The sequence below is a fragment of the Ochotona curzoniae genome, unplaced genomic scaffold (assembly GCF_017591425.1).
Source record: "Ochotona curzoniae isolate NIBS_2020 unplaced genomic scaffold, NIBS_Ocur_1.0 contig_2754, whole genome shotgun sequence".
NCBI classification, from domain to species: domain Eukaryota; kingdom Metazoa; phylum Chordata; class Mammalia; order Lagomorpha; family Ochotonidae; genus Ochotona; species Ochotona curzoniae.
Window position 1 is genome coordinate 17,747,039 of NW_024465582.1, and position 72,089 is coordinate 17,819,127.

General features: G+C 47.6%; 1 protein-coding gene across 1 annotated transcript; it reads right to left on the reverse strand.

Moving 5' to 3' along the window:
- Positions 1–5,900: 5,900 nt before the first annotated feature.
- Positions 5,901–42,759, reverse strand: LIFR (LIF receptor subunit alpha). Its single transcript, XM_040977673.1, has 19 exons — positions 42,660–42,759; positions 40,212–40,326; positions 37,819–37,958; positions 31,274–31,437; positions 28,881–29,055; positions 26,659–26,913; positions 25,830–25,959; positions 25,271–25,440; positions 22,945–23,090; positions 21,818–21,980; positions 19,813–19,883; positions 17,888–18,101; positions 15,244–15,423; positions 13,267–13,368; positions 12,549–12,716; positions 9,971–10,132; positions 9,063–9,156; positions 7,595–7,673; positions 5,901–6,799 (listed from the first exon to the last, which is right to left on the reverse strand). The coding sequence occupies exons 1-19, from the start codon at positions 42,757–42,759 to the stop codon at positions 6,173–6,175; spliced, it is 3,255 nt and encodes a 1,084-aa protein (XP_040833607.1). The 3' UTR covers positions 5,901–6,172.
- Between the last annotated feature and the right edge of the window lie 29,330 nt (positions 42,760–72,089).

Consider the following 72,089-nt stretch of genomic DNA (forward strand, 5'->3'; position numbering starts at 1 on the left):
TGGCACAGCAACAGACTTGAACTTAGAAACAGCCCTGGCGCTGGATGACTGCTTTCCAGCTGCTGTAATTCTTAGGAGCTAGAGGAAGAGTACTGTGACAAAATGGAAGCTACTTTTGCTAAGTACTTAAAATAGGAGAGTGCAGAAACAGCGCCAAGCAGTAATGCTCAAACCTGTCAGGGTTAAGATGTAAGAAAATATATTTATTTTTTCCATGACAATACTATGATAAAATCGTTAAATACATGCATGTTGTAAAAACAGACAGAAGTAACATCAGTTAACAGGCAGACTAGATTTATATTTATGGTGTCTTAGTAACAGGTTACTTATATTCTATGTTCTTGCTATAATCATGTTTTCCAAAAGATACAAACTAAAATCTGAAATGATGATATGAAATGTCCAAATTTCCCATCCTAACAGCAACATAATACTTGAGTTCTCACTTCTGTAAGTGAAGTTTTATTCCCTACTGAATTCCAGATTCCTCAGACTGAAGCACAGGTGTGGTTTGGTCGATGGTTTTACTTCCGGTATGTGATGCGTCAAGGCTTCCTGGGAAAAGGCCTGATTTTAGCACAGCGCATCACAACCGACCAACCAGGGCTTAGAGAGAAGGCAAACGGAAGGGTCTGGAACTGGCAGCTTCTTCCTGTCTTTGAGCTACATTTACACACACCTGATCAAACAAAAAAGCAGTAAACAATTACTAGTATTTAAAAAAAAACAACCTGAAAATATTAACATAACACCTTAAGAAAACACGCATTCTACAAACTGTATAAAAGACAAAAACTTGTATCTGTTCACAGTATGTGTATTTTGTAAACAGTAATTCACTATAATGCAGTTTTGAACATAAAACATAATTTCCTAGTGTTAGAGGGACTTGTAGGCAGCAAGTAAAAGGTAAAAACATTAATACTGGGAAAGTTGATTATTTTACCAAGGGGTGGGACTACCTGCATTTGAATTTAGGATATATATTTTCTTATGCAGGCCAGAATTTTTCAGGCAATTCTGAACAGAAATGTGTCTGAGGACTGGCGTTTCCTTTTGAGTTTTAGCATAACTAACCCAGGGCACCATGTAACATTTCACCCCTCCACTTGGGTGTCCTCTAGTCACCACTTCATTAACATTTTTCCTAAATTCCATGTTGGAAGGAAAAAATAAAACTGGAAGGAATCACTAGCTTCTTTAAGAAGAAAATGAAGAGAAACATTCAGAAACACACTGGGGAAGACATATCTATAAAGCCACTGTGCGGAAGCCCAGTCTGTGTACTGAGAGCCTGCCCGTGCTGTAACGCCGATTAGAAATCTCTTCATCTTTTAGAACACAGCTCTGGAATGCTTAGGACAAATGCTAAGCTCATCAGCTGCTACTCATTTAAAACAGTCATTCTAAAGGGAAGAACATTTGAAAGGTACAGGGAAATTTAAAAAACTGGAGCCATTCAAGTAGGTGTACAAAGTGTTTTAGGCTTATGTGTAGTGTAGTCTAAATTAGAAGTTTATTTGCTTTAAAGTTCTAACTGGTTACTTACTGCAAAGGCAACCTTAGTAGACACATGTAAATGTATTTTTTTAAAAAGCAATTTTATCAGATGGAATTAATCTTTTTTTTTTTCTTATTCACATCTTGTAGTCTTTAGCATATCAGTTCCAGCAACCAGATGGTGAGTTGGTATTTGCTGCTCTGTCCAGGGCCCCTGCTCAACGAGCTGTGGCTGACACCCCCGCCCACCTGTAGCCACAGTGGCTCTCCAGCCAGGCACAGGAAAGGAAACATTCCGAAGACTTTTCTCATAAAACACCTTTCAATTTTCATAAACGTATTTCACAGTTAGAATCAGTCTTGCACAGGTAAATCATAACTTAAGAGACTTTCAACCCAAAATATTTACATTCCTGATACAGGAGTGGGGACACAATTCTTGGGTGAAAATAATAGAATTCTCTCATAAGCCAGCATCATTAAGGTCCGGCCTGGCTCACCTCCCCTGAAGTTGTGCCCTACAGAACAAAGTCGATGAGTTGCATGTTGTACTTCTAAAACAGCATTAGGACATTGGTCTTCAGTGCTGCCATGAGCGGGGTCCGGTCCTGTAACACTTGAAACAGAAGTACCAATTCAAAGAGGGGGGGTTAAACCTAGCCCTCCTAGTGAAATATGAGTTTTAAATATTAGTAACTACCCTGGTCCATAATTCATGAAGGGGAAGGTAAACCAAGGCAAGCCAAGTCATTTCTAATGATATTCCAAGGTTGTGTCTACAAGATACTTGTCCTTTAAGTTTGGCGACAAATCGTTCCTTTCTGTAAAAAGTTTCTCTCCGGATATAAGACAAGATGGACCTAATACCGTGCAACTTTGTTTCAACAGAAAATATCATTTTAAAAGAAATGCTTTGTAGGAGTATTTTATCAAGAAAATGAGTCCTTAAACTTATCCATTAGCGCGCAGCACTGTGTCAGGACACACGCTGGCTGGTACAGGCACATCCCGGTGCACGCCCAGCAGATGGACACGAGTGGCAAACACTCGGAATTACCGAGAGGGAAGCTGGCGGGGGAGAGGGAGCCGTGCACACTTCCCCCTGGCCGCGCAGCCTCTCCTGCTGGACGCCTGGGCCTTGCACCAACACTCCCAGACCACGGCAGAATCTCAGGAAAGTTCGGTGAGTCGGCCACCTTCTGGGGTGTTAGTCATCAAAAACTTGGTCACTCAGCTGTCACTATCGGCCTCATCTTGGGAGCTAATGACCCTCTGGTTTGTTCTTGATGTGCCTAATTTTATACTTTTAGGATACGACAAAGGGCATTTTATAAAAGGGACATAAATTGTAACATAATTCTAAGTAGAAAACAGCAACCTAAACAACAAAATAATTTTTTCAGATCATGTGCCTGAGCAATAGAGCACTTTGAGATGACATCTTTGGGACCATGCTGCGTTAAGGACTCCTTTAACGTAAGGACACTGAAAACTGATGTCAAGAGCCCTGTGTCTGTCTCCTCCACTTCACTTAACTGACTCCACGTTATCAAAATACAGCAAGGGCTGGGATGTTTTTAAGATACGGACAGTACAAAGGTAAGTGCGAAATGACAGGAATACAATTTGGGTGAAGCTGGGCGAGTGTGACTTTCTAGCTGCTGAGTGTGCAACAACGCTTCCGCTCCAGCAGCCATGCAAGGGATGCTGGTGTGGAAGGTGAGGTGGACACTTCCTCCTTTAAGCACCCCACAAATGGCCGCTTGTTTGTGAGCCGTGGGGCCTGAGCGAGCACCCCGTCCCAGGGACAGAGAAACGCAGTGTCTGGATGCTGGGGGCTACAGCCCCAAAGCCAGGGCTCGGCAGGTTCACACAGAATGCCGAGACTGCGCATGTGTGCTCAGCTCTGCAACAACAACAAAAAAGTCTTCCAGAGAATATTTACAGTAAAAAAAAAAAAAAATGTTGAGTCCTCAGAAAAGAAAGGCAGTTGTCACGGGCCCCAGAATCTCCACTCCTCACAGGGAGAATGTGATTAGCTGTCTTGTAAGGGAAACGGGTTCTAAGGGCAGGGATCCCGTGTCCAAGGCTGCTGGACGGACATGGGATTTGGTTTAGACATTTAGAATGTTGGCAATGGCTTTTGTTGAGAGGGATTTCTTCATTATGTTCTTGGGCAGGAAGGGCTAGGGAGAAATCTTTGAAAATTTTGCATTAATAGAGCAGAGTTCATGTGTTTTATAAGAAAATCATTGTGTTTGGGAGGGACATGTCCTGGGTCCTTGAGGAGGGCACTCTGATGGGATGGAACCCTTTGCTGGCCGTGCAGACAACGGTGCACTCGGCACTGTCCTGCACAACTGCACTTGTGACAAAGGATCTTCCTTCCCGTGCCCTGAGCACCCGACAGAGCCATGTGCAGTGGAGAGGTCGCCGAGGTCTCTGGCCACCACTGATCAAAGGCGGAAGGTGGGGAAACTGGCTTTGGCCTCAGGTCTAAGCTTCATTCTTCAAGCTTAAAGCAAGACTCCACACCTCATTAACCCAGGGGTCCCTGTGTGCGGCGCTCCGAGGGAGGGCGAGTGGCCCTGCTGTTATCTCGGAGGGCAGCTGGGCACCTGCTCCAGGTAGGACTGCCCGGGTCGGACGGCAGGGTGCTCACTCAGGACCCTTTCCCGTGCACTTGCTTGGTGCGGCTCCTGTGGTCATCCTGACCCTACAGAGATGAAGTATGGGATCTGAGTTTCAGCAGGGAGCAGGGCATGAGTTGAGGGCAAGCAGACTGACAGTGGCATGCTTTGGCAGGGGGAGGGCAGCCCCGGCTCCGAGCGCTGTGGCGGAAGCCCAAGGAAGGGACGGCTCTGCTGGACTCCTCATTCCTGGGACTGTGCGGGATTATGCAATTAGAACAGATTGTAATTTTCTTCACTGCACAGATCCTTGTATCACAAAGCCTGGAAACAGGTGAATCCTCGCAGAGAAGGGATCCACACACTGAGTGCCCGACCAGGTTGTATCCCTCGCCACTCTGCCGTTTTCTCTACAATATGGTTTTTAATGACACAGTACAAGCTGGGGGTGGGAGGAGGATAGATCCCACTTAAAGTGCTTAGATTATTTCAAAATTTTAAGCATTTTTAACTATCAAAAGACTAAGTAGACAACCTGAGGGGAAGGTAAGAGGCTACACTGTTTAGGTTTTCATTGTACTTTTCAAAACTTGTGAGGAACAAGCCAGAAGGGTGGGCACGGGAGGTGCTGACTGGCTCGTGGAGCCCCGCGATGACCCCGGTGAGCAGAGGAGGGCGGGGCTGGCTCTGAGCCACCCCAGGGTGCTGCCCAGAAGGGCTGGGACTAAATTCTGGCGGGGCCCACGAGGCAGTGACCACCCCCTCCCCCTCCAACTTGGTGTCAAGGGGAGTTCAGAACCCCTGCACGGCTCTGCCTGGCCTTTCTCCCCTCTGCAGCCGTGGCCACGGTTTCCTGGAATACAGGCCATCTAAATTCATTTCTATCATCAGCTGAGGTATTCTTTCCCTGGTGGTCAGCGAGTCTTCCACTAACATAGCCAGGTGCTTGATGTAGATGGAGTGAAGGCCGTGCACTATGAAATAGCCCTTGAGTAACTGTTCCCGAAGGAAGCCTTCTCCCTCCTACTTTAATTTTAGATGGGTTTTTAACTAATGATCATTTGAAAGGTACTGAGGTGCTCAGATGCACCTGCTTGGAGGTGTCAAAGAGCTCGGGGGCCAGGTTCAACGGCAGTCTTCCCAGGAGGAACTGAAGCCAATCAGTAATGTGGGCAGCCGATGTCGCTCGCTATTGTTTAGTAGTCATCTCAGAGTAAACGAACATGCTGATTGAGGAACTATCATAAAAACAATGGGTTAAAAAATAAACTGGATATTCAGACCTAGAAGTTTAAATTTGAAATACCAGGGCAATGAATTGCACTAACAGAAGCTAGCCTGAAATCTTAAAAACATGGACAAGGTTTGACACAGCTTAGCAAAGCAAGAAAATGTGATTCCAATCTGGGCTGGACAGTGTGACACTCATTTTCCAAGTTTGCACCCCTGAGACAATTGTTTGGTAACCATTATACAGTAGGCACAGAAATCAGCATACTTGATGAAACAAAACTAAAAAAATAAAGCTATCACCATGTTAATCATTAATTTTTGTAAATGCGGTGGCTGGAGGAGAATCATCTTACAGGTCGTAAAATCTGTGCTTGGTTTCGTCAAGGATGGAGTCAGTGTCAGGCCACTGAGCAGTGTGAGCCTGGGACACTGGGCCCCCTTGCCTGCACATCGCTGGCAACTCCAGGGCTCCACCAGCAGAAGGCCGTGACCAGCAGCACAGAGAGCGGGTGCCATGGACGCACTGGATGGATTCAGCCCGAAATCGCTTCTGGAAGATGGCGGCATGTCAGTTCTTTGGCTCACTTACCAACGCTCCACATCTCGAGCTTAGTGGACGGAGGGTTCCGAGTTGCTATGCTTTGGCTTTTAGACTACAGGACAAGCAGATGAAGACTTTAGTGGAAGCTGGCCTCGCGGAGGACGCCGCACAGGATCCCTCCCAGCATGCCCAGTGCCAGCGTGCCGACACTGGCAGGAAGAGCTTATTGAGATGGCAGACAGACCCAGGTAATGGGGCAATGCTGCTAATCATTTGGTTTGTTCTGGAAAAAGTTTGTGAAGGACCACCCTCCTCCTCCGGACTTGGGAGAGTCTTCGTCTTTGGGAGGGATCAGAAACTGCCGGGAATTGATGGAGCATGGGCTTCCGAAAGACACCACCTCGCTGGTACTGTCTGTGGATCTGGGAGAGTCCGGGGAGACCAGATTCCAAGTGTTCACGCTGGCCTGGGGTCTGTAACCTGCAGTCTTGTCCAAGTCCCCTTCCAGAGCCAGCTCTCCCACGGCCGGGCTCACGGGCAGCCGCATCTGTGGCTTGTAGCCTGCCCCCGGCGGCGCGGGCTCGGCGTCCTGTCCTTCCTCGGGCGTGGCCTGAGGCTGGTACATGGACTGCACGTCGATGTAGACGACCTGCGCAGGCCCTCCGGCCTCCTCCGCCGCCGGGGTCGGGATCTCCTCCTCGATGATGGGCGGACAGTAGGACACGACCACGTGGTTGTCAGGTTCTGCCTCCGCACCCTCCTCGGTGCGCTCTGCCACTGGAGAAATGATTTCAGTGTCTTCTATTTTAGGGATCGTGGATCGACTTTCCAAAACCTCGATGTTATTTGGGGTGCAAGGATTCATTTCCAGTGTTTTTAAGGCACTGCTTCCCTAGAAAGGGATTGTAAAACATCAGTGAAAGGCGGTACTAAATGCCACTGGGAATGGCCCGTGGTACAAAAGGGAAATTTTAATTTTTTCCCATCTGGTAGTAAACATCTGATTTTACTGCTCAGAGAAAAGTGACTTTTCTCCCATCACTGCTCTTGCTGACAGAAGTAGAAAGGAGAGTACTGTAGAAACAATTTAACAATCTTAGAACTTGGGTAGGCACAGGTGTTCCAGGCCTGGGAGGGATTCCAGCTTCCTTCTGTCCTGCACCTGACGGCCAGCAGGGAAGGGCTCACGCGGGAGACCAGGCTGCAGGGCCTGGCTTCCGGCCTACGCACGCCCCGTCCCCACCGCTGTGGGATTTCGGGGAGTAAACGAGTAGAAAATCGGCTCTGCTCCCCCGCCCCTGAAAATGTCAAACATATTTAAAAGGGAATAAGCCTTGTGACACAGTAGACTAAGGTGGTCCAGGAGAGGTCACTCCTTTTCCCAGCCAGCTCCTCGTCAGGGTGCCCAGGAAGGTAGCAGACGAGTGCTCAAGTACCCAGGCTGGGATGGCATGCTGGCCTGTAGCCTGGCCCAGGTACAGGCACTTGAGGAATGAACCAGCAAATGGGAAGCCTGCCCTGGCCCCGCTCTGCCTTGCAGAGAAGTCAACCTTTCACGCCTGCCGGGTTTGTTATAGTTTTGCAGAATGCCTTTCTCAATCTTTGCTTAGACATTTCCATGTTGAACCCTTTTCACAACAGACAAATGAAATCGTTCAAAGACAAACGGAAGAACATAAAGGATTACCTCACAGACGCTCTTTTGAAACTGTAGTGCTTTGCAGTTTTCTGGATTTGGAATATCAGGATAGAAGGTTTCTTTAATCCTTTAAAGAATGACAAAGTACATTTAGCAACTGTGCTCGCACTCAGGCAACAGGCAGACTTACTTTGATGCTTCCTGTGAACTTGGGCGACCACCTCAGACACATGCACCACCCGGACTGCGATCCTTCCTTAAAGCTTTCCACGCGATGGAGCAATTCCAACCTGAACACCGGCCAGACTAATTCCATTTCTAACACTGCAATGCCTATGTATCTTACAAAAATGGCAAGTGCAGAATCAAGTTTGAAGTCAAACACAGGCATTGTTTGCATAAATAAAGATTTCAAAGTATGAAGTGGATCAAGCATGGCCCATGACGTAAAGCTTCTGAGTGTCCGGTTCTCGTTTGCTCTTAACAGCCATGGTGCAAGGATGCTGTTTTACCGCAGTGCTTAGAAAGCATGGGGGAACCAAGGTTACAGCCACACACCATGCGAGGCACCTTGCTTGTGGTGCTAAATTTAAAAAGGGGGGAGCAGTTAATCTTGAACAAAACTTAATGTGAACAAAACGAGATTTCCCTATTTTATATTATAGCTAATAATAAAACTTTTAAAAATTCCTGCAAAAAAACCATTAAGGTGAGTCTGGAACATTGAAGTCCTTCCTTAAGGCAGGTGTTGTCAAAATGTGCTGACACTTGTACAGCTAGAATAGTGCCTTCTGGAAACTGTTCTTGTCATCAGGACTGCTGAGCTATTTTGCCTTCTCCAGCATTAATGGGACATGTTCAAGGCCAGCAAGGCCCAGTATTGGCCCCAGGACAGCTCCTGCCCTTCACCCTAACCAGCTTCCCTCTGCCTGCTCTTCTCCTTGTTCCAGAAGAAGGGCCAGTAGGGGACCTCACACCCACTCCTCTCTCCCTGTCCTTACCCTGACCACCTCCCTGGACCTGGCCCTACTACTAGTTTCCTTGAGGATCCTGCTCCCTTGTTCCTGGCAGTTCCTGCACACACAGACTTAGTGGAGCTGCCAGCTGAATGTTCTGACTCACTGGCATCCCCTACCCAGGGGAGGGGCCGTGCACAGCCACCGAGTCCGTGAGTAACCGGCCCAAAGGGGAGGGTTTTTCTAAAGCGGTCACAGTGGGCAGGAGGGATGTAACCATTTAGTTACATTTATCCTTGTAGCTCTCTATGGCCATATTATGCCTATGAATACTTTAAATAAAACTCTTAGCTGCCATAAGTTATTAGTACAAACTAGAGGGAAAATTTTATGCTTTCACTCTGCTTCAAATACTGTTATGTTTTGCCTAATGTGAAAGTCCTCTCTAGTTCTGATTAAAAATATTTAACTCATTATACCTCAAAAGATGTACTGACTCTAACACATCAGCCAAACACTCACGACTTGGCCACAAAGCAGTGCACCTATGGCACCATTACCATTCTCGCTTCCGGTAGCAAAGGACACTGGTCACCACTCCCACGGAGACGGCCACTGCGACGGGGATGAGGATGGCGATAATCAAGCCCACGGCTGCAAAGAAAGCATTGCACAGGTTACAGATCATCATGTTCCTAGTGTGAAGGACGGAGCACATCTCTAGCACAGCATTTTGAAGGGGACAGACTTGCACGTAAGCAAGCTGCTCAGGGACACTGGCACACTGAGTATGTACAACCTTTCAGGTAAGGTAAACTTTGTATATACTAAAAAAACAAAACCAAACCCGAGTTGTTGAGAGCAGCGTTCCCTGGGCCTAACACAGCTCAGGCCGATCCCCGTGGGCCGGGGCGGATGGGTGGGCCTCACACCGCGGGAAGACTAGCAGCACTGCGGCTCTGAGCCATCACATATTAGCAGTAGGTGGAGCCAGGACGACCGAAGGGGTCACTACGCATGGGAGGCAGCCGCATCAGCATGGTCCACTCTGCAAGAGCTGTGCATGGATTTCGAGTCAGGGTGGAAGACAAGGTCAGAGGTCAAACTCAAGTGCCACACTGTTGAGAGGCAGCCAAGCACAGCCTTTTTTCTTAACTTTTCTTAACTTTCACTGGACTTTTTTTTTTTTTTAAATCATGGGAATAGCTGAGTAAAAAACATTTTAAGGTAGCTGAGAGTTTTATAAATTCAACGTGAATTTAGACCCCCCCTAGATATTGGGTAAGTCCCTAAGTCATTTCTAGGTAGGCATTTGAAAGTAGCTTCCACTACCAAGAACATACAGGAGGCCACGTCAAGGCCTTGTAGCAAATGAAATGGGGAGGTTCCCTGCATCAGAGAAAGCCACTAGGAACGCTGTGCATGCATTTCAGTACGGGAAACACCACAAAGGCAACACGGAACTTACAATTCTCCTTTGTCACCACATACATGCTCTTCTCGGGGCCCATCCCGCCATCGGTGTAGGCTCGCAAGACCAGATGGTAACTTGTTTTTCCCTGAAGATCAGCAATTCTTAATGTCTTCTGTGATAGGTCGGTAATATTCTTAACTTTTATGTCAGAACGACCTATTTTTAAAATAAAGATATTAAATTCTACATCATTTTTGAATGCTTGGTTACTGACACCCGTCGGGCCAAACCCGCTCTTAGAGTCTGGCTGCTAGCCAACTCCAGCCAAGGACCTAGAGCCAGTCAGAGCCACGTTCAAGTTCCACCTGCACCAGTCAGCAGTCACGCTGAGGTCACATGGAGAGCAAAGTATCATGACCGACCTCCCAGCTGTGCCCAGTGCTCACACCTGCCAGGAAAGGTCTGAGGGCAGCAGGCAGCTCACACCCCTTCCCTCAGTGTTTAAAAGCCTGGCAACAGCCAGGACACAAACTCCACTCCAGATGCTCCAGAGGGAGCAGGGACATGGACCAAAGGGAAGATCACAGACCACCTGGGACAATGCTCAATCATGTAGGATTCTAGTCTTAGAAATTGTAGCCCGAAAAGGGCAATGGTTAAAATAATTAGGGACTACTGAATGGCTAATCATTAGTAACAGAAAGCAGCCAACTGCCTACCAGCCCCTCTTCTCACCCCTACTGTCACTGTCCAACTATGTTATGCATCTCTTTGGTTACTAATGTCCATACTGCAAGTAACAAAATATGAGTTTGCTGGTTGCTGCCTGTGACAATTCAGCCAGTAGAGTCGAGTGCTGGAGGGAGAGACATGACCCCTGCCTGGCCCCCCGCCCCGTGTCCATACAGAGCCACCGGCACCTGCAGGGAACCCCGTGTTCACAGCGTTGTCCTATGAATGTGCACCACTGCTAACACACACGGCTGGGTATCATCACAGGTACCTCGTTCACCTGCTGATTCAAATGCCCGGTCTGGACCAATTCCGAATTCTTCCAGTGATTTCTCAACAGTTTTCCATGGAGGCAAATGTAACATGCCAGTTCCCGTACCCCACATCCTGCACGACACTGGAACCTTCCAGGCTGCCACCTTCCTGGAGCTCCCTGTCCCTGCCCACTCCACTCCCACAGGTGAGGCACTCCTCCGAGCGCCTTCTGTGAAAGGCAGTGGGCAGCAGGCGTTCGGACTTGCCCAGCTGAACTGGTCTCCTTTCTGCTCTCCTGGTGGGCGGTAGGCTGGCAGAGTGGATTTTAGTCTGAAAACCATTTCTAGCCAACAGTGGTGAGACCCTGCTGGTACCCGAGTGCCAGTGCCACTTCTGCTGCCATTCTCTCCCTTGCAGGCAGGCCCTGACTCTCTCTAATCCGTTTGTATACTTCAGGCATCTGAGAACTCATGACAACACTTCGTGCTGTGTGCCTAGCGAGCGCTTCCAGTCCACGCTCTCAGATCCTCCCGTTCCGGGACACTGCTTCCCGTCAACCCCCTCTATTCGCCCCAGATCCATCTTAAGCACCTGCTGCTCACACTAGTCCCACACACCCACTCCGGTTACTCCTCAAGGACATCTGACTACCCACTTCCACTTCGTACGCCACCCCCCGGCCCCATGCTTCTGAGCATTGTTCTTCAGTGTTACCTCCACACTCCTCACTTCATTTCTGATGATCTCTTGCCTCCCCCATTGTCCTTCTCCTTGTGGCTTTATGAGAAATTGCTTTCCCTAGACTCTAATGAGAGTGACTAACCCACCATGTGGTAACTGGTTCATGGGTAACCTTTCTAAGCACTCGAGGACAATCCTGTGGGCCCTGGAGAGCTGAGGGTTTCCCTCTGAACCCTTAAGCTTCAGAAAACAAGAACTCAGCAACCCAGGAAGCCACGCGTCTCGCACAGGCTGCCCCCCCCAGGTCAGCATCCTGGTGCAGGCTCTTCTCCAGTGTCAGGCACTAAATAACCATCCCTGCTTCCTTCTGGGGAGATGTCACTGAGGGGAAGGAAAGCTCTCAGACTGTGAGGATGATCAGCTCGCGGTGCGCAGCTCCCAAGACAGTGGACTCCCAGCAAAAACAACCATTGAAGGAAGAGCCAAAAACCTGAATAAACATTCCTATGATTTGTACATTTCAGAACTCTGTGGGCTTTGGATGCACGTTTACTGAGTGACAGGGACTAACTGTATGTTTTGAGACTTAACGGATACACGCGTCTCCAATTCAGTCAGTCCGACTTCCGAGCTCACGAAGCCCGTCTGTCCGGTCCCCGAGTTTTCTCCTCTAGGCACAGGCACACAAGATGACTTTTTAAAAACTACATTTTAAAAGGCTTGCTAGGGCTCATGCAAGGTTAACCATAGATGGCTTCTGCTCTATGGGATTTCACAAAGACCTCAGAAGCAACTCCTCAAAAGACCACACATGCCGTGGAGCATATTCCACAACCTGAAAGCTCTTACATTCCAACATGACTGTTCCTTTTGCCATTTTTGGACAGTTTTGGCAGGACTCTCTTTGCTCTTTATTTTGTGATGCTTCTAAGAAACACTATTTGCACACTAGCAATTTGCTTACCTGATTCCAAACTCCTCATTTTGGATGTGTCTCTCTCCCCTTTTTCAAAGTAAAATAAATATCCTCTTAAGAAGCCTCTAAGTTCTTCCACAGGAATATCTTCCCATTTTACTAATATTGAGTCTGCAGAAGTATCCTCCACGGTAAAATTTGGTGCAACGATGGGAGCTGTGAAGGACAAGGCCAACGGCTCAAGGAGAGCTGACAGACGCAGACGGGGTCACTGCACAATTTCTGGGCTCTACGAAGAGCTTAAGTGAGAATCAAAAATGTTATCCCCTATCTAGTCATAAGCCTTCAGCCATACTACCTCATGCTCTTTGGCAGTGAAACTAATTCACAGAACTGGAAAAGCATCTCCAGGCGCGAAGGTAGAAGTTCAAAGCGTTAGCCCAAAGCCCACGTCTGGGAAGGCCGCCTACCCGTGGGGCGTAGTGCTTCACCGTGCTTTCCCTCTTCACTGACAGTCCCAAATAAGCAGTTATTTTAAACACATTTAAAGGGAACTGAAATATTCTTGACATTTGAGTCATGACTATTTTCTCTAACAGTAGAATATCCATTAGCCAAATTAACAAATACATAATTTTAAACTTATCATGCAAATTACTTTGCCTTGCTAGAACCAGACCTCTGAAACATGCGTATAGAATTGAATCTTGAAGTTACTGACTTACAATTTTTCATGTTACCTTGAACTCGAAAAAAAAAAACTTACCTAATTCTTCTACATATCCGATTATTGAACGTAATAACTGGTATCCTTGATTTTTGCATCCATACAGGAAAAAATTATATCTCACACCTGGCCGAAATTGATCTATAAGATGAACACAGTGAATTTCATTAATGTACAGTATACTACAATATCTGCTTTAGAAATAAATATTTTTAGCTTTCTCAGCAACTTCCAAAATTAACTAAATGGGTTTTTAAAAAATTACAACTGTGTGTCTGGGGCCTTGACGCTCCGGCCGTGACAACCTCCTCCTGCACTGGGTGTCGGGCTGCATCACCAACCGTGGGCCCCGGCGCAGAGAGGAGGGCAGAGCTGGGCAAGGGGCGAAGCCATTCTCATGTGGCTGCAGCATCACCTCTCCACTCACGGGCCCGTGGACTACAACAGACCATCAACCTCTAACCAAAGAAAAGCTGCAAAAACTTGTCTCAATTTTAACTTTTCTCCCAGTTATGTTTTTTTCTTACACATTTGCTATGTGCTAGCAAAGTACTAAGTAAATATTAAGAAAAATTTCAAACTATGCCAAGGGCATAAAAGGCAGCAAAGGGCTGAAGGGGCGCAGGGCTACATGAGCCTCATCTGTCTCCTGTGTGCCACGCTGCTTTGGGGCCCAGCAGCCAGGAACAACAAATGCAGCACCTCGGGAGGCTTCGAGTAGCTGCAAATTTGAATTCTGGTGCTGTGACACACCGGTTTTGTGACTCTGGGAAAGTTGCCAAACTTTCCTGCACTTGGGTTTCCTCTCCGTGTCTGCGCTGGCACAGAGCATTCTCCTTCAGTCACGACACGGCCTGCTCCCCTTGTGCCCCTGCGTCTCAGCCATAACCTGCATCTCTGGCTACACCACCGATGGCCCTCTGCCCTTCCCCGGTGTGGGTGAGAACAGGCTGGAGCTGCACAAGGCTCAGCCAGCACCAGGCGAGGGGAGGAGGCAGGAAGGCACCTGGATTAGTGAGGAGCGCTGGGGTAACACAGAAAGGGACGACTCCCGGCTTTGCCCAGTCACCTCTGTACTCGGTGCAGCCCTGGTCGGTCACCTGAGCCCACACATGCTGAGCCAATGAATGGCACTGGCCCTCACAGCACCTGGCAGGTGCAAAGAGCATCCTGGGTGAGATGCGATCAGCAGGCTGCTTGCTGTCCTCTGCCTCACTGCCCACCTCTCTATGTCGGGGTCGGAAGTTGGTGAACCAGCCCCGTGCCCAGTGCAAGCGGAAGTTGTGGGTGGAGCCTAAGGCATAAAGGCCCTGGATACCTTGTTCTCTTCAAGGAGCGGGTGGTGGTGGCAGGGAAGGACTCGGGAAGCATCACTACTCCTCTGCTTGCAAACATGAGGCAGGTGCGTCCACAGGCTGAGTGAGGAGCCCTCAGTGGCCGAGCCCTGGCAAGGCCAGCCTGCCCCGTCCTCAGCGGTAACAGCTACGGATCATTGATGCTCAAGTCTCTCCCTGGGTCAAGGAAGGGCTGTGTGCAATCGTGAGGTTTTTCTCAGGAGCACCCCATCTCCGCTCCATCTCTGCTGCGTCTTACCACTCCTGAACTGCCCACTGGCACAGGTGCACCATGCTGTCTAAAGTGTTTGCCATCTTTTCCTGATTACCACTAATAATGTTCCTAGATGAAATCTCTTTCCTTCTGGTTGCATCTTGGTGTGAATTCCTTGACAGGCAGTGACTAGAACAAGGGATTAGAGTCCTTCCACAGCCTATGCTGCCACACAGGCACCCAGCCGGGAGGGACGGGGAGAGGGAGGGAGGGAGAGAGAGAGGGGGAGAGAGAGAGGGAGAGAGAGAGGGGGAGAGAGGGGCGGGGGGAGAGAGAGAGAGAGAGAGAGAGAGAGAGAGAGAGAGAGAGAGAGAGAGTGTGTGTGTGTGTGTGTGTGTGTGTGTGTGTGTGTGTGTGTGTAAGGGGTGGCAGTGGGGCGTAGCCTTTGAAAACTCTAATCCAGCTCACCAGATTCAATCACGGTCTCGTTGCTGGTGGAAGGCACTTTCTTCCAGTCCATGAGGCAAGGCTGAGAGCGGGAGGAGTTGCACCACTTGATGACATAGTCGCACGTCACATTGGGGTCCTGGCGCCATGTGAGGAAAATCCTCCTGCCCATCCCAACAGCCTGCTCAACTTGGAGATTGTCTTCAACAAGAAGGAAGGATATGTTACCGGCGTTAGAAACCACCACAAGTGGCACAGCTCACACAAACGGGCTAGAACGACAGAGCGCTCACTACGCGGCAGCGAGATCGAGCTCATGCTCTGTCCCCTGGATCTGAGGACACTGAAAGAGCAGCGAATGTGTCCTTTTCATCTATTTCAAAACACAAACTGATGGAACCCTGCCAAATCCATTTTTAAAAAACCAACCCACAGAAACATTTAGCAAGGTTCTGAAATATGGCTCTGTTGTTTTATATTAACATACAGCACTTGTTCACAGAGCTTAAGGAGTATCTGGGATCAGGCAGTGACAACTGTGTCCAGGATAGGGAGATTGGGTGCCGGGGCACCAGAGGGGACGTGACCACACGGGTGGGGGGATTGGGGGCCACCGGAGCACGTGTGACCCTCTCCTTCGTCACTGTTGCATCTGTGAGGGCCACAACAGCAGGCTTGTGTCTGGAACCCCGGCTCCTGGCAGAGCAGGTGGCATGGGCACATGGTAAGCTTGCACACACCAGCCTCTTTCAGGGAAGCCGTGGGAGAGCAGAATGGGAAGGGGAGCTCAGGCAGGTGGCAGCTCCAGAAGCGGCTGCCCCAGTGGGCAGAGGGACAGCCAGCCTGGTGATGTGGGATACGGTGGGGTGTGCCACGAACGTGGGGAAAACAGCTGCCCAGTGCAGGGCTAGGAGAGGCAGAACCTGCTGCCCCATCCCGCCAGACTGCTGGGCTGCCAAGCACTGCCCACGGCCCCCCGAGCCTGCGGCCCGGCCCCTGCAGTGAAGCGGCTGAGGGTGCCCACCAGGGCGAGGGCAATGGCCCACAGTCACTGGGAAGAAGCAGCAACCGCTGAGACTGGTTTATATTTAAGGGTTCAGTAAAAAGTCACAGAAAGGGTTTTTTTTTTTTAAACAAAATTTGCATTCATAAAGCAACTGCTACTGAACACGACAACAATCTGGCAGAGCACACTGAAGACTCTAGACAGAAAACAGCATCTTGGCCGAAGCGGATGAAAAAGCCACAGTGCAAACAGGCGCCAAGGCCGCGGAGCCTCGGATGGGAGCAGCGCTGAGGAACGCCACGGTCCTGGGCCACCAGGGGCTGGATGCTGCCGACTAGGGGCCCCGCGGGGGGCTCTGGGAGTGATCCCCTCAGAGCGACACACAGAAAAGGGAGGCTGGTGGTTCTTGAATTGTGGGACAGACACTGGGTGCACCAGTTAACTGTCCACTCAGGACGCAGGCACCCCACTTGGAGTACCCGGGTTCTACTCCTGATCCCGGGGGTGGCAGATGATGGCTCAAGGTCACATGTCCTTGCCACCTGTGTGGGGCAGCTGGACTGAGTTCCCAGATTGTGGCTTTGGCCCAGCCCACAGACACCTGGGGAATGAGCCGGCAGACGGGAGTTCTTGGTCTCTTCCTTTCTGATATGATAAATGAGTAGCACATACAGCTACTGCCTAGCACTGGGGCAGCAGCGAGACGCATCATCGCGTCAGATTAGTTTCCCATGCATGCTCACTGTTGTTTTTTTTTTTTTTCTGGCCAGACCATTAGTACGCCTTGCTCAACCCCCGCTCCTGACACCTGCCAAACCACTTCCCCCAGGGCCTCTCTGCCAGGAACTGCCATGTGGGTTCTGGGCAGCGCTCCATGACTCTGAAATGGATGGCGCTTGGCCCATTCCTTCCTCTGGATGCTCCAACAGCCATCTCTAGTAGAACAATGAGCCAGCACAAAGAAAAGCAATGAGAAGCTGGCATAGACAAGAGCTGCAAAGGTATTCAGAGGACTCAGGCAGGACTACTCCTCCCCCCGAGGGATGGATGGCACAGGAAGCTACACCCTAACAGGGCTGGGACAGCCGAGTGGGAGCAGGCAATGAAAGCACAGGTGACTGAGAGGTGGCTGCGGCCCACAGGCTGCACGGCATCCCGGCGGAAGCACAGGGAAGGGCCCAGTTCTGGTGCACCGCAGAACTCAGAGGCTCTTACGTTATACCGGGACTTGTTCAAAGCTGAGACTCAAGTTCTCCTTTATTCTCTGAGGAGACACGGTGACCAACAAAGAATTCTTATTAATGCAGAATTTTCTATCAACAAAACTGCCAAATCAAATGATTTTCTTTCCTGCTTGAGAGCTGGCAACAGACTGGCAGACATGGCACAAATTCGCATAGCCTTGAAGAGTATTCCAAAATGGTATTTGAACAAAGATATTCCTTCGCAGAAGTTACTCCCCAGCACTCGGTGACAAGTGCTTGCCTTCAATAGCCCTGTGCCCAGTGCGCAGTCTGCCAGTCGCTGAGTACTGCACGTTCGGCTCCTTGTCCCACCCCACACGGGTCTGCAGCAGAGCACACGGGAACGAGAGCAGATCGGAAGAGCACATGACACCACCGGCTTTCACTCCCCGCACTAATGGCCGCAGGCACTCACCATGCGGGAGTTCCATGCTGGCTATTCGGGAAGGCGGGGACGAGCCCACAGAATTCCTGGCCACCACACTGATGATGTAGTCGTGTCTGCCAAGCTGCATTTCTGCTTTGTGCTGGGGGTCAGGGATCTCTGAGAGGGACTGGGTTTCTTCCTCGGACGAACAGGATACGTTATAGGAGAGTATTTTCCCATTAGCTTCATTAATGGGCAAAGGCTATCAAAAGCAGAAAAATAAACAGTCTTATAACAAAGGTGCAAAAAGAGACTGCAAAGCTGGGCAAAGCTATTCCACCCGCCGGAACGAGCCATTCCCAGGGACGAGGCGAGTGCTGAGGCAGCGAAGTCGCCGGCAGTGGGAAACACGGACTTTCTAAAAACCCCCGGGGGCCGGGGGGTGACACTGAACATATGCTTGCTACAAGAGCGCAAAGAAATTCAAGACTGAAAGGCAAACTGTTTCTCTCCAGCTTCAAAAACAAAATTTTGGAAGATTCATATATATCTTTAAAAAGACGCACTTGTTTATTTGAAAGTGAGAGAGAGGAGACGACCCCAGGAGGCCACGAGAGCTTCACCTGGGACTTCCATGTTCCTCTGACTTCCTGCACATGTTAGCAGGAAGCGAACAGGTGGGCTGGAAGTGGAGCAGACTAGACAGGACCCAGGACCCAAACGGGATGCTGGCTGCCATAATGCCGGCCCCAAAGCAAATTTGTCAAAAATGGTCAGAAGCATTGCTCTGCTTCACCATAACCACGCAAAGCAAATCACATAACTGTGGTATTTTTTTTTTCCCAGAAAAGATTTAGTAATGGCCTTTAAGTAGTATATATCCATTAATGAAAAGCAGGAAATATACAAAATTTTGAAAGAAAATGAGTAAAAATCTCCCATATTATCACTTCTGAAATACTTCTGCATTTTGATATTTCTTTCAACCTTCCTGGTTGGGGGGTAGATTTTTTTTTTAAAGATTTATTTATTTCAAAGGCAGAGTTATGGAGTGTGGGTGAGGGGGCACAGATGGGGGCAATGGCCTGGGCATGGGCTCCTGAAGCCACGGGCCTCACCTGGGTCTCCCAAGTGGCTGCAGGGGCTCAAGCACTGGGTTATTCTCTGAGGTTTTCCCAGACCAGTAGCAGGGAGCTGGATCACAAGTGGAGGAGCTAGGCTGAACTGGCGGCCATATGGGATGCCAGCGTCACAGGCAGCTAACGGCTTAACCCGCTATACACTGCCGGCCCCAGATTTTCTTTTAACATTAGCTTAATACACAACACAATTTCTTCTCATTTTTCTTGTAATTGTATCTGGTGACATAAACATTTTAGTGGCCTCATATTTCACAGACATTTTATGAGTATTCCATAAATAAATGAAATCTAAGTTGTACTCATTTTTTTCACAATACTAAAAGAATTCTGGTGGACCTGTGCCCATTTTTTTCTTGTTCATAATAACTGGGATCAATTCCTTAATATGGATTTTCCCAAGTGAATTCACTGGATAAAAGGAAATGAGTCTTCAAACAGACAGCTAAACTGCTTTTTTAAGACAATTAACCCCAATTTATATGACACTGTGTGAGACCCAATGATCCATTCCTAGAAGAAAAACTGTAGAATGTTGGCACTCTCTGGTAGTGGATTTCTGACTGGGCTTCAACAGGGAGGGAGAGGAAGTCCTCTGGTCTTTTATAGGCCTCATAAAATCAGATGCACGAACGTGGAGACAGACGAGCCTCATTACAATGACAGAATCGGCAGCAGTGCAGTGGAATGCGGGGATTTTAGGAGCCAGGCAACATTTTCAACAACACCGCACCACAACCTGAGCCAGTCTGGGCAATCCCTGCCCCTTGGTGCTCCAAACCCCCACGCAACGTCACCAGTTCAGCGTAACACAAGGAAAAGTGAGGTACCTACCTTCCAATAGATGATCAGATTCTTTCCATCAGAACTCCACTCTCTCCAAGTGTCTGGCCCCTTTGAAGGAACTAGGAAGGAGATGTGAAAGTTTTGGGAGACGCAGATGACATGCACGCCAATAGAACACTCAACAGAGTTGGTGGTGCCCGACCCCTCCTTCCTAGGGTACCTGAAGCCACTCAGGGGCGTCTACTTGGAAAATGAGGCCACAGGAGAGCTAAGTTCCCACGCCCTGCACACGTGCTGCTCCTGGGACAGTTGAGCACTCTTGTGGCCCTCCGATTGGTCCCCCGCTGCCTGTCCCCCATCCTGTCTGCTCGGAGTCATATGTGCTCTGCTCTCACTCTGGCACCCAACTGTTTCTCTGACACGCCAAAAAGATCTCAGGCTCATGGCACTCACTACCTGTGCCCTCCCCATGCTCTCCTCCCCTGGGTCCACCGCCTTGGTATCAGCTGAAACCCCACCTCGGTGATACACTCCTGCCTGGATGCCCTGTTGAAACCTGCAGTTCCTTTCACCTGATTACCCAGACTTCATTCCCATGCCCCCTTCCTGGGGTTTATTTTCCCCCATGGCATCACCACCTGACATGCTGTAGTGTATGTATTTCTTATGCATATACTCACATATCTTACTTAGAAACAACTGACTTATGCATCACCCTGTGCTCTATAGACGTCATAAGGCAGAGAGCTCTGTTTTATTCATTGCTGTATCTCTGGTGACCAGAACAATTCCTCACACACAGTGAGTGCTTATGAGAACCATTTATTCATGCAATAATGCTGTCCTCTCAGTGAGGCGTAAATAAGACAGCTCTGGGCAGCCACAGCTCATTCACAGAGCCAGGGTTTCCGTAGCAGCCAGTCTCCACAACAGCTACTGATCCTGCACCTGCGCCTTTCCATGCTCCCCTCTCAGAACCAGCGCTGCCCTAGGTGGCCAGAGGCATGCAGCTGACAGGACGGTCATGCCACTTCCAATTTCACATCATAAAAGGCGCTACGGAGTTCCCCTAGCTCACCCTAACTGAACACATCCCAAGGATATGGGAACAAGCTATGGAGAGGACCATGCGGGGAGATGTCAAGGCCTCCTGCTGAGCCAAGTGAACCCCATCCAGGTGGGATCCTCCAGGCCCCACCCATATCCTGTCTGCAGCCTCAGGGGACTCCCAGGCAGCACCCACCAGTTGACCCATACACACTGCGAGATCGCAGAAGCTGGCTGTTTTGAGCCACTACACTGGAGGAGAAAATGCCACATAGCAACAGGAAATCGATACTACATCCCATCCCTGGTTGCCATGCACTGGTTTCACTTTTGATGCTACAAATAATTCTTATAGATATCAAAAAGTTCCTCATGTCTATTCTTCACACAGAAAAACAAAAGCTGCATTACCACTTTTCCTTTGTAATTGTGGGGCGAGAAGTTTTACATTTACTGCACTACATAGTACAAGTAAGGGTTTTGCTGTAACGGCTCCTAAAGCTTAGACTACCCTTTCAAATGATCATCCTAACTAAGCCAGCTGTCTGTCGTCACACCACAATGCTGGAGCTCACAGCATTTCTGACCTCTAGACTGCAAATAAAAATTCTAACAAGCCTTTTTCTGTTACTAATTACTTCCAAAAACAAAAACTACAGGCAATCTAAATAGGAGGCTTCACTGAAATCCCAGAAGAAAGAAGGAGTGGGAGGGTCACCCTCTAATGTCGCCATGGTTTCAAGTCTGAGTTCCCAAGCACTCTGCAGTGCTGTCACACATTTTAGACAAGGGTTTGCGGTCCCTTCCCAGAGCTTGTGTCACATGTTTTTTTGTAGCATCACAGAACTTTAAAACTCATTTAAAATGTCAGCATGGTATTTGCAGATATTCCTAAATTCACCTGAGCACCCATCAACTAGGCATTGCCAACACATTTTCTTTAAAGAAAAGTTGTAAAACTTCAGGATACAGTGTACAATGGGCCATAAATCCTTTGGCAACTTACTGGCTTCAGTGGTTAAATGCTGTTTTTCATTGCTCCATTTGCTCCATTTCCAGAAAGTTTCAGTAGAACAACGGATCCAAAAAGAATATATTGTATATGGATTTAACTTGTCCACAATAATGAGGTAATTTGAGTTTTCTACTCCTCTGATTTTGACATTCCGCTATTAGAAAACAGACATGCATATGCATATGAGCGTATATCATGAATGGTGAATACTTACATATGCACACGTGCATTCTTGGTCAGAAAGTCTCTTACGTTTGCATCATAAATTAACCAGACATCCATACAAGTTTGCAGTTGTAATAACAAAAATACTTCAACCACTGTAGTATTTTAGCTTACACATAAATGCCTAGTTGTGAAATAATTTATCAACCCCTGAAGATGTTGAGGGTTAGACAGCTGTATCAGCCCCTCAGAGGAGGCCTTCGTTTTTATGTCTCCTTGTTAAAATGTCAATTCGAACCTCTAGCTCTTTGGTGCTAAATGAGAAGCAAATGGTCAACAAATGATCACTTCAACTAATCCAACAAAATTTTTAAAAAGCAATTCTAAACAAAATAGCAAATCTACATTTTCTCAGGAAAACCTGAGCTCCCAATAGCTTATGACAAAATAGTCTTTCAAACTGTTTTTTCAATTTTGACCAACTTGCTAGAAATCGGTACATTTCCAAATGAATATTTAAGTACAATATAATTTATTTTGGATATACCACAGATTACAATATGGTGTTGTTAAAGTTAACCTAAATATTTTAAATGTATTAAAAAGTCATGTTTTGACTTCTAATTACCAAGCAGAAGAACTGGCTCCCATTGCTGCACTTCGCAGTTTTAAAGATCACTCTACTACCTGGTGCCAACTGGTCCATTAAGTGATGCTGAAGGTTACAGAAAAGACTGCTCCTTCAGTCACAAATTTATCATGCACCAGCGAAGTGTCAGGTACTGCACCGGACCTGAAGACCTTCTGCACAGAGTCAAACTTACCCATCTACAACACTCAATACACTGGATGTAATGCTGTTACTACACTGAGAGCTCATGCTTAACATTTATTGAAAACCAAGTGTTACATAAAACAGGTACAAAAGAACTTTGCAGAAGAATCACACTCACCAATTCTTGTACTGAGTTGGGTTTGTTAATTTTGATTTGACATAACAGATTGATTTTTGCAAAGTTGCCAGGCAATCGCCAAGTAAGCCTGACAGCTGTGGAGTTCACATCCTTCACTCTGAATGAAGTAGGCGTGTGAGGATGTACTGCAAATACAATTGTTCAAAGATTAATCACTTTAAATATTTACTTGCAGGCCAAAAGCTGTCATCTAATATGATAAACCAGAATGAAAGAAAATAAAGACTGGAGAAAACCGGAGTGCAGACCTGTCCAATCTTTACAGAATCCAAGTTTTTACTGGCAGTATTGCACCCACAGTTCATGCGAACAAACCAGGCTCCCGGTCCTTGTGTGCTGTTGGGAGCACTGAAAGGGAGCAAGGTCACTGCCTCTGTGTCTAAGGAACTTCCAGCGCACTTAGGGAACACCGGGCGGAACAGGAGCCAGATGAAGTGTGTGCTGTTGTGAAGGTATGGTGCAGACATTCTACACTGAATGCATTCAAACTTCAGCACGGTGGCAGGTGTCTGCACAATGACAATGGAACTTAGGACAAACTTAGATTAAACTAAGTACCACAGATGTACAAAGTACTTTAGATTAGGAACTAACAGATAGACACACACACACACACACACCAGATCACTCAAGTACAAAAGCCAGCTGTCTAACCTGAAGGAAAAACCATCGGGAAATAACAAAGATGACGGGAAGCATTAATTGATGAAACTGACTTTTAGTTATAATTAGAGCAACCAGATCATTCAGTTATCACTTGATAGGCTGGATGATGAAGCCCAGGAAAGTCGGCCTTTTCTCCCCTTAACTGTGAGTCTCAACAACAGGTGGAGAAGGATCAGTGTTGTGGGATAGCAAGCAAAGCCACCACCACTAGGGACCCCAACATCCCATATGGATGCTGGTTCCTGTCCTGGCTGCTCCACTGCCAACCCAGCTCCTGGCTAACGGCCTGAGAAAGGGCACCAGAAGATGGCTCAGCTGTATGGGCCCCTGCCACCCAAGTGGCAGACTTGGATGATGATCCTGACATCAGCTTGGTAAAGTCCTGGCCACTGCAACCATTTGGAGAGTAAGCCAAAGGATGGAAGATCTCTCTCCTCTCACCCCTCTCCCTGTGGGTGGGGAACCAGGTGGTGCACATTCAGCCCACAGGCCACACAAGGCCTACAAAACCATTCGGTTCAGGCGGGACATGAAACCCAATTCAGCTACAGCAGGCTAATTTTCAAGCTGATTTTTGGCATGGCTAGCAAGTGATGTTACAAATATACAAAACAGCCTTTGGTAGAAAGAAGCCCGCCCACTCCAACCTCAGAGAAGACTGCAGTGCCATTTCCCTGTGGGCTGCAGAGCCAGGCATGGGGCTGGCACCCACGCAGTCACCTGCGGCCCTGTGTGAGTGAAGGCTGAAAAGCTCAACATCTTACTGCTTTAAGACATTTAGTAACAAGGTTGATGGAAAGAATCAGAATCAGTAATAAAAAGGAAGAGACTATTCAAATGATGACTTGAATGGTTTTGCAGAGCCTTATTCCTAAAAATGCCAACCTCTAATTGTTGCCTATTATCCCACTTCCTTAGTACAGTGTTCTCAAAAAGACAAAGCAACAGTGACAAGGAAAAGTTACTTGCAGTCAATGGACGTGTGTGTGTGTGTGTGTGTGTGTGTGTGTGTACACACACACAGGTGCACAAGCAAGCACAGAGAGGACAACATGAGGAGGTTCCTAGGAGGTGCCGGGGCAGGTGCAAGTCTGGGCTGTGATGCGGGGTTACAGAGCCTGTGTGTGCGGTATCCTGCCTAACACTACGTGCATATGCACACACACAAACCCAGCAGGGCCACGCGTCTGGTGCAGCGGCCTGGCTAGCAGTACTGTACCAGCGTGCGTTTCCTGGTATTTCTGCTTCTGATTTGTATTCACGTTACATAAAATGTCCCCGACAGGGAAAGCAGGGCAATGGCTGATGAGGCTCTAAGTTATCATTTCTGCAACTACCAGGGTGTCTGCAATTATTTCAACAAGCGTGAAAATGTTACAAATGGGCCACAAACACTGCAGAAATCAAACACCAGTAGTGAGATAAAACCACTTACTGTTTCCAGGTAAAATGACTGATTCAAATTTGCATTTAAGCTTTTTAAAATGTTAAAACTTGAAATTACGCACTTCAAAGCTTTTAAAATAAGATTCATGGAACTAATAGTAACTGTACAGAAAGCAATCAACAAAAAGTAATTCCTGAGGTCGTGCTGCCTCATTCCCGGGGCGTCTGGAAGACGCTGGTTCCGCAGCCTTACCTCTCTCGGTGATGTTAACGGAGAGCGCCGTCTCTGACCGCCCCAGCGGGTTGCGAGCCTTCAAGGTGAAGTTGTAGATCTCCTGACTTGGAACCACTTGAAATAACAACTGATAGCTTTCATTTATAGGCGCGTCAACTCTTTTAAATCTGACATACTTTCCTGAAAAACTGAATTAAAAGGAAAATAATTTCAAAATGACAGGAGATTAAACTATAGCAGGAAAAAGTGAGTGGGCAGAGTTGTAATAATTAGTCTTTGTACAAAGTTTGTATTTCTGATGACTGATGTGTGACATCCTCAGACAAGAAAATGCGTGTAATTCAGAAGGCAGAGAACGCTGTCACAGGTCGCCCAGCCAGACGCAGATGGCTGGCACCCTGCACGGCTGGGAAGAGGAAGCACATGGCCCAGCGTGGCCGCACACAGGACCGGCAGCATGTCCGATGTTATATACTGTAATTCAGTGTTTTGTATCTTTCTCCTAGAAATAGACTAGACGTCCCTGTCATTCAGCATGTGCCTCCTGTGCCTGATTCCAGCTGCCCGGCTCCCGTACCTTTCAGACAAGGTGTAGCTGGTGTTCCGCGGGCCCACCAGTGACGTCGCTCTCCCCGGGCTCCAGGTGCACGTGATCTCCCGTAGGTCGTGTGTCTCACAGCTCAGTTTCTGAGGGACGTCGGGTGGATCTGACGGGGAAAGGAAAACGATGGGGCCAGGATTACAGGCATTCTCCCTCATAGCATTACCACCGGCAATGTTCCTCAACACAAGATGTAGCACACCACGTGTTTTACTTTGGAACCACGCCAGGCTTGTCAAACTTTCAAGCGTGTTTCATCAGAGGCCCCACGGCGTCAGAACTGAGGAATTACAACAAACTGGAAAGTGACTCGCAGCTCCTATGGCAACCTCCGACAGGATTTTCAAAGACCCACTGCCCTTACATTTGTTATTTAAAAGGTGAAGATCCACTGTGCTATTCAGAGATTTTGTGTAAAATCATTACAATTCTCTCATTACTGAAGAAGGCGTATCTTATTTAGGTGAGAAACCAATCTGCACAATTCCCAAAACACTCTGGATGAAGGAATGTTAGACTAACTAGCACTGATCCGACAAACGCCTTTAAGTGAGCATTTAAACATTAGCAGCTGGAGTTTCGAAACCTTCACCAAATTCACAGAAGTTACACAGAGGTAGGTGGAAAACAAGCTTCACAGTCATGTCACAGCATGCAGAAGTGGGAGGCCTTTGCCTATCACTATATATGTGACAGAACAAAGAACTAAGAAAGAAACAGAACTAACTACCAGAACCAATGAATGACATTCTCACGGAGGACAAACAGGTTAACAGGAACCCTCTCTTGAAGACTCTATACTTACATCCTGCAAAAATCACGGTTCCAAATATGTTATCTTCTGTTGTGAAGACCACGTTAGTTCCACTGTTTGCAGAAGCAGAAATATTATGGATCCTGATAGCAACGTTTTCTCCATCAAGATGAATCAGGGGACAAATTGTTTGGCCGATCTGTGCTGACAACACTTTTTCTTTACTTACACAACAAAACGTTACATCTGAGCCTATTAGTACCACTCTGTCTTGAGGGAAAACCTTGGTGGGGGAATCAGAAATCCCTGGAAAGAACAGAAGGCATCATAAATATTTCAGTCTTTCATGTAAAACAGCCTCCACAGACAGAATTTCTCATAACATTCTTTAAAAAAAAAAAACAAAAAACGAAAAACCAGCTCAGGAAATGCCCCACACACTGTCAGATACCTCCTAACAAATGGCTCCCCAGGAGATGGAGTATGTCCCCAGGATTTCAAAGCAGTAAATCACACACAAGAAACAGCAGTGTGTGTGTTTCCACCTGTTTGTGAAGGAGTGATGGCGGGGGAGCAGAGGTGGATCATGGGCTGCCTTCTAAGGTCACAGGTTAAAGCCTGTGAATTCTCAAGGTTCCAGTTCATGTACTTAAAGACACGTGAAAAATACCCACACTAGTAAAGAATCACTCATTAACTAATTCAATTCCTTCTAATTATTCCTTCTAATTATTTTAGAGAAGATTCCTGACTTTCCATTGGTGTAAACAGATGTTCAAGTACTCCACTACCTCCAAAAGCAATTTTTCTGTACTCCTTACTCTACAGTTTAAAGTCACACCTTCTGCAGTTCCTATCAAAAGCCAATCTTTTCCATTATTTCGATTTTCCTTTCACACATGTACTCTTTTTGCCACCTGGCTTCTTCCAACACTCAGACAGCTCAACTCCATGGCTACTTCTTAGGAACCTTCCCCTTCGATGGGAAGTTGTCTTTTCTAAAATTCCTCCTCTATGGCAAGTTTAGAAACCTTCCTGGGCCGTAACCCTCTGGCTATGGGTCTCTCTTGCACCCCATCCTTAACCATCTATAGTTCTCTTGACTGTCCTTGGCCCCCATACCTCTCTCCACACGTTACGACCTCAGGAGGAAGCAAACACGTCATACACATGTACACGTGGAGGATGCACTAGTCCACACCCGCAGCACAGTTCCTCACCTGGAGGCCCCGTTCCAGCCCCAGCTCCCTCTAAGCCTCACTGCCCAGTCACTGCCACATAAAACAGAAGGCTCCCCTTTCTGCCTGGTGGTTCACAGACTGTCAGTGTCAGCGAACGCGGCCAGCAGCCAGCTGCTTTTGGTTCTACTCCTGTCTTGTCGAACAGTCCCGGCTGATGACTCCAGCTCGCTGCATGTTCTCACCCCTCATCTCACTGCCAGTGTGCCTTCCTTACTGACCCACCTGCTTCCAGTCCATCCTTCCTCTCCTTCACTTCTTACACAGTTATGACAGTGGTCTCCCTAAGGCACTCACCAACTTCTTTCAGGACTTCATTTGACTGTCCATGACTGTCCTGTCCCTGCCCCACACTGCCAACATTCTACCTGTGGCTTTCATTTAATGCACAGATGATGCCTTGTGTGTCAGTGGACTGCCTGGTCTACCAATACCTCTGGCAGCCTCGCAGGTCTGTATTGTGAACCAGAGAGCAAGGCAGATAGGCACAGAGATGTTCTTTGCCAGCTCACTCCCCCAGTGCACGCAGAACCCAGAGCCAGGCCAGGAGCTCAACCTGGGTCTCCCACATGGGTGGCAAGAATCCAATTACTTCAGTCACTGCCTCCCAAGGTGCCCATCAGCTAGAAGCTGCACCAGGGAACACAGCCGGAAGCCAAACCCAGGCACTGCAATGTTGGACTCCAGCACTCCAACTGGATTACCTGCTAGGCCAAATGTTCACCTCTTATAATCATTTTTAAAGTAGATTTTATCTCATCACCATATACATACAATTTTTGGTTATTCTCCAGTGCCCACCACAGTGATTTCCCAACTTGGATATGTACCCAGTTGCTCAGTTCTTCAAAGACAGACTTGTGCAGTCTACCTCAATTACTTAAATCAATGCCTCCTGGCAGGGTGGGCTTGGCAGTGACTGGTGACCCTCAGGCAGCCAACAGCAGCTTAGAAAGCAGAGATTAAATTAAACCATACCTGTAAACAATACTAATTCATTTACCACATACACACAAATGTCTAATACAAACTTACCAGAAACGTTCTTCACTGGGCTCCAATCACTCCACTCTTTGTGACCAGAGAAATGAAGGTCATCAATGTAGCGTCTGATTGTCACAAAGTGAGTGACGCACTCCAACGGCATGTCCGAGGTCCAATTCCAATGATGAAGTTTATCTCTACCACTTAGGGTTGTGTTGTAGGTTGCCTAGAAGTGAACACAAACACAAAACCGAATATCCAAATGCTAGTTTGTTCAGCTTTCATCAAGGACCAGGAAATAGTAAACTATACAATTATCAGCTAAGTTAAAGCTTTGTCCTTTTGTAAAAACACTTGTTTTCTTTAATGCCTAACAGGATTCATTCATGTTCACTACAGAGGTAGGTCCTATTACATATGTATTAGCAGGTAAGATGATGAGGGTCTTCAAAATATTAAATATGGTAAAGGGTGGTGCTTGGCTCAGTGCAAAGGATGCCCACATCCCACAGTGCAGTGCCTGGTTCAAGTCCTGGCTGCTGCACATCCAATCCAGCTTTCTGTCAATGAGCTCTCTGGGAAGCAGCAGGTGTCACCCCAAGTTCTTTCCTGCCACCCATGTGGGAGGCTCAGGTGGGGCCCTGGACTCCTGGTTTTGGGTTGGTTCAGCCCTAGTAGCTTGGAGAAATTTGGAGAGTTCCCTCCGTCTGGTTTCAAATAAAATGAAAATAAAGACTGATTAAAAATATAGTATACAACAAAATGTGACACTGTCTGATATCCTTTTTCATGGTTAAAAAAAAAAATCAGGGGTTTGTATTTCCAAGAATCAAAGTCAAAGAAAGGAGGACAATTTCAGCAAAATTGTTTTCTACATAAGCATCCTGTATTTTAAACTTTATTTTTAAATATACATCTCATAATGACTATAAAGTATTAATCTCAATTGTGAGAAGCAGGCAAGAAAATGCTTCGGGACATTTGGTTAAAGATAATCCACAAACGTGCTTCCCTGTCTCTATTCGCTGCCCTCGAAACCAACGACAAATGATCCCTAGGAAATCCATATCGATGCTCAAGCACAAAAACTCAAGGTTTGAAGAAACACGAAAATTTCAGAAACCTGAAAGCAGGATGGCCAAGCGGAACCCACTCTGACACTCTGGTGTGAAAAGCTAGGATATGACCTGGCTCCTATGACGGAGACATCAAGGAGTTCAGCGATAGCTGTCCCAGGACAGCCTGGAAATGCAAGGTGAAGGACTGCTCAACGCAGAAGATGGCCTTTCCTAAAGCCACATCTTCTACACCCCTTGCTGCTAAGAGACCGCCCATGTTCACCTTGGCAGAAGAATGGAGACTAGGGTCCTGGAAAACTGAAGCCGAACACCTCTGGATTGAACACTCTTCAGAGGAGCTGAGGATGGAGACCACCTTGCAAACCCAGGGGACTGCTGAGATATGGGGGCATCGCTGCCCCTTCCCTACTCAGCTTCTGGGACCCTGGTAGCCAGATTCCCACCACCAAATAAACTTGTCTGGAGCCAGTGAACAGGGCAGAGAACACCTAAAATACATCCCTAACCACCCTCTACAGAAGCCGAAAGGCAACAAGTCCACCGAGCTGAACCATGGTTCCCATCAGATCTTCCCTATTTTTTAAAGAAACTCTCAGTTGAAATAATAGCAACAATTAGGATGACCAAAAACTGTATAAGATTGTAATAAACTGCAATGATGGTTGCTGTTTTAGGAAAAATACAATTACGCTGCTAAAAAGAACAAACAGTAATGACTCTAGGTAGAAAATAACTGTGTTTACTATCTTATCTGAGAATATAATCAGGGAAATAAACTGTAAAATCTGAGATGCTCTTATAATGATGCCTACTCCACATCTATGAGGGAAGATGAATGAAAAGCTAAAGGCAAAATTGCTCTGGACCAGATGTCACACTTGGCGACACTGCTCCTCGGCATCCCTTAGAATAAGAGCATACTACACACAGCTCGTCAGGCAACTAAGCGCTCCCAGGTTCTGAGTATCTGAGAGGGAAAAGCAGGCACTAAACTCAACAACATTATTTCAGGGTCTGATACACTTAGGTCCACAGATTTATATAAATTTTTTTCACCTCCCCATATCCTGGGGAGTTCTCTGTCTCTCAAATGAATAATCTGTTCAAAGGCTGGGCCAGATGCACAAAGAAAAAGAAAATACTGTGTTGAAGTGGCTTATCCTTCCCTTCATTTCCTGAACCTCTAATAAGAGTTGTGCATTACCGTGATACATAATTAACAAGTGATGTTCAAATCACATCTGATTACTCTCTGAATAATTCAAAAGCTCGTTTGACACAGCCTTTCAAATGTTTTTAACAATTATTATTTTTATTATTTTAATGGCATAGGGAAAAAAAATTCCTACGTTTGTTAGAACTTACTAATTTGACGAGCTCCAAACTCTGTTTCCGGAGCACTTTGATCTCCCAGGTGACAGCCGAGCGGTGGGGAGTGACGGAGCCCCTGTCATTCCACTGCAGAGATAATGTGGAGGTTGAGAAATCTGCAGACACATTCAAGATCTCGGGGGGATCTGGAATGAAGGCTTAAAAAAAAAAAAAGGAAAGAGAAAAATTAGTTAAAACAGCCTTTTTCCAGATTAATTTTGAACTATGCCTTTTTAAGGACAATCATGAATTAAAAGTGAATTCTTAAAACAAATGGAAAACAAAAACTCTATTAGGTGGCTCCCAAAAATTAATTAGGCCAACTTGAGAAAATCACTGATCAGACATTCTCTAACACAAACGGCACCGGAGTTCTTACCATACTCTCATGTCATCAGGCTGGGGACCTTCTGGCCGGCTGCAGGCCAGGCCTTACAACAATGGCAAGGACTTTCTCAACCAGTGGGGCCACAGCTCAACAGGCTACTCCTGCACCCTGTGGCACCAGCATCCCATATGGACACTGTTTTTCGTCTTGGCTGCTCCACTTCCCATCCAACTATCTATGAACGGGAAAGCAGTGGGAAGATGGCCAAGATCCTTGGTTCCTTGCACCCAAGTGGGAGATCTGGAGGAAACTGTTTGCTCCAGATCAGCTCAGCTCTAGCAGATCTCAATGATTAAGTCACTGCAGAGATGGTGGAATACAAAAAGTGCTTCAAGAAGGTGCATTTAGCATGCAGCAGACAACTCCATTTACAGGTGAGTTTGACTTGGTGAGAAGGAGATCAACAGGAGAGCCTGGAGAAGTCCTGCCCACAGCGGTAAGGGTATGGGCTAAGATGCCATAGAGAACAGGAAGGACAAAATCTGATGGACAGTTCAGGGAAACAATGCTGTCGAGGAAACGAAGAACTGGCTCAAGGAGAAAGGAGACACACTATTATCTCAGGGTTTCCAGCCAGAAAGCAGCAAGGAAGGCCAAAGGAATCAGGAACTGCTCTGCAGAGCAACCGAGGCGAGCTGTAAGTGACTGCATGTCAAGGGAGGAAGAGGCCAGCAGGGAAAAGGGCTTGTGCAGAGAGCACAGGGACACACAGCAAGCCAATGACCCATGGATGGTCGGAGCGACTCGCTGGGCACAACTGCAGTAAGGCACGGACGTAAAACAGCCCAAGTTCAAGATGCTGCCACTAAAAAGTTATGCCTTCAAGGAGCCAGAGAAACCAGCAAGAGCAGGTGGGGAATGAAGCAGCAGCAGCAAGAAGCAGAGGAGATCCAGGATGAGTGAGGACCAAAGCAAGGGGCTGTTATCTGGGCTCTGGGGAGAGGAGGAGCTGAGAACTGCCCCCGCCAGGACAGAGCAAGAGATGGGGGAAGACTTCTGCGCTGTGCGACCATGCACGCTCAAACATATGGCCGTCTCATGGGGAGAAACGGCTACAGGGACACACAGCAAAGCAGGAAACTGTCCTTGGGCAACTTCAGGTCTCCCTATCCAGAGGGACAGGCAAATTCACGACAATGTGGGGTCAGTGCGAACAAGCAACATCTCATGCTACAAAAGTGGGGAAGAGACGGGGAGGCACTTGTGTGCTTTCTCTTTGGCGACAGCAGAGTGACAGCACCTAAGAAGAAAGCCTGCTTCTGTGGAAGGCATTCGCTGTGCAGCTCAAGGATGAGTTTTTAAGTCACAGTAAGTGCATGTGACTGTGCACGTCGGGCACGTGAACGTGCCACACCAAAAACCATTAGTCTTCAAGCTAAGTTCTTACAACAGATTTAAGTACAATTTGGTCAAGACAGTACTCTCTAGAAGCTTTGCTTATCTGGAAGGGAGAAGACAGGGAATGGCCGTGGGGAGCTGGAGGGGGCAGGGAAGAGAGGAGAGTCTGATGGCCCACCTGCTGGTTCATTCCATATGCCTGCAAGAAACACAGCACAGACGCCTGAAACTCCACCCAGGCCTGCCACGTGAGCGGCAGGAGCCCAAGCACTTGGGTGATCATGCATGAGTGGCAAGATGATCAGAAGCAGAGCTGGGACTCCACTCCAGGCATGCTGCCTCCCAACCGGCAGCATCACGATGCCTGCAACTCAGCATTGAATTTCTACAAAGTGTTTAGTCTGTCCAGCACCCAGAACAGGCAGCCCTCAAGGCTGCACCTTGCAACACAGCTCTACAAGGCAGCAGGGATACGCCATCGGAGTTTTAGGTGGGACACTCGTTACAAAGGAAAAAGTGAGAAACAGCAAGCTGATATGCTGCCAGAAGCATGAAAGGTCAAGGTGCCTGAGGGGGGCCTTCTAAGAACCTGCTGCTGCTTCCAAATGATTCAAGATGTCATGATGCAGAAATTTGAAAACTGCACAATGCCAGAGCACTTTGCTAAAGCAGTATTCATCTGCCCTCCTTGACAAGTCCACATAATGTACATTTTATCTAAATAGCAGTGGATTACTCTTCACAACCCCCTGCTTGGAGGCTTTCCAACCGGCACAGGTACAAGCAGCTGAGCACATGGGCTCCCACGGGAGAGGGGGCTCGGTAGGCCTCCAGGACCACCCCATTCCAGAAGTTACGCTTTTTTTGACCTTCATGGATGCCGGTAGCAGCAGGGCCTGGTGCCAAAGGTATTGGGTAAAGCCCCTCAGGCCGCCTGGGGGTGCACCCTCACAGAGTGTCTTGATTTACAGGGGGATGATGGGATCACACAAGTGGTAGTGAGAGATGACCTGTGGTTTTTATGCTCAGGTTAGGAATTACAATTGAGAGACTTCCATTGTTAAGTTCAAGACATGTGTATGTATGCAAGGGACCGACACCAACGTGGTTTGGAGGGGAGAACAAGAGTGGGAGGAGTGGATCTGATAGCAGATCCTGTGGGGGCAATGTGGGCTCACCCCGTGGAACTGCAATCTTCTGGCTCCTCTTAGAACTGCAGATGGGGTCAGGCCTTGCTGGGGAGCTAAGGGAGAGCCCCAGCTGGGTTGGGGTTCCCACTGGTGAGAACAAGAGTAGGACTGGGGGAAGCAGGTGTTGCTGTACATGGCACCAGCATGGGTGTGCACTGGGAAAGTGGAGCGACAGACTGGGCTTAACTCCAGCCCCCAATGGTACTCATGAGAGCCAGTTTGGGTATAGAACAGGCCAGACTAGGTCTTGACTCATGCTGTGAAAACTGTGTCTGGGCATGGACCAGGTAGCGCTGGGCTACAACAACCAAAGAACCAGAATGGGTGTGGCTGAGCAAAGCCACTGTTCTTGCCAGGACAGGAGGTGGACACAGTCAGCCTGGGCCAACGACCCACTGATGTGCACAAGAACTGTCACTGGGAGGAGACTTGATGGAGAAGCTTGGGAAACTCCTTCACTGGGATGCAGACCCTGCAGGAGAGCACAAGAAGCAAGGCAAGATAGCCCAGACAACACCAGGTTATAGTACCCACCAGCACGCATGTGGGTCAGGTCTGAGGACAGACCAGTCTGGGCGAACACCCACCCAATTTCCCCTAAGCATTGATTCTTCCCACCCTGATCAACCATGTAATCATTATTTGAAAAATAAATAAATACAAGTCCAGCCAACCTTTCAAGCTAATGACACTAAGCCTTCATCACAACTGATTTTTGACAAACCACTGCTCCGTCCTTTTCACGTAGCCATCTGCATTTCTTTTCAACACCGACATTTGAGGATGGTGCTGCAAGCTAGCTTTCTAAGAACACAGAACTCTCTGGCTAGGAAAGGCATTTAGTTAGTGTTTCTGAAGCTAGTGAGGCTTCATCTGTAATTTACATGGTCTCTCTTCCTTAGAATAACAGGAGAGAGGAGCCTTCCCTGGACTTTATTTTATTTATTTTTTTTTAAATAGGACCTACATTATTTATTCTGCCTCACAGTGATCCAAATTTTCAGGTTATTTTAAGAAACTTAGACATTGTAAGTCTTAGGAAGGTTTTTTTTTTTTTTCCATACTTTCCCTTGGTGCACTGAATATTTACAATGTGTGTGTTGATAAAACCTTTGCTTTCTATGTACATTTCTGAAGTTGCCTGCAGATCTAGAGAAAACACAGTTTCTCCTACTTGCTTTTAGGAGCAAATGTTAGCCAGCCTGGCCCCTTTACTGCACAGCGATGGCACCGCAGTACCCCAGGGCTTCCCCCATACATCATCAGGTGCTCCAAGAGGGGCTGATGCCCTGCTAGGGTCTGAAGGCCCACGCCCTCCTAAATTCATTCATTGCACTTGGACCCCGGAGCCACAGTGGGAAGGGCGGGGCCTGTGGGAGGGGCCTGGGCCCAAGTCTGCAGGAGAGGCCTGACTGCCCGGCCCTCTGCACAGGAGCAGTCTCCCCAGCCTCTGCTGAACTGAGGATCCACTGTAAGGAATCAAGAGACTGAGACAGGCACCCACCCTCCCTTTCTGACTCACTGTTATTCTTTAAAACGCTACCTGTAGACCATCTGCTGTATGAAAAACAAGCATCTCCTAATCGCCCCTCACCCAGAGTCTGTCTTGGTTTGCCTTCACTTTTATTTTTTTACTCTAACACTACCATTTTTCAAATAACTTCCCGGACAAGAACTTCCGTTGCCTACTACAACGATCAGGCAACACAAACTGGCACTCTTGACAGATGCCAGGAAATTTTCAGAATTTGCATTAAAATTACATTATATCCTTATACTTTCATCACAAAATTACAAAATAATTCCAGATGGCGGAAAGATTTAAATCAAACATGATAGCAAAATCACAAACACATGAATAACAATGGCAAGAGATTCTATTACACAAAAATGCAAACTAGAGGAATGAAAGTATCACTTTTAAAAACTATAAACCAAAGGAAAAACACTGGCAGCAAATATGACAGTAATCATAATGTGGAGAGCGTGCCTGTGAACTGATGAGGGAAATGCTGAGAAACGCTGCTGCTGAGCGAGGCTTCCGAGTTGTCACAGGAATGAGAAAAAGAAAGGTGACAGTGATACAACTTGGGGCCAACACATTAGAAATGCAAAAATAACAGACGGGTGCTGCCTGGCCTTGATGTAATGTGGGACAGCACGGACACGGACAGGATGTCCACGGAATGTGAAGACAGAAAGGTCTTTGGAGAACTGTTTCACAGTCGTATCTGAGAAAGGGAATGCTTTCAACCTAGATTTTAATTCTGGAAATTTAGTTTAAGTCACTTGAACAAATCCATACACATGCATGTGCAACACATGTTCATTAAAGCACAGGTTATATTAAAAACTGGAAATAAAATCATTATAATAGATTCCTTTAAATAATTCTACAATCATCTGATGGGATACTATCTATCCATTGAGAAAATACATTGGGGCTGGCACCGTGGCAAAGGGCGTTTAGCACCAGCCTGCAGTGGCTGCATCCCATACAAACAGGGCACCAGTTTGTGTCCTGGCTGCTCTACTCGGGCTCCAGTAACCTGCTAAGGCACCTGGGAAAGCAGAGGAAGATGGCCCAAGTACTTGGGGTCCCTACACCTACATGGGAAACCTAGAAGAAGCTCCTGGCTCCTGGTTTCAGCTTTGTGGCCATTTGGGGAGTGAATCTCTTCTCTCTGTTCCCCCTTCTCTTTCTGTAACTCTGCCTTTCAAATGAAAACTTAAAAATTAAATAAAAACAATGTACATTTGCATAGAAATCTGAAAAAACCTATTACATTTTGCAGGTTGTAAAGAACTCTGAACCCTGTAACAAACAGGGAAAATCCACTTAAGGATGAACAGACACAGACCACCTCACACAGACATCCTGTTCATGCAATTAGACAAAGCACCAAGCCAGCTGTCTTGTCTTTCCCTGGCTTCAAAGCCAGTCACCCTTTCAGAACTTGCCATGACATCACTACAATGCCACTCCACGACAACAGTCCACAGCTGACAAAGGTCAAGACTGCTTGGGTCTTGCTGCAGAGCAAAACGCCCATCTTGGTCAGCCTGGGTTGACCGTGCAATCCTAATCTTCCGTGGCCTTGGATCTAGACACCCCATTAACAGGTTTGTAATGCATGCTTGCCTCGTGTGCAGCACTATACCCAGTGCCCAGTGTGGGAGACAGAGCCCTGCCCTCCTCCTGAAGGAGACACTCAGCACACAGCCACCTGGTAAACTGTGTCCCCAGGGGTGCACAGCTAACATGACGCTCATGTGGGGACAGAAGCTCCTTTGGCATGGGTGTTCAGTGAGTACTGTCAGAGTGAGGGGTGCCTGAGAAACCCTGGAACTCACACACGGGACTCAAGGAGGCCAAAGGCAGAGTACTGACCGGGGGTGGGGTTGGAGGGACCTCAAATGCTGGGGGAGGTGGGTGTCTGTTTTGGTTGACCAGAAGCCCAGTTGGCTTCCTTCCTCTCAACCTATAATGAGGTTGCTAAGAAAATGAAAGAATTAGTGTAACAAATGAAACTCAAAGAACAGGAAGCTTCTGCCAGCTACACAGCAACATAATACTAACAGCAATATTATTCACTCTTCAAAGCTTCTTTCCAAATACTTACAAACATTTTTTTCATTTAGTGTGAATCTGCTTCTAGAACTCCCCAAATCGCTGTGAGAACTAATGGTTACTATGTGATCACCAGTTGAAAGAGCTGGGATTTTAACATTCGCTTTCTCAGAATGATAACAAGAACGGGACCTGCAATATAATAAGTCAAATTTTAATCAGATAAAATGACTAGTGTAATTTTCATAAAAATCTAACACAACACACAATGAAAATACCTTAGACTGCTTCAGATATAAAACCACGTAGGTAGAATTGTACTTTAAGACTGAACAAAGAGGTTAGTAGTAATTTTGCCAGTGGGGTGGCAGCAAGCGTAACTGGCTTGTACCAAAAAGTAAGGCAAGTAAACAGAAAGGGGGCCGCCCAGACTTGGGAGTGTAGCTGCTCTGGTGCCCCTCAGCCTTCCCTGGCTGCCTGCCCCCTTGACACTGACCCTGGGACATCAGCCCCAACACAGATCCTCAGGCTGAGGGTGACTGGGGGAGTGGTGCTCAGGGAAGCAGCAGAATGCCCACCTGTCACCTTGCTAAACACCTCCTCAATGGCCCGCTCCTCTGCCTTGGGTCATGGGTGATTAAAATGTCCACACTGGTGCCACTTTCCAAACACTCCCAGTTCCCCAGTCGGGGCCTCGTAGACAAAACAATATTTTCCTGTCTTGTCCCACAGCCCTTTGTGTTTCTATAGGGCAGGTTTACATTCTTTGTAGGATTATTCATGTTGGCTTCTAATTTCTCAAGGAAGCTCTCCCTGGGGCAAAGGGAATGCCGGAGCCTCCTGTATTCCTACCCCGACCCACCACCAGCACAGGCCTCAGCACCAGCATGGGCCCTGGCAGGGCTGGCTCAGCCGCATCTCGACTCGCACAGCTTAGGCACCAGCAACCTGAAAGCACTCAAATTCTTCAAACTGTTCTACAGTACACGTGCAAGTTCCAGTACCCGCCCAGGCTGGGGCATCCTCACGCCCTTCTAAAGGCTGAGAATGAAATGTGCAGATCCCGGCCAGCACCTGAGCCTCTCATTCTAACTATTTGTTACAGACTAACTTCTTTCTCAGGGTGGCTTGTGGTGGGCACCTGTGTTATTTACCCAGTCTCAGGCTTTCCCCCTTCTGCACCCACAGTCCTTCTGAAGCAACGCAGGGCCACAGAAAGTAAAGTGACCACTGAGTCCATCAGTCCAGGAAGGAAGCTCTCAAAGCCAGTGCAGCTATGTCCCTTGTCTTTCTTCTGCCACCAGCCTGCTAAAACCTGGTGTTCCAAGAGACAGACCTGGGCATGGATCCCGGCTGACCTCCCCCGGACAAGGGACACAGCAGGAAATGGCCAGGCTCTGAAGGTTGTTTCTGCAACACAAGCCAGCTTGTCCCTTGGCCAATATACTGCCCTGGTGCTAAGAGTGATGCTACATAAAGACACACTGAGTGGGGCGGGATCTGATGGATTAAAATGCACATGGATCACTTCTACCTTAGGCCCATTTATCAGCAAATCAGCTGGGAGAGCCAAGCTGAACGCCTCTGGCACTGCTAGGCAACCCAGGGCCTGCAGATAGGAATTAGGGGAAAAGCCAACAGGAACTGGTCCAGAGAGCAGGCAAGCCCCAGGGCTCCACTCTAGCTCAGAAGCTTCTAACCTAAGACGACTTGGGAGGAGAGGGCAAGGTGGCATGATGGAGCCTGCCAGCCACCTGCTAATGGTTACTCCCCTTTCCTTTTCCCTAGTAACAGGGAACCCAACCCAGGGTTTCCTGGGCACACTGCCTCCACCGGCTAACAAGATGGACTTCCCAGCTCTGTTAACTGCTTTGGGCATCAGACTGGGTTCTGACCATTGAGATGAGCAAGTCTGTTAGAGAAAGGCATCGTTTCTTGTTCCCTCCTGCTTCTTGGGATGCAGACATGACAAGGCTCCCCCAGCACCCTGTGATCTGTGAAATCACACAATTGAGATGGCAGGAAAGCAAAAAGCAGGAACTGGGCCTCTATGGCTATAGCCAACATGCCAGCCTGTGTCTGCCCTAAACCTTCAGTCAGACAGTGAATGCCCGTGTGCTGAGATGCTGTACCCAGCCTTTCCTGGCAGGCACAACCTGGGGTAGACCCAGCTGCCACGGGTGGTCCTGGCTGGGACAGACCAGCACACTCCCCCAGGGCACAGGTGTACTGGAGGCGTGTGGCACACTGTTATGCAGTCAAAGGACCAAAGCTCTGTTTCCACCTTGACTGATATCAGATCCAAAGAACAAGATTCAAGAAACAGAGAGCTAAGAGTCAGAATTTTATGTTTTTAGATTCCAGAATAAAACCTCTGCATTCTAAAATCAGGGCCCAGAGACACTCTTGGTTGTAGCTGTAAATTCATAAAAGAATTTCCATTACCTGTCTTCAACGCAGATTTCGTACTGGGTCCCATGACTTGTTCCAGAGGGCATATTCCAGGAACAGTCCCATATGTCAAAATTGTTAGTCACACACTTCAGCTCCCGAGGGGACCCTGCAGAGGAAGGAACACGTGTTCACACCCAAGAAGTACTGGCTAAGCCAGCGGCACCTGCACCGTGCCCAGCTCTCAGCAGACACTGTGCTGCAGGGCCACGGTCTCTGCTCAGAGATGATCTTGCAGTCTCAGGTATGTTGATTTCTAGCATAAACTCAAGAATGCTAGAGAGTAAAGGGATGAAAGCCAGCCAGCTGCTGGACCATTCTGAAATTTAGGTTCCAGCAAAGACTCCGCTTCCAGGCAGCTAATAGAAGGAGAGACTTAAGGTGCAGATTCAGTAAGGCCAAGACACAGGCTGGAGGACTTGAGCACCTCTGCTGGCTCCTCCCGCAGCGCCATTTATGGAATGGAAAGGGAGGAAGGGGGCAGGGACAGGGAGAGAAAGACAGGAAGGGAGGAAGGAACGGAAAGGAAGAGAGAGAGAGAGAGAGAGAGAGAGAGAGAGAGAAAGGGAGAAAGGAAGGAAAGAAAGAAGGCAGGCACGGAGGGAGGAGGAGGAAAAAAAAAACAATGTGTCTCATACACTCCCATCCAGCTCCAAGCACCCTAGTTTCTACGACCTCACTTTTGCCCTGGTGTCCACTGTTGCCCACTGTGGTCTCCCTGATGCCCACTGCGGCCCCACTGACGCTCAATGCGCTTCACTGCTGCTACCTGACACAGAAACCCCACTGCTGACCTTCAGGTTGCCAGTAAAATAGTACTGAGTTCCTACTAGTAAGTGGAGTGAGCCTGAACAACTGAACACCAAAATCAGAAGACTGCAGGGGCTGGTGTTCTATCTTCCACCCCGTGGCGCCGGCATCCCATATGGGCGCTGGTTCATGTCCTGGCTGTTCTACCTCCCTTCCATCTCATTGCTGTGGCCTGGGAAGGCAGTAGAGGATGGTTCAAACTCTTGGGACCTAACACTCACATGGGAAACCAGCAAGAAGCTCCTGGCTTCAGATTGGCTTAACTTGGCTGTTTTGTGGCCATTTGGGGAGTGAACCAGCAGATTGAATACCTTCTCCATCTCTCCTTCCCTCTCTTTCCAATAAAAATAAATTAAAAAAAAAAAATCACAATTCTGGGCCCAGCGCAGTAGCCTAGTAGCTAAAGTCCTTGCCTTGAACGTGCCAAGATCCCATATGGGTGCCAGTTTATATCCTGGCAGCCCCACTTCCCATCCAGCTCCCTGCTTGTGGCCTGGGAAAGCAATTGAGGGCGGTCCAAAGCCTTGGGATCCTGCACCTGCGTGGGAGACCCAGAGGAGGCTCTGGGATCCTGACTTCGGATCGACACAGCTCCGATCGTTGTGGCCACTTGGGGAGTGAATCGTCGAATGGGAAGATCTTCCTATCTTTCCTCCTCTCTGTATACCTGACTTTCCAATAAAAATAAATCTTTTTAAAAATTATAATCCTGATAATAGCTACACCTGTGAAATATCATGACATAATAAGTAGACTGTATGAGCAATGCAGAACAAGATTACCCCGGAAGGGAAGAAGGAAGAAGGGCAGGCCAAAGAGGAAAAGGAGCAAAGGACCAGGACACGGGGGAAGGCAGGGAAAAACCACTGCTGGGTGAAAAGTACTCTAGCCTATATTCTCTGTGAATGCTAATGCAAATGGCCTTTCTCTTGCATTTTTACACAATGTTAGGATAATACCAACAGCAGAAATAAATTATAAAGCATTTACATAAGACACAAAGCAGCAACGCTGCACTGGAAGCAGTCACGTTAAGATCAGCAGTCGTAATAATACGGCTGTTTAAACTACTGACCTTGGGGAAATAAGAGAGAACCGTTTTAATTGTGGAAGAAAATATAAAAACTAAACCAGGAGACGGCAGCAGAGCGACATCCTTTACAGATGTACGCCAGGTAAGAATCTACAAAACCATTCTTAATATACATTCAAGTCACACGAGAGTGCACACACCAGAAGACACTGAGATCTTATTTGTGCGACACAAACAGGACACAACAGTGCTGGCTGGGAGCAGGGCAGATCACAGGCACCTGCACGGGCACCTGCATGGGCATGGGCACGCTCCGACTCGTGCGTGTTCTCACTGTGCTGGTGGCCATTGCTTGCGTGAGCTGCCAAGATTACAGGAACAGATCCTAATGGGTAAACTCTACTGTATACAGGTTATGCATGAACTTCTTCATGAGGTTGGGGGAAAATCTGAAAGTACATAGGAAAAAAGTTACAGAAAAATATATTTTTAAGTACCTAAAGCTGGGGAAGTGTTTAAGAAAGCTAAATAATCACTTCATGGTCAAAACAGAAATAAAACTGCAACCTGCTGCTTCTCTACAAGTCTCACGCACTTACCCCTCTTCTGGCCATCTGCTTGATTCATTAGGGAGCAGAGAGCAAGTGTTGACAGGAGCCACCGGACACCTGCAGGCGGCTTCATTCTTCGCTTGCTCATCCCCCAGGGCGGCCATCTCAATGCCAGGTGGACGTCCATGATGAGTGCAATGCAGTTGGTCCTAAACCAAGAGAGGGATTTCAGTCAGAGCCCACGGCTGTGGCCACACGCCACCCTGGGCACACAGACACAGAAAGCCACACTGGCAGGCTCTGAGACTGATAGATCCACACTGCTGATGCCCCGTTCTGCCCAGCACCAATGTCCGGGCATAGGCACCCACCACAGCGTCTGCTTTCCCATTCTTGGCTTCAGTTCACGACCAGCCCTATGTCCCCACTGCTCACTCTCCCCTCCAGGAGCATGAGGCATGCATCAAACCAAACTCTGATGATCCCTAACGACACGTGGGTCGACTTTCTTAATTAACACATGCTAACACCCACAATCATTCATTTATAATAATACTGCTTAGCTTTTCAACTTACATTGTAATATAAAGCTTCCCTTTCATATAAACTTAATGATTTATAAAGAAAAAAAAAGAGCGTAAATAATAGTGTGGGGGAAGACGGCAGATGCACCAAAAATATCGACGCTGGCCCAGACATGGTCACGCTCTAAGAGACCCTGGAGCAGCTATGATGAGAAAGGGACCCCTGTAGACCAGACTCCAGGGCACCCAGCTTGGACACTGTAAACCCAAGAAGCAGCAGCAACTGCTTGTTGGGGGTGGGGATGAGATGGACAGGGCCACAGCAGGGGCAGTTGCAGCATGCCATTACCAAGTTCCCAGGCACAGTCCACCAGGCACCAGTCCTCAGCCAGGCCCTGTGGCACCCATGAGGGACTGACCCTGTAGCTTTGGAGAGACAAACACCAACAAGTAAGAGACCTCAGGTGCTCTGGTGTGCTCCTGAGGGGCTGCATTCTGGGGTGAATGTTGGAGTGCCATGCCTGCCTCAGGATGAAGGTGCCCAGCCAGAAGGAGAGAGACACCAAAGGCTGCAGCCAGAGGCTCAGGCTATGCCCACCTGACAGGTGGGGCACAGATGGCAGCAGAAGAAGGGAAGGTTCAGAAAAGCAGGCTGCTGGGTCACAGGCGGTCTCTTGGCCATGAAGACGTCGAGTCAGGTGGTCAGTCAAGAGGACAAGACCTGGAGTGGTTCATCAGCAGATGCCCTCACTCCGGTGTGTGCTATGCCAGAAGTTCTCCAGCTGCTGCACAGGGCAGAGGCACCTGGAGGTGGCAGGCCCGTGGAACTCCAACGCAAGGACCGGCTCCCAGGGGTGAAGGGCAGGGCTGGGGACTGAGGGTCTGTGGGTTCCGAGCCAGTACAATGCGGCAGTTGACCACATGGCCATGCTACTTACCATGTGACCTCAGATACCCCCTAGGACACTTACAGGGAGACCCAATCCTGGCAGAGCTCAGTTCCCTCATCCATCAGGTCAGAGTGGCAACAGTATTTTATTCGTAAGTTTATTGGGGTGACCAAGTGAGGAAATACATGTACAGCCCTTGGAACAGAGCCCTTGGTAAGGTCTGCACGTGTGGATGTTGTAGGAGGCACAGAGATGAAAGGAGACAAGGAGGCTACCACGTTTGGTGGCTCATCAATCAGGGCTGGATGGCAGTGCCCTCTGAATCCTCTCTGCGGACAGGGAGGTAGGAACTGGGGCAGAGGGAGGTGAAGACCTGTTTGCATGGCTTTACTGGCTGCTCCAAGCAGAGCCACATTCCCTGGAGAGGGGGCAGGGACACACACACAGCTACCAGGAGGAAAGCCTTCCATGCTCAATGCTTGGGGGATCCCCACCTTGGGCCTGCGAATGCACTGAGAACCGCTGTGGGACCCAAGCCGGCCTGAGTGCTTACACAGGCACAGAGACCCGGACACCCCGGAACACTACCGCAAAGCACAATGCTTTAAAGCAAAGTCGGCAGAAACAGCATAACCAACAGGAAACTAAAAATTAACACTCAGAGGAAACAGATAACATAGAAACCAAGAAAAATTTAAAGGAAAAAGAAAACCCCCAAATCTCTAAATTGTCTCCCCAAACACAGCACAGCCATAAAACCAAAAGGACGGCTCGATGAAAGGAGGAGTGGACAGAAACGAAAATCGCTCCGAGAAGCTCAATACGCAGGGCTTGCTATCACAAACCACCGGAAAAGAACAACAAATAACTTATAAGAAAGCAACAGAAGAGGAAATGTGGGCACAGAGACAAGCATCAGACTTGATCGAAGGAATTGGGGACAGCATCTCGCTGAGTTCACAGACATTCTAGAAGAACCGCAGGCCTGATGGCCAAACCACTGAGAAGGGGCAAGAGGAGGACAGAGGCAGCAGGTGATCAGGACACGAGCAACAGACGCGGCCAGACTGACACCTCTAATCTGGAATCCATTACTAATTAGCCCTACGACTGTGGGCAAATCACTTAATCCCTCCCAGCTTCAGCCTCACCCAGAGCAGCAGGTAAGCTCCACGCAGAGCAAGGCTGTAACCCCGCATCCTTGCTGGCCGAAGCACCAGTAGGCAGCAGCGAATGAGCACCACCCATGGTCACCCATCGATGGACTCTACAAGGAGGCGTGCAACCCCCAAAACGGGATAATGATGATGACTTCATTTTGTCTAACACCAACATAGGAAGTTCTGAGCAAGTGTTGTAGCCAATCAGAAACCAGGAGCTTCCTCCAGGTCTCCCACATGTGTTCAGGGTCCCAAGGCTTTGGGCTGTCCTATACTGCTTTTCCAGGCAACAAGCAGAGAGCTGGAAGGGAAGTAGAGCAGCATAGACATGAACCAGTGCCTACATGGGATCCTGAAGCATGCAAGGTGAGGACTTTAGCCACTAGGTTACCACGCTAGGCCCATGCAATGTACTCTTACACTGATAATGGCATGAACATCCCTACCATACAGAGTTGTCAAGTGGACTTCTTTGAGGAGCGGAACCATGTGTGAACACAACCTTCCTACATGACCCCGGGAAAAGAAGGACGCCTGTGAGACACTCGGCTGTTTTCACAGAACGGAAACTGTGAGGACTGATTCCCCACGCCCCCGCCCCCTGACCCGGGCCTTCTTTCCAGGAGAACAACTTCTTACAGCAATCCCACAGCTAACCCTCATCACTAGCACAGCTGTCTCTTAGTGCAGCAGCAGAGTGCAAAGGCCCAGAAAAGCAGAGCAAGCAGCTAAGGAGCCCATGGTGGGGACAAGCTGCAGCCCCCTTGCCCATCTCCACACAGCAGCTTCCTGGCCTTTGCTATGCTAAATGTTCTGATCTTTCAAAACAAGGTAGAAATCTGGGGTTTGTACAAAATAGCAACATTTGTAAGCAACTAATTACTGAGCAAATAATTCATACTTTTGCAACATCCTAAAAATATTTCTGCAGACTGTACAGGTTTCCTGCCGTAGGTACTACTGTCACCACGGGGCGCTGTGAAGTTGGGGTGGAACCCTGGTCTGAGCCTCTGTGCCTCTGGGCCCCACAGCCTGTCTTGTGAAAATGGCCTGAGTCTGAGAACGCTGATGCCAGCACACATGAGGCTGGCCTGCTCTGCCTCAATTCTGACAATGCTGATCCCAGCACACGTGAGGCTGGGGGACTTCTCTGCTGAGGGTAACTGGAGAGGAGACAGGAAAGCCAGAGGTCAGAAACTGTGGCCCTGGGTGTTTTGTTTAGTCTGTCACTTCTCTTCTCTTTTTCTGGTATGGGTGCCGAGAGGGAGGACAGGTGGATGGAGAGCTGGAGGAACTGAGCCAAGCGCCTGTGGACAGGAGCACGGAGCTCGGGGAAAGAGCTGCTGAGTCAGAGGAGCAGGGAGAGATCCCAAGAGCACAGCCCTTTATCTCGACAACCTTATCTTCTGCCACTGCAGGGGAGGTAACTCCCTAGTTGTAAATTACCAAATAAACTAAACACTGAGCAGCAGCTCTGCAGGCAGAAGAGCCTTGGACCAGCTCAGCAGCAACATAAACGGATGAGGTCACCAAACCCACAGGAGACAAGCTGCTGGAGTCCACCCCAGGCAAGGGAAGTCCAGGGCGGAGCTAACGGGATGGGATCTGCACTGCCGGTTTACACTCCTTAGTGCCCAATTCGTCATCACTTCCCACAAGGGCACATAAAATCCTGTTTAAATACGTGGATGTTATCAGTCCTCCTAATCCCATCTACTCACAGGCTCTGCAGATGCACACGCAGCCAGAGCCTGGGCAGCAAACTCAACTGGGCTTTCACAGCTCTCGCCAGGAGCGCTGTTAGGTATAGTGCAGACATGGGAAAAACACCAAGCGGCAGGAACACACACCAGGGCTCAAAGGACTACACCCACCAGGATACGCTGAGAGGCTGCAAGTTCTAATCCAAGTACCGGAAGCTACATCCCAACAAAGTGACAGGGCTATCATGGGACATCTTCACCATCTGCAGCAACCAAGTGACCTCTGTCTACTACCGTGAGAATCTTGAGCTCAATGTCCTTTGCTGCTGCAACACTTGGTCATGCTTTATTCCTTTCCACAAGCAACCTTGTCCCTTTAGACATGGAAGGACCAGTGGCTGCTAGGATGAACCGGGAGAACCACTCCAAAGTCAGTGCTGAAACAGAATGCGGATGGCTGCATTAGGTAGCTTTCTGTTACAGGCCAGGTGTGAAGCCAGCAGGTTTGTTCTGGAGATTCACACAGGAGGCAGGGGACTGTGAGGCCACCTGCTGAGGGCGTGGATGGCAACGGAGCAGCAGATACAGACGAACAACCACTTCCGAAAAAGAACAAAGTCACATTCTTGCAACTGGGGGCACCCTGAACACATCAGCCAGATGCTGTGGCATGGTGGACTGCACCAGAGGCTGGCGTGACTGCCTGGGGAACCCACCACACCCACCACACCCACCACACCCACTTCAACCTACACGCTGCAAGCAGTGGAACACTATCAAAAGTTGAGTTTTCATGCATTACAAAAATCTATCACTTTTGACACTGTAGGACATCTAATAACCAAAAGAACTTCTCTGTCTATACCTGCCAAAAAAAAAAGTACTCTGCCAATGTTTGTCTTAATTTCTTTTCACTTCCTACAAATGTTTAAAATACATCACCTAGTCAGTTTGCATTTGGAGAACATGCACGTCACTTTTGGTCATTTTTCACTGAAGCCTTCTTCTCTGTTAACCCGAGAGCCTGGGCGTTACGGACGTCAGTCAGAATGAGTTTACATGTGCCACTGCCAGCCTCAAAATCCTCTGCAGGTGCCCACTGCTTCAGCAGAAAGGTCCACGTCTACACAGCAACGTCTTGAACAAGGTTCCCCAAACAGGTCCCACTCCCACTGCCTCAAGACTGCCCCCAACCACCGCCTCTAGGCAATGTCCCTCAGGTCCCCTCTACCTCCAATTCTTCCCCATTCTTCAGGACTTGTGGGAATCTCTGTCACACCACAGAATACCTTTTTACTCATCTCATATCAAATGGATGGTAAGGCTGACTAGCACATAACAGCCAGCCCCTAGCAAATACTAGTAACACCAGGCAAACGAACAAGTGTCTGACAGCTTCGGTGACAAGGACGGAAACACTCCCATCACTAAATCATCCAAACAGAATCTCTCCAAGAGCTTGCTAATGCGCAGCAATACCTGCCAGCATCTGGAACAGCTGCATTTCAAGGCTGACCTTACCAACAATCCTGTCTCCTACATTTCGCAGCACAGATGGCCTTTGGTTACAGAAGTCAAAACATGTTTCTATGTATTTATTAGTAATTTGCAATGCTTTATTTGTAAGCTGCTTATTCTATCTTTGCCGTTTCTCTCATAGATTATTAATCTTTTCTTCACTGCTCGATAAGAAAAATCAAATTTCCTAGTTTTTTTTCAACAAGGCTGTCACTCTCCTATCTTGACTATCAATTGTGTTCTTCATGGTTTCCAACCAAAAATTTTGCCTCATGTCAAAATTATACTATACTGCCTTCAAGTGCGTACAAGGGCTTTTTAGCATGCAAGCTTTAATCCATAGAAAATTAGTTTCCGTAACAGTAGGAGTCAGGAACCTACAACCCCCTCCCCAACCCCACTGGTTACGGTCTCCCCCAAGGGCACACAGCACACAACACACTCCTTTCCTCCTGCCCTTACACCCCAAGCAGCTGCCATTAATGCACCCTTCTTTCTCCATTGGCCTCGGGCTGATCCCAGAGGTTTCTTTCTGCCCTGCATTCCCTCTCTGTGGCTTTAACCTTCTCTCAATCACCTGCTAAGGACTTCCCATTCACCGGCCATTTTCTTGCTGTTCTGCATGGATGCACTCAAAGGAAGGCCCTTCAGGAATGATCCAGCAGGACACTGCAGATTCTTCAAAAATTCCACTCGGGCAAAACTAAACTCACTCTCCCCTCCAGATCCACTGTCCCACGCCCATGCCCAAGATCCTTTCGGTTCACCTACACAGCAGGTGCCTCAAATTTACAACCAAAGCTTTGGTTTTCCCCGATCCCTACTGCTGTGTCCATCTCCACTGCTCTGACTCAGGCCCTTGTCACCTCCAGCACAGTGTAATTCAAACTGCTGCTTAGCCTCCTGAGCCTGGGTGAGGGCCTCACAGTCACTCTTCCACAATGAGCTGCACAGCTTTAAATCACACCTCCAGGGGCTGGAAATGTGACACAGCAGGTAAAAGCTGTGACCTGCAATGCCAGCATCCCATAGATTCAAGTTCCTGCTGCTCCATCTCAAATCCAGCTCCCTGTTGGTGTGCCTAGGAAAAGCAGCAGAGCACTGTCCAAGTACTTGGGTCCTAGCACCCACACGGAAGACACAAAAGCAGCCCTGGCTCCTAGCTTCAGGCGGGCCCAGTCCAGTCATTATGGACACTTGGAGAAACAATTTGTTCTTTCCTTCCTTCTTTTTCCCTTCTTTCTTTCCTTCATAAACAAATGAATGAATCTTTAAATAAACTGTGTCTGTATCTCTAACCTTCAGCTTTCTTCCAATCTCCAAGACAAATAACTGCAGATTAGAAACTGACCAACCCCAGCCTTCTGCTCCCCGTTTCTCCTGTGCTGCGCCTGCCCCTGCAGCTCCCCCCACTCCTTACTGCTGGGCCGAACCAGCACTGCTGATGCTCTCACTGCACAGTGATACCTCTCAAGGGACTTGTCCCATCATGCTAGGCAAGAAGATGTTTGCATCTAGGAGGGCTTTGTTCCCTTTAGGTATCCAAAACTGGGTAAGTTAAGCAAATCCATTTGAATGGAGTTCTTGGAGAGGATGTAAAATGTGTTCTCATGTTCTGAAAACAAAGCTGGGCAGTATCCTTTTGCGTACACCTGCTTTATGTAGAAAACTGAATACTGACTGAAAGCATTGGTTTTTGTTTAAAGCCTATGGAAACACTAATAACAGCCCTTTTAGCAAGGAAAGCCACTAATCACCTCATGCAGTTCAGCCACTTCTACCACACAGTACAGAAGTAGCGTTCAGGGCTCACAATTATTTATGCATTGTTTATTAAGGCACAGATGCTCTAAGTTCTGCAAATGTGAAACGGGATTCAATCACCAAAACAATCCTATGACATTCATTAGTATTAGTCTGTCTTCATAAGAAAACGCGGGCACAGGAAGTTCACACAGTGAGGGACAGGCAAAGCTGGAGGGGTGGGGTGAGACTCCAGCTCTGATTCCCGGTCTCCACTCTGCCTCATCACCCTGACCAGGGAAATGCAGAGCCTGCATTCAGAGGCAGGGATTCTGGGCTTCAGTCCCTCCCCCAGCACCTCAGACCAATCAGCCAGCATCTGGGGTTGTAGCTCTCCAATGGCACAGCTATGACCTGCTGCTCACTCACCCAACATCACAGGACACAACTCTTCCACGGGCTTTATCTCCAGGACACCTTGCTCAGAGGGATGCTGCTCTGCCCTAGTCTCCATGTGCTGCTACTGTAAGTGGGAGAACACCAGCTGCCTTTTCTAAAGGGTTTTCAAAAACTGCCATGATCCACATCCAATAGTGCATGTTTAGAAACCAACAAATAACTACTCCTTCTCACTCTTCTCAACTCCAAGTTCACTTTTAACTGGTTAAACCTTGAATGCAGCAGGTGCAAGCTCAAGCACACTCTCTAGAAACAGCCACACAGAGAGTGAAGTGGGCCATGTGACCGCTAATAAACAGGACTCCTAGGTCTGTTTTGTATCACTCAGGAGCCGGAGCAAGCAGTCACAGATCTTTCAGTTTTTCAAAATGTTGCTATATTTGCCTTTTTTTGTTGTTGTTGTTCTGTTTTAGATCTGATTTTTGCAGACCCAGCAGAGAAGAGAGGAATAGAGTTCTGTCAGCAGGGCAGTTCTGTCAGCAGGGTAGAACCATCATCTCAGGACATCGAGATGCTCGCTGGCAACAGCATACGTAGGAGGAGGGATCCTCTACATTGTCAATGTGAAGTCTCCTTACCTCTAAATGCTAGTAACTAATCCCAATTAAAAAAAAAAATGAAGTCCAAACAAAACATGTAAGCAGGCCAAATATAGTCCTTAGGGTGCCAGTTAATAACCAGTTTCAAAGTATACTGGCAAATAAAATAAAAACTGCCTTGCTGCTGAAACGGTAGCAGACTCTAAACTGATTTTGAGACTCAGTGTCATTTCCATGCACATTTCTGACCACAGTATGCCTGAATATCCCTAACACTCTTTGGGGGTTAGGTTTTATTTAGTCTCAGATTTCAAAAGTCCTAAGAATAATTTTAGATTATAAACGTTAAGAAGAAGAACCAGAACAGTGTCACCTTTAGAGCCATCAAGGCACGACTTAAAGCAGGTGGCAGCACCATGTCCCTTTCCCTCTGCCCACTTGAGTCTTCTAAATGCTAAGAGTGGAGCAGAGGGAAACGGAAGCTGCAATAACTGGCATGTGGCAAAACAACTGTTGGGAAGACAGATATTCTACCGCCCAGCGGCCAGACCATGGAAGTCACCAGGAAAGGCATTCTAAGACTGGTGTGACTGACGGGGCCTTCCCTGCTTACCTGGCGAGCTGCCGAACTGAGAAAAGACGATCACAACAAAACATTATCTCAGTATGAACCAAATCTTTTCTACTACGAGAAAGATGGTTAGGAGCCAAGATGAGACCATCCAGGCTGTGTAAGGCATGGAAATGCGCCGTCTTCACCCTGCCTGTGATCAATCTTACTCGAACACATTGATGAGTGGTAGACATCACCCTGGACAAAACTCAGGAGGACAGGCATGGTGGAGCGCACTGCTGACATTTCCATTGTTAAATGCAAGGTGTAGCATCACAGTCATTCAGATTCGTAGGTGACAAAGAATTGGCAAAATGGCAAACACAAAGGCTGCCATGGTGACAATTCTAAGAGATTAACTTCAGTGGTGTGTCTACATGCCATACGTGAGGAAGCAAGTGAAGGACTGGCCCGAAACGTTACAACTCCCAAGGAGCAAAGCCAGAATCTGAACCCAGGCTGGCAATGGTGGCTTCAGGGCTGGTCTACCCAGCAGCTGTGATGACGAGGAGGAGGAAGAGGAAGATAATCCCAAAGCTGCACTCACTCACTATGGTAGGCAGGCTGTGTGGCAAGCATTTCACAAGCCATTTAGAATTCATTTCCAGGAATTTTTCCCTCCAGATACAGGAGATAGGACTGCAAAAGTGATGTTCACTGACCGCAATCCACAGACCAAACATGAAAACAAATCACATCAATGCCCATCCATTTAGGGATTGATGAAAGAAGATGGAACCTGCAGGTTACTGATCTTCCTGGACTTCTCATTCCTCAAACAATCACAGCGGGGCCAGTACTGTGTGGGATGCCTGCATCCAGTACTGGAATACGTGGCTCTAGACTCAGCTCCACTTCTAATGCAGCTCGCTGCTCAGGTACGACCCAAGTCCTTGGGCTCCTGCCACCCATGAGGGAGACCAGCATGGAGTTCCTCGCTCCTGCCTTCAACCTGGCTAGCCCTTGTTGCAGCAGGCATTTAGAGGGTGGAAGTTTGCTCACTGCATTTCTTCTCTGTCTTGCTCCTTCCCTTTAAAATAAGCAAGTCTTTTTTAAAAAAAAATGGTAATTTAAAAATCTATAGCTGGTGATGTTCAAATGTTATCTTGATCTCAACTTCTCCTCAAATCGATACACACCTTTCCAGCCCATCTCTCTCTGGATGCATACTTCTTGTCCCCCACCAGCTCCCTGCTAGATAGAGCCCAGGTGCATGTGAGGTCACCCCCCCAAATCCCCACTGCTCACTGTTCAGGGTTCCCAGCCTCTCCTGCCTGCACAGCTCCTCCAACAGCCTGCCAGTGCTCCTAGCCTCCTTTCTTGCTTCCCACAAAACATTCCGCACAAGCCCACACATCCATCAGCTACTGCCACCCGATTCTCATCAGCACACCCATTCTCTCTCCTGCATCCCGCCCAGCCCTGTCGCCCCCTTCTATGCCCTTGGCACACCTCTTTCTCCTTCCACCCTGGCTTCTTCTCTCTTTTTTTCAAAGATTTATTAATTTTATTGCAAAGTCAGATATTCAGAGATGAGGAGAGACAGAAAGGAAGATCTTCTATCCGTTGATTCACTCCCCAAGTGGCCGCAAGGCAGCTACCTTTAGCTGCTCACACACATCAATCCTGTTTCTCGCCCCATGCACCTGCCATTCCTTCCTCATGGGCCTGCTTCCTGGCTCTCTCCACCTTGGGTGCTATTCTTCAAATCCAAGTGGACACTTCCTCAGAAAGGTTGCTCCTCATCAGGCTGGGGAACAGGGCCATCCCCTGCCCATGACACCCTCCACTCCAAGCCCACCCCACTCAGCACTCATTGTTCATCCCAGCGTCCTGGTCTATCACCTTCAGAGCCTCCCCCCCACCCCAGTCTCTGAGGACCCTTTGCACACTGGGCTGCTTCCTGCCCCCCCACTTCAGCACTGTACCCCCAGCAGCTGGAGCAACTGGTTGGCACCAAGCACGTGGGAGGGCAGTATCTGCTGAACAAACTCAGCACATGAGCTTATGATTTGAATACAACATGTAATTACATACCACAGAAGGTAATTAATTTAAAATGTGAAATCAAGACACAGAGAGTATGTAGAGACACCACCACCACCATCTGATGTACTGAGACACTAAATGTATGAACCACACAGGGGTACAGGAATTAATCCAGAATGGTACCTCATGTCGCTGAGCGCTGGATTGATTTTTTTTTTTTTAACTTAAAGCATCTGAGTTCTCTTACCTACTCTAAACAAGCATTTTTACTTTTACAGTTCTTAAAAATACTTTAAAATATACAATGTAAAGATGAGAAATAACAAAATAACAATAACCACATTTTTCCACACTGCATCTATGGAATAAAATGATGCAAAATACATATCAAAATTCTTAACAATATTTGACATTTTGATTCAGCAAATGAATTTTAAGAAACCGATGTGAAACTCAGTGGAAGAAAAAAAAAAAGAGGGAGAAGACTTATGCCCAAAGACTGAGCTTTAACTATGAATTTATAAATTAAAATATAAATGTTCCAATTGTGGTTTATTCTCTGAATGTGACTTTACAGACATAGTAAAGAACTGGTAAAAATGCTAATTGGAAAGAAGTGGCAACTGAATAGGCAGCAAGGCTCCACTCTGTGACAGTGAAGGAGAAGCAGACAAGGAAATCAAACACCACAGTTCAAGCATTTTACTTAAACCATGTGCTAACCAAAACCAAACAGATTTATCTGCCGTTATTCCAAAACAGAGGACCTAAAGTTCAAAATCCACAAGACAAAAATCAAACCAGAGAAGAGAAAGTTCCCACCTTTCCTTGTCAGTCCCCAAATCAAGGCAGGGTTCAGCTGCCAGTCACCACTTAGAGCATTACTACTTTCTCTCTACGAGAAAGTGAAAACGTTTCTATGACCTGTGTCAACAGCATAATGACCAGAGGCAGGCGAGGCCCGCCTCGGCAGGCCACAGGGCCCGTGTGCATCTTGTCTGGCTCTCAGCAGCAAGCCCAGGGCACGCGGGCAGACAGCGCATTCCCACCCTTCCGTGTCCCAGCAGAAGAGTTCCCACCGTCACCAGGAGCATATTGAGGGCCTCTGGAAAAGGGCCGGCCAACAGCTGATGGCTGCACCCATGTGGCTGTCACTATCCATCTCACACCCTCAGCAGACCTCACTGAACAAGACCAAGTGGTGTGTTTTTGTTTTTTTGTGAAAAGTGACCCCACGCCCCAAAACAAAGGGCACCTAGGGGAAGCAGGAGAAGTCCAGTGAGTCACAGGGAGCAATGGTATGGACCAAAAAAAAAAAAAAAAAAAAAGAAAGAAAGAAAAGAAATGTGAGACACATGAAGAAGAGACAGTTCAACCTACCAGTGGCTTCAACCTGTGACCTGACTTAGCCTTCAATGAATCCTACACAGCAATGAGAGGTGACATTGTCTTCTTGCAGTTAGTAATCACAGGCCAATAAAAGGCAAGGTCAGTGTTCGCCTGGATGGTTCTTTGACCCACCTTTTATGACCACCACAGTTGTACCTGATATCCTTACAACTTGGTGTGCGTACAGTGACACCTGCACAAGTCATGGGTCATTACAACTGTTGCTGACTTTGACAAAACCAAAGCGGTTGTACAGCTTGTCTGATGGGGGTATTGTTTTACACTACAAGCTTCCTGCTCTCCTCTCCCGGTACGACCATGTGCTAATTTCTCATGTGTAATATCTACGACTTTTCCATGCTTCCTAGTTTTATTAGGAGGAACAGATTCTCAACTGTTTTAGGGAAGACAGTCTTAAGTAGGCGCTACTTTCTGGTTAAGCTTCTGGTTAAGCTAAGCTAAGCTTCAACAGTCCTTTCTCAGAAGACACATACTAGCAATTGTAAGCCTATTGGCTACTCTCACGGGTGTTTACTGTAAGTCGTCATTAAGTCATCTGTGAATGTCAACAAGGTGAAATAACCTAGCTGTTGCTCATGTCCTTGCTGAGTAAGAGGCAATGTTGTGTTCACTGCAAGTGCTGGACAGGATGTGAAGATTAATCAATTGTGGACTGCAGCACCCACCATTCACTGAATTGTTCTGGTCACCTCCCCGCCCCAAGTCCCTCAAGGACAGAGGTACCACTGCATATTGATCAGATGCCTGACAAAGTGCCTGGCAGAGAACTGGCACTTGGCAATAACCAGGTAACGAGTCACATTTCAGGATTACATTGCTTAAGAAGCAAAGAAAGACTGGAACCTCACCTTCAAGAACATTCACAGGAACACACAAGGCCACAGAAGAAGAAAAACATGCCACCACCTCAAAGTCAAATTCGGTAGCAACAAAAAAGCTTTTCAGGTTTCAAGAAAATAAAAACAAAACAACAAAATGCTTCCCAGTGACCAGAAGCAACAAAATACTGTCAGATTGTCCTGAAACGCTTTTCACGACAGTGTGATGTCATGTGTTACAAAACAAAACTGATGGGTTTAGAAAACTTGTGTTACTAAGAATATACTGGCTCAAGCATCATTTGAGATCAGTGAGGGCATGGTAACATGTGCGGTACAAGCACCAGCTGCAGGCACTGGGAGCTCACCCCATCATCCCCATTTCACAGGGAAGGAAGAAGACAGCACCAGCTCAAATGCACACACCCAAGAATGGGGCCTGGATCTGGTCCCTGCCGCTTTACAAACTCAGGAAAGGAAAGCAGGACAATCAGCTAACATTCAGCACACCATACTCAGGAATTTTCCCACCTAGCATGTAGAAAACCATGTCCCGAACACAGTCTTTGAAAGCTAACGCAAGAGTAGTGACTCAAGTCAACTTACACTTCTTGCTCTGCAGTAGGCTTCTGCAACCACAAATTCTGCATGTCCTGCACCTCACTCAACACTTCCTACCTCACTGTGAGGAACCTGTAGGGGGCCCCGGTTCATTCACTCCCTTTCCCTGTTACTAGGCATGTAAGTCGCTTCTAGTTTGTAACCATTTATAAGAAAATCACAAAAATCACTTTTACCCATCAGGTTGTTCCGATGTGTGTACACTGTTGAGGAAGCAGAACCTGGAGGTGAGTCAGAGGTCCCCTCCCAACCCTCCGACACCCCAAGCATGGACTGCCCAGCAAGTTCAGAATCACTGTGCAGGAGGAAGCTGCTGCTGGGAAACAGCACACACACGCACATACTAGGCAGGCTGCAGCCACAGCCATAGGCTGGTCTCTGTATAGAGGCATGGTTCTTTTTTTCTTTAAATTCCTAGTGGTGGAAATGCCTGACTAAACGGACAGGGCACATTTTTGAGGCTTTTGATGAGTAATACAAAATTGCCCTCCTGGAAAGTTAAAACAATTGAAACACCCACCAGCACCATTTGAAAGTGACAATTTCCAAAAATCCTCCAGTTGGCTGGATTTGTCTTTAAAGAACCAAATTCCCTATATGGTCATGAGTTTTAAAAATAGTGAGACTATTGCTAAAAACCCATCTAGAAACACAGCAAACAAGCAGCCGGGTGACAAGTGACAGATTCTAAAAGTATACCAGGGGTCTTCAAGAAGTCCACAATAAACCTGTATTATGAAAACACTAGGTATAGGTTTCAAATTTTTGCACCAAATTAAGTTAATCTTTGAATCATCTTTTCCATAAACTTTCTGATATATCTTCATGCATATTATATGACAAATTATAACATGCCAATGACAGCAAATGTCAACAGACTGGACTTAACAGGATGATGATTTACCAGGACAGAAGCCTCACAGAGCCAGGCTCAGAAAGGCCGGCATCACGCTAGAAGAAAACTCTGCAGCTTCAGTTGCTTTTCTGACTTCAGAGTTTGGGATTTAGGAGCAACATGAGCTATTCTTTTTTTTTCTAAATAAGAAAAATCCTGAGGCAGTATACTCAATGAAAATTTACAGGTATTAGGTAAAGCTAAGTTCTCAAAATTCTTTTACAAGTTCCCGTCTTCGAGGAGCTGCTGTCCAGAGGAGCGCTCACGTGGCTGCCATGACCTGACAAATGACGGCTGCAAGGCCGCTCAGGATCTGCTGGACTCTGCACACATCCTAACACCACCAGGTCTCCGAAGTTGACCAGATGCTCCCAGGGCATCTGATTCAGACTGATTTTCAATTTTCTATCATTTACAAGAGCTTTTTGCATTTTGAGCTCTGTAAAGGGCTTTAGGACAATCAGAGCCAGGCTCCCTGCCCAATCAGGTGCCTCCAAGGAGGCCAGGCAGGATAAGGCCCACTTCACTGACATAACAGGTGTCTTTGGGGAGATTCTGAACATGCTTCCATCTTCTCTGCTTCTATACAGCACTGCAACACTAAAGCATGGCACCCTGTACAGCTGTGTGACTCCTAGTCTCTTGTCCAGGGACAGCTGGCACCTGGTCCTGTGCTATCAGCTCAGACTCAGCCCCACATCACACTCCACGCCATCATGTCGCAGTGACTGTCATCCTCAGGCCCCTGGCAGCAAAGTCCTGGCCAGGGATTCTCTTCTCTCTGGCTTTCTTTCAGTTGCAAACATAACGGGCACACATAATTCTGTCTGGAGCGTGTTCTCAGCTCACTGGCCTATTGGTACTCCTAACATCAGAAACGGGAACCAAGCTTTTGTCACTGCTTGTGATTTCCCAGATGTTCCTGCCACCACCATTTCGACTGGTCCTGGGTCCAGAGTCTCCCTGGAGAAACAGCGAGAGGAAGGCAGAGGAGGGCTCTCCTGCGGTTCCCACTGCTCAGGGAACATCACACACACACACTGCAGACGTAGTAGCCCTCCTGTGGCCTTCCAGAACTCTGCCACCTAACAATACTGACACACACAATTCTCAACTCCACACATGCAGTGACTACAATTTTTCCTTTGCCTCTGTTTCATTAAACCCCACTAGTTTTCCCTCCACTCCCAAACACCAGCCCTGCTCCCTTGAGCAACATTAACACAACATACAACCAGGAAAAACCTCAGGTTTGCTATCATTTGAGACAATCTAAGACAAATTTGCAATTCCTGAAATTTTTACTGTTCATAAAAGGATATTTAAAGTCCCATTCCTTTCCTTTAAGATGTTTGACACATGTGTGTTTAACATAAACATTTACACCATTAGGTTTACAGCAACAAGTGACACACTTCTGCCATGTACCGGCACAGTGTCCACCGCAAGCAAGACTACAAAAAGGTAAGGCTAATTTACCCAAGACTGAGACTTTCAAGACCCATCCACTAACCAGAGTCTGCACAGAGCCAGGAGGAAAAGATGAAAGATAAAATTATTTTTCACACAAACAAGTTACAGCATCCAAGTATCAACCAATTAAAATAGGAAATAATGATGATGATTAAAAAAAAAAAACTGAAAGCCTCCAACTGCGCAAGATCATAGCACTCCTGATGGCAGAGTCAGCCCAGGGGTGACCCACCAGGGGAGAGCAGGTTCCTCCCAGCCAGCCATACCAACTGCTTGGCCTCAAACTCCTTTCCCAAGCTTTCAATTAATATAAAGGAACGTATATTTAGAAACAGAAACAGTAGAAGTTGGGAAGAGGAAACACCCCAGTTCCTGAAACTCCCTAAAATAGAGCCCGCGCACAGTCCTCCCTGAGACTAGAAGTACCTGCCCACCGCACAGACCTTGAACTGCTCCTGACGCTCTGTCTCTGTCAGCTGCCCAGGGGAATTAAAACAGTCGCTACACAGTACAGGCATCTTTGAAAACTTTGCACTTAAGCAAATGGCTACTCTCCTGAAAGCAAAGGTTAAAGTGCTGACTAAATCCCCTTAGAGATCACTGTAATTTACTGGAAAAGGTGTGTCTTTAAGGTTTCCTACTTCAATTTCATGGAAGAGCAACCAAGTGTAACTGATTTAAAGCAACAATTGGAGAAAGTGTCAGCGTTGGACCAGATGAGGCAAAATCAAGGGCCAGGGCCTGGCCGCACAGTTCAGAGCAGAGTCCTCCAGTCTCCCGGAGCCGCTCACCTGAAACAGCGGCCCCCACCTTGCCCCTCCCAGCCCGGGGATGCCCACTGTCTGACCATCCAGGACTGCTAACACCCCCAAGCACTCCTCCGGCTTTTCACCCCTTTCTCCCACTAGGACGGGAACTCATGCTGACAGTCCACTGAGCCTGTGCACAGCTTTATCTTCGTCCCTAGCAAGCTGACAGGACAAGGATGAGTTATTCGATAGACAATTATCAATGAAAAATACACAGTATTATACAAATATCTAACACATAAAAACATACATAAAAATGTAGACAGTACCAAAGTGACAGGCAGCAAACAACAAAGGAAAAAGAGAATGCTTTAAAAGCTCACGGATTTAACTCTCAAAGGATCATAGCTTACAACCATCAAAAGCAAGCTACTGGAAACACTAGAGCTCAACATCAGCCTACATTCAAACTCTGCCATGCTAGGCTCCGAATCTCCCATAAGCATTACTACTATATTTTGCTTCAAAAGTACTGAGATTTCAAATTTTCGTTAAAAAAAAAAAAACTCAAAAGCCAAATGTTTTAAAAAAGCATTCCCTTCCCTCATAAAAGTTGTAAGCATTGTGTAGGCGCATTGAACCCTACTGTTGGTTCATCCACAAAAGGGAGGGCTCTGAGTGCCCGACGGCAAACAAGTGCACGGAACGCAAGCCACTCCATGCCAATGACTGAAAAGCCTCAGCCTTTTCTCCTTTTTTCAAAAATACTGAAACTCTTCTGAATGTGATTACCTTTTGTACCCATCTCCCTCCTTTGTTGAAAGAAAGAGCGAAGACTTCAGCTCCTGACCACAGAGGCTCACTCCACAGCAACGACGCCCAAAGGTGCTGCCACGCACTGGGAGTCAGAACACACAGCGTACCCCGGGGAAGGGGGCAGTATTTCTCAGGATGGGATGATCAGAGGCAAGCTCCCACTCTGCCTCTGGGCTGCTGGGAGTTGCTGGCATCCACTTAGAAGCCTGAAAGACAATGCTTTACCATATTTTCAGAGCAAAACAACAGAAACGAGCAGCGTGGGTCTCCATGAGAGAGGTTAAATAAATTATAGCGCATCCTTAATGGCGTTCTCAGTGTCTCACGCTGTTAGGGCATGAGACAGCTCTCCTAGGCACTGCTGGAGGGCCACAGTACTGGGGGAGGGGAGCTGGTGCAGTCTATAGACAGAGCATCCTCCTTGACAGAAAGACACACAAGGCTGTTTGTCCAAGCATCAGGCTGCGTCTGGAAAGAGACACCAAGAGCCTGGGACCCCCAGCTCTGGGCCACCAGGGCTGGGAGTCGCCAGAGCTCCCTGGCTGTTCTCTCTCATCCCACCTACCGACTTTTCTCCAGGCTGAGCACACTGCCTTCCCCCTTCTCCCCTCCCACAAATTGACATAAATAATTTATAGTCTCACCAACACACTCATCCAGGACCACCCTTCAGCGCAAAAGCCACAAAAGTGGGGTCCCTTCAGCGCTGCCATTCCTCATCTCCCAATGAGGATGCAAGCTCTGCCAAAGAGGGGGGTACGCTGGGGGGTCAGCCACTGTGCGCCTCGGGTCAGATCTGGGAGAACAAACAGCTGCTGGGCTCACCTTGACAACACAGCTGCCACCGACCCCTGCGCAGACCCCCGCGCAGCCTCCTGGCACAGACACGCAAGGAGCTGTTTCCACCTGCCGTGGCAGGCAATGTCCACCCAAGAAACAAGACGACCCGTCTCTTGAGGATAAAAACAAACTCTTCTCGGGTTCCCTTCCACACCTTCTGATATTAGCAAAACAGAACTCCAGCTTTGCAGCAAATAACCACTGAGGCGGAGGGACAGGCATCACCCGTACTACCCGAGCACTTGGGCATTTGTCGGGAGGGAGCTTTGCTTCTATTTCGGGATCCTTTCTGGACCCCGGACGAAATGACCCACAAATCTTCCTCTAAAGATTTTTACAAAGACAAATCTGAACCTGAAGGACAAACAACTGGGGAGGTAAACTTTAAACTGAAGCTCCTTGTGAAAACCAAACATCTCTTTTAAAAGAACAGGTTCAGAAAGAAACGCCAAGAACTGTGTTTTCCTATACACGCCATGCGACACAACAAAGGGCATTATTTCAATATTTGACTGCATTGAACACACACACGCAAACACACGGAACACCAAGATAGTCCACTGCAAATTTAAAACACACACACTCACGTCATTTTGGTAACCATAGGTGGGGACCAGAATCTCATTACTCAAGCCCACGCGCGCGCGCTCACCACCCCCTAGTGTGCGTGCGGGGGTGTCCAGCTCGGTGCTTCCAGACCACGTATCAGAAATAGCACCGTTCTCCAAAGCCTAACTTGGATCGCCGACACTTGGAGCTTAACCACCACAGCGCCTTCAGGTGTAAGCACATTAAAAACTCAGGTGAGCCCTATCAGAAACACAGCCGGGACGAGGCACTAATTGAAGTGAGGAGTTCAGGCACCGGGACGCCGAGCCACTCCGCTGGTCCCAGCTCCCAAGGGTAACAAACTGGTAAGGCTCCTTCCCATCCCCCAGGTACCCTCTGGCCACGGGGGGGGTGCGCCCCGGCAAGGGGAGAAGTTGGCGCCCACCGGCCCCTTAGGCTGGCACAGAGAGCGAACGCGACCCCGGGGCAGAGCTGCCCAGAGCCCAGGACCCGGCCGGCTGGCCGCAGCGAGGCCCCCACTCGGCCCTCGCGCCTCCGCGCGCCCCGGGGACTCCGCTCCGGGCTCCGAGACCCCCCGGTTGGTCCCCGTGCCGCGCCCACCGGCGCCCCGGCACTCACCAGCCGCTATCTCGCCATGCCCCGCCGTCGCCTCGGCCGCCGCCCCGGGGCTGCCCGGAGTCCGCAGACGCCTCGGGCTGGAGCCGCGGAGGAGGGGGGCCGGGCACAACCCGCCGCCGCCGCCGCGGAAGCCCTGTCTGTCCGAGCGCTGGGCTGCTCCACGAGGCCACCGGCGAGGGGCGGCCCGCTGACCTCCGCGAACCCCACAAGCCGCAGCCGCCGCCACAGCCGCCGCGAGGCAACGGGAACAGCCGCGGCCGCCGCGCCGGAGACGCTCCAGCCGGGACTGCGGCGCGCGGGGGCGGCGCCTGCACGCCGCTCGGCTGGGGGCAACGCGGCCCGGCCCCGCCCCCGGCCCCGCCCGCGCCCCGCGCGCCCCCGCCGGAAGCCGCCGGCGCGCGCCCCCGGCCCTGCTGCGCGTCCCCGGCCCGGCTGCGCGCCCCCGGCCCGGCTGCGCGCCCGCCGCCCAGCCCCGGGGAGTCGGAGCCGCCCAGCCGCGCTCGGGTCCCGTGCGCTGAGGGTGGCGCCTCTGCCGAGGCTCGGGTCGCCTTGTCGAGCTCGCCAAGGTCGTGCCGGAGCCCGGGCGAGCGTGGCGGCCGGGCCTGGGCAGATCCTGGCCCTAGGCGGGTCCTGAGCGCGCGGCGGCCCTGCGGAAAGCTGGATCTGGTGCGCGCTTGCAAACGTTACGGCCGCCCTTGGTCGCCCGCACCCCAGAACCGAGCGTCTGCGCTTAGGATGCGGGGTGGTGGGCGATTGCTTACATTTGTAGATTTTGCAAAGTTTACCTGAACTGCCCGCAAGGCGGAGGAGCTGTGGCTCTGGTCACTTTCCCTCTCCCGGAGCCCCAGAGGCCTGCGGGGGCATCCTGACAATATCCTGGAGCCATCCAGTCTTGCCTCCAAGGCGTGGTGGGCTTATTTGTGCAGAGGGAAAAAAAACGGATCCCTTAATGGGGGTGAGATTCTTTTGCTCCCGGTGCATTGTTCCCATTTCCGCAGTTTCACTTGGCCTGCGTGTTCTTGCAGGGTAATGCACCAAATGAAATTAGCTGGAGAGCGTTTGATGGCGCGGACACGGGGTTTAGAGATGTTTACGCCCCATGCCGGACGCGTTTGATGGTGTTCTCTTCAGGACAATTAATTGTGCGAAGTTCAGAAATGTGCCAGAGACGGTCGCTGGCACGCAGAGGCGCAGGACTCGGCAGACACACCTTCCATGGGAAGCAGCTTGTTTGTTTTATCTGTGATTTGTTGGATGCACCAGCACGGGGGCCCAACGACGCGGTTTTGACAAAAAAAAAAAAAAAAAACTTGTATGTGATTCCAAAACCATTTGTTAATTGAGTTAATAGGAGTTTTCTTTAGAAAACCGGTTTTCTAAAGAACTTTCCCTTCTTGATGACCTAAACCGGGCTGCCGAACACCTGAAGGGACATGGAAAAGTGGATTCCTTGGAGCACAGTACGGTGTTTTGGTAGCAAAAGAGGAGCCATCGGTGCCATACTAAATGGCCCAGTCCCATGTGGGCGTGCTGTGGATGCTGAAACGTCAGCTTCCTGTCATCCCAAGACCTTGTTTGGAAAACATGTTTGTATTACGGGCAGTTGGATCCCCTTTAAGATGTACGCTGCTTTCTGTTCACTCCTCAGTAGCCTCCTTGATGGTTTGGGATATCTATCTATATTCCCCGACTGAGAAGCCTGTTTAGCTCCTAAGTCCGGTGGCTTAGTACTAAAGCAGTGTACGAGGCAGGGACCCATGAACTTGAACCATCATCACAGCACATGCTGCCTCCCCAAGTGAGGATTCACAGGAGGCCAGAACCAAAGCAGAGTGGCTGCACCAAATCTCGCCCCCTAACACAACTGTAAAATATAATTTTAAAAACTTTCCAATGAAAAAAGCAGCTTACCTATGACCCAAGTAAATCATGAGGCTGTTGTATTGCTTAGTGTAAAAGAATAGCTTTCCATGGGGAAAAAAAAATTCAGTTTTAAGGATATAACATAAAATACTGACTTCTGTAGCATATATACATATATATATAACTATTTCAAAAGATTTGAGAAAAATTGGAATGGAAAGATGGTTTTAGTGCAAAAAAATTAAAATTCATGGATTTGTATTTTGATGTTCTGCAAATTTTTTGAACACAAACCTCCCAATGTGTAGTTGGGACCAGTGTAAAAGAAGAGAAAGAGAGACAGAGAGAGAGAGAGAGAAAAAACGAACAAGGAGGGGGGAGAAACACCTCTAAGAAAAATGGCTAGCATCCATTGGATACGCACATCACAGAATGTGTCTGTGTTATCCAGTCGCTCTTTTAAATACCACAGCACCCCTGTGCAATATGTACTGCTCTCACACCTGCAGAACGGTGCAGGCTATGAAATGGATACAATTTGGGTGGTCCTCTTGAAAAACACATATATACAGCATCCCCAAACGGCTCCAGCAACCCCGAATATAACAGAAAACAAAGTCCCACTGGAGGGAGATCTCGGCTGCCCATGGTGACCGTTGTACGCGGCCTTGTGAGTGCACTGCCAAGGCTCCTGCCAGGGTCTTGGATGGCGGCCTACATCCAGACTGTCTGGAAGGTTCTGGGCCTGGGAGAAAACCTCCCCCTGTAGATAAGCCCCCATAAGTGGGACACTTAGGAATTTGCTTTAACTTTTCAGGAACATATTTTAAGCACATCAAAAAGCTGTGGTAGATACACCTTGTTAGGAGAAATAATGGATTTCATATTTCCGTAAAATAATATATTTTTACATTGTATAAAACAAGAACTTTATATATTACCAGTATTTGCAGCATCACCCAGTTTAGGTTACTGGATACGGTTCTATTGTCTGCACTGGCAAGAACACATTTTCCTTATGTATTGCATGAAATAGGAGTTAGCCACTTTGGATTCTGCACGAAATTTCAGCTCAATTCCAACTGCTACGGACTGATACCATTTATATTTACTTTGCCACTGACCCATCTATTTATAAATGCTACCTTACATAAAATTTACATCTTATAATTTCATGAGAGATTGTAAGATAAGTATCTCTGGAATGCTCCTTTTGATGCTTATGTAATACAGAGGCTGCCAAACAGTGAAGTCTCCAGAAATGTTTGTCAAACCCGTAAAATAATGAAACAGCAAAGCTCTCATAGCTAGAAGTCAAAGTGCGGATTCTAGAACAAGGCCAAAATAGAACGGGAATGAAACAGCAAGACGCTGGGCTGCGAGTACTTGCTAGGTCAGCAGGACTGGCTTCTTTGTTAATTATTTTGCACTCCTCTTCTGAGCTATTGGTAATTCTCCCAGATTTTCTGTTTTGGCATTTCTTTTCTTTTTGTAAGATTTCATAAATGCTGAACTACAGAATCATGCTAAGTGAAACAAAATGCAGCATCACCTCTGTAGTCAAAGCTGCAGAAATAAAAGGCTGTGCTCTTCAAAGGAGCCATCTCCAAAGCAGCGGATGTGAGAGGAGCCTGGTGATTCAAATACTAACCCCCCGGCCCTCAGACTGGCTTCTGTGGCTCCATGAGCTCAATGTGCAGTGTTTATCCGTCAGCAGGGCATGGTATGGCCGTGTTCCTGGAAGAAATTTTGGAACTGCATACACATCTGCAAATTAAGCATAGTTATTAACTGGTCAAGGGTTGAAACGGGTGAAATTGTTCTTCGTTTTAACCCTAACTGATAAACGTAGATTTTAATGGATTTATTTCAGAGCGCAATTTTGGACATGATTCAGACCTTTAATTAGATCCCTGTAACAAGAAGACATCTGAGAACAATTAGCTAATTTTCTCGAAGACTTGATGTTCTTTACCCAGGGTGGCTGGGAATGCTATGTGAGGGACATGAAAAAAATGTGACAAATATGATAAACACCATGAAAGATAGTATCTGCTCAGAATTCTGTCTAGAATATTCCTGATCAGATAAAAGGACTTCAGGAGTGTTACATAAAGTATTTGGGAGTTAACTTATTACATCTTGAGCATGGCCCCAACAGGACTGTGCTTTGTTTGTTTCTTGTTTATTTATACTGTGCCTTTTTCCAAAAGAGACTTAAGGTAGTTTACAATGAAAGACAAATATTTACACCCCCCCCCCAAAAATTTTTTTTTAAAAAAACTGGCTAACACAAACAATGGTCTTTGAGCACAAAACTTAATTCCCAGCTTCCTCATAGCAGTGAAATAGGGAAGTGAAGGTTTTTACAAGTCTCACTGTCAAGTGGAAGGAGTTTCACTTACGAGAAAGTTTTTCCTGGCTCAGGCCAGGATAGGAATTTGTCGGAAGGGACATTACGGAAGGGATGCCTCTGTTAAGAGGGACAACAGCAGTTGGGCCATCCCTTGGTGGCAAGCACAGCTAGTGTATTTCTTTTTCTGGTGAATAACTTTGAAATTGCTACTGTTCAAAGCCAAAACTCCTACAGTTATTATTTTATAACACCTAGGATATAATAATATTACATTTTAAGTTAGTCAGTTTCCTTCCATAGAAAAAGGGTAAATGAGAAGTAGTATCCTCAGGTGGGCATTGTGGCACAATGTACCAAGTCCCAATTTGGGATGGCTCCACCCCATATGGGAACACTAATTCTAGTCCTGGCTGCTCAACTTCTGGTCCAGTCTCCTACTAACACACCCAGGAGGCAGCAGGTGGTGGTCCAAGTGCTTGGGCCCTTGTCACCCAAATGGATGCCTAGATGGAGTTCTTGGCTCCTGGCTTTGGCATATCCTGGCCCTACAATGTTGCAAAAATGTGTGGAGAGAATGAGGGATTCTTTCTCTTCTCTCTGCCTTTCAAATAAACAAGTAAACCTTTTTTTAAAAAAAAAAATCATGCTATTGGAAAAAGAAATAATTTACCTAATACAGTTATGGAAGAATAAAATGAGCTATGTCCTGTAAAGTCATTTTATTGCCATGTCAAATTTGCCCTCATTTTCCTCAGAATGGGGTATAAATGTTTTTCCTCCTCTTACAAGTTGTGGGTTGTTTTTTTTTTTAAGATTTTTTTTTTTTTTTTTTGTAAATTGATTTAAAAGGTAAAGTTACAAAGAGCAAGAAGGAGAGATCTTTCACTTGCTGGTTCGCTCCCCACATGGGCCAGCCTGAAGCTAGGAGCCAGGAGCTTCCTCTGGGTTTCCAACATGTGTGCAGAAGCCCAAGGATTTATGCCTGACACAAAGCAAGCAGTGTTCATGCATGTTCTTATTCGTATGATTTCTATTGTCCTTCCTAAATCTCAAGGCGAATACAGGCACCTCTCTCCGGGCATGGCTGGGCTGGTTAGGAGGGTCAGTTATCGCCAGAGAGAATTATGGGAGTCAGGGGGCATCACTGGTAAACGCAAATAGTCTTTGCTCCCTTGCACCGTTTGCCATCACACTGCCTTCTATGACTTAGTTACTGAATTGTCAGATTTCAGGAACAATGACTAAGAGAACTGCCACCCACAGACCGACATTTACTTGACTGCTCAGTCAACCCTCAAGGATCTTACCCTGTTTCCTAGACAAGGGTCTTCAAACAGTTTGTGGAAGATGGATAGGATGAAAAACACTATTCACGGAATTCCTATTTTTTGCACCAAAATGAACTTTTAGTTCCTTTTTTTTTTTTTTCCCTGTGAACCTTCTCAGCTGCCTGTCTTCTGGGAGGTAAAGTGCCTCGCTTGGTTAATTCTAACCCACTCCTTGAGCCAGAGCCTGCGGTGGGGTTCTGGAGCATCTGCTACGTGGAGGAGCCATTGAAGGCAGACAGGGAGATGTAGAACCTAGCATACTCTGACCTTCTGGGGTGACCCCTGGCCATCATCGCCATTCCCTCTGCTCTGCCCCTCTCTTTACCTCCAATGAACTTGTCTGGTTGGACCCTTGTTTCTCATTCTGGCTCTTCCCCTTGGTAATTGCATTCTCTTCCCTTCCAGCCAGTGCACACTGCTTATCGCCTGTCCTGCACTGCTCTGCCTCTCTTCCTCCTCTTGATTCGCCCAGCACAATGGCCACCATCCCTGCTCCTGTCCCCTCCCCTCCTTATCTGGGTGTTCAGAGCCATTTAAGGGCAAAATAGAAACATTAAAATGAAGCTACCTTATTTCTTATGGTCCATCACAGACCCAGAATCCTGTGCTAATATTCTCAGTTGAGCTAATGGATCCCACAGAAGAGCAATTTACTCCATTCTCAGCGGTGATATTAAGGGCATTATTTAATTTATTCCTACAGCTACTGCACTCAGTGCACTGCCAGAGGCATCTTGTGCAAACGGACAAAGAAGCCAAAAGATTAAGGGCTTGAGCTGAGGGCCAGCCAGAGGTAGTGGGGTGGTTTGAAATTGGACCCCAATTCCTTAAATCCTTGAATATATTATTCTAACTAATGCACTTAATCCACACCCTTCAGTATTCTGTGCAAAACCCAAAAATCCTAAAACTGCAACACAGTGAGGTTTTGTTTCAGTTTCTGGCTGCATAGAGTTCTCGATGGTTACACATTTGCCAACAGGCATGATTCAATGTCCCTGAACCCGTGAGGAGCTTAAAAAACAGCAAGTCGGCTCAATAATTAATTTGAGTAGCATTCACGTCCCCAGGGTTTCCTTCAGGCACCTAATTTGTGACACCGCCTGGGTCTCTGGTCGGAAAACAGAAGTGGCCTTCCCCATGGAAGCTCTGGTCAACAGGGATCCTGCTGCCGAGGCGACTAAGGACAACAAGCTAACGACAAGATTGCAACCTGGAATTCCTTTTTCGCCTCGTGATCAGGACATCTGGCCTTCGGACTATTATCTAAACACAGACTCTTAAGGCCAAAAAACTGATAGAGACCTTGACACCACCCAAATCAGCATGCTGTCTGATTCCAACTCCAGTGTACAGCAGCATTCCACTCTACTCACCTGGTCTGTATCAATCAGCCCAGCCACCTGACATGTCCCCTTGTCTAGGAGAGATAAGCAGAGTTGTGCAGGTGACCAGGTTAGCAAATGAAAGTATAACCTGGTTATTAATGCAAATGGTCCCCTTGCTGGGCACTTTCCTCAGCTTGAAGATGACAGTCCTACTTTACAAATAAGGAGATCAGGTACTTAAGGAAGCAGGAAGTAAACTCAGCAAGATATCAACACACCAGTCTGTTCAATTCCTTCTACAAAATTACTGTAGCTTACAAAGGCTTAGAAGGCATTGGCTAAAGGTAGGATCCAGAACACACAGTCTCCAGCTAGCATCAATGAACATTTATTAAGCACTTACGGTATTCCAGGAGCTGTGTGCTAACCCATCCCACCTCCTTATAACAAGCATAGGGTGGGCTGGCATCTCTATCCACAAGCGAAGGTTCCCTATCCAGAGGCCACACAATTCACAACACGGGCATCCAAACCAGCACCATCTGGCCACAAGCTCACACTCATCCTGGGCCACACTGCACTTCCAGCACTGGCATTTAAACCTCTCCTGTCCCTTCTAGTTTCAGGAACGTCACAGGATTTTAGCGTCAGCTTGCTGCTGCAGGTGAGACTCTAGCCACATGGACTTTTGACTGAACACCATGCCAGACTCTCTCTGCTGGCAGGGCATGCTCTGGATTCTTTGCCATCCTCGTGTAATTTGCTCTTTTCCTTGGTCTCTTGGGATGGACTGAAGCCTCTCTTCAACATTCCTGTTGTAGGTTTTCTGCTCACTGAGAAGACTCGTCCGTGTAGTTGGAGTTCAGTGTTGCAGCTTCCTCTCCACCTCCCTCAGGCTTCTCTGCTTTGCACTGGGACCCCAGAGACAGATTCTCACACCGACGTTCACCTTTGACCAGGTATTCCTATTATCAACTTGCAAGTGTCAATATATGCAGCTGCCAAGAGCCAGGAGTATCTCCAGATGCTGCTACTGGGATAGTGGATATTCTGGTTGCTTGTGCCTTGCAACATCTTGATTTTCCACAGAGCAGCTTAGGAAAGAGGTTTTTAGACTTAGATTCAATTATTGAGTCCTGGATTTTTAATAGATCAGTTCATCTTTAAAAATAAGAGCTTTAAGCTGAAGAACAAAGCCTATCAGTATCCCATTAATGTAATTTTAAGTACTTCTATAACAGACAGCAGGGAAGGTTATTCAATCCAGATGCCTTTCCCACAGCTGGTAGAGATCCAGTTCTCATGATTTAGGAAAAAAAAAAGGAAAAGGGGCTAGACCGTGAAAAATAGTGAAAAATCCTAAATAGATCTCCACATGAATAATAGTGCGATGAGCAGGTAATTCCTTTCTATCTCTACAGAAGAAACAAATCCGATGAGTTTTACAAGGAAGCATAAAAACAGAACAGTAGCCCTCTGCCATCTTTATTAGGTTTTAAAATTCAACAACGATTTATTGTGTACCAATGCCATGTAAATGCTAAGCGTACAATGAGAAGCAAAACAAAGCTCTTATTCTCATGGTAAGACTCTTTGAAAAAAACTATGGCCACAATCCATTAGCCCAAGTTTCTGAAAACAAGAAAGAAGGGAACTGTGTAAAAGTAGTTTTCTATAGACCCCTGTCTTTTACTGATTGGCTAATTGATTGATTGCTGCCCTCATCGCGCTTGATGCAGTTTTGGACCTAAATATACTTGAACATCTGATATTTTAATGACCTCAGTTCAGTTTAATAATAATTGGAAATATTAGAAATTAATATATATTATTTAGTCCAAAAGAAGAAATGTCTCTTGGTCTTACACTTAACTCTTTTAGATATTGCAATTTGCAGACCTATCCGTGGGCTTAAAATCAACATTCACGGGCCTGGTGTGGTAGCCCAGAGACTAAAGTCCAGGATCCCATATGGGTGCCAGTTCGTATCCCAGTGGCCCTGCTTCCCATCCAGCTCCCTGTTTGTGGACTGAGAAAGCAGCTGAAGATGGCCCAAAGCCTTGGGATCCTGCACCCAGGGGGAGCCCGAGAGAAGTTCCTGGCTCCCGGCTGCTGGCTTCTCATCGGCTCAGCTCCAGTCACTGTGGCCACTTAGGGAGTGAACCATGGAAAATCTTCTCTGTCTCTCCTCCTTTCTGTATATCTGACTTTCCAAAATAAATAAATTAATCAATCTTTTTTTAAAAATGAACATTCACTTCATTTTATGTACTTTCTAATTCTTATTCCAGAGAGAGACATAAAGAAATGGATTTTCTCCCCTAAGCCACTAACACAATAATAGATCTGCACGTTATTTGCTTATTTCTAATTCCTTTCTTTGTATTGTTATGTTCTGAGGCTTTGGGAAAGTAATCTGAGTTTCATCAAAAAAGGGGGGTTCTCTAATCAATGAGGATTGGATAATACTGATTAATAAATGAACGTGACTATAAATTATAGGCCTTCTTTAGTTTTAACTTTAGTTCCTTGAGGATACTCAATTATAATACAATATACTATGATGTGCTGTGACAGTATAATATATATACACTGTCTCTCTCTCTATAAAACATATATAGGAGGATAGATGTGTCAACATACACTCTCCTTTTA

What these genes read in the sequence shown, in the direction of transcription:
- LIFR (XM_040977673.1), bottom strand. Translation starts at nt 42,759, where the DNA reads ATGAGCAAGCGAAGAATGAAGCCGCCTGCAGGTGTCCGGTGGCTCCTG. An exon ending in AGCAGATGGCCAGAAGAGGG is followed by an intron (nt 40,327 to 42,659) that starts GTAAGTGCGTGA and finishes CTTCCTCTGCAG; the next exon opens with GGTCCCCTCGGGAGCTGAAG. An exon ending in AGCTACACCTTGTCTGAAAG is followed by an intron (nt 25,441 to 25,829) that starts GTACGGGAGCCG and finishes CTTTTAATTCAG; the next exon opens with TTTTTCAGGAAAGTATGTCA.